Source organism: Xiphophorus maculatus, chromosome 15, assembly GCF_002775205.1.
Source record: "Xiphophorus maculatus strain JP 163 A chromosome 15, X_maculatus-5.0-male, whole genome shotgun sequence".
Lineage (NCBI taxonomy): Eukaryota > Metazoa > Chordata > Actinopteri > Cyprinodontiformes > Poeciliidae > Xiphophorus > Xiphophorus maculatus.
The window spans coordinates 20,464,322-20,534,507 of NC_036457.1; the positions used below are offsets into that span (position 1 = coordinate 20,464,322).

Consider the following 70,186-nt stretch of genomic DNA (forward strand, 5'->3'; position numbering starts at 1 on the left):
CCCACACTTGGTTTTAAATATTCTACTATTAGTTGATAGTCTAGGTGTTGTAGTTTTTTTAGCTAGAGTAAATTAAAGATGCTGACGGCAGTGGAAAAATTAGGTGGAATTGCCCTTTAGCCATTTCCTGAATTGGAAGCTGCATTTTGGAAACCAACTTCAGCTATATCCAAGCAGCAGGGCCTAACATGCAGTTCTCTTAATGTATGACAAATCTATGGTTGGCATAAAATTAAATAATCCCAAATACATCATTTAATGAAGGCCTCTCATAAATTATGGTGGCAGCAGCTGTAGGAGTTTACCATGCAATTGGAGGATTGCCAGTTTGATCCCTGGTCTACCTCTGACATTTCAGTTTGATATAAAAGGCATTATAAATTGAATTAGTGATTAAGAAACCAAAATATCACACTTAAATCTAACTAGTTACTGCCCAACTCTGTTTAAATGTATTATACAATATCTAGTCTGATTAAATGTTCTATACTGTTCATTCTTAAATGCAATAAATCAATTATTTATGGGAACAAGGTGTGTAAAATAAAGTGAAATTGAATTTTGCAAACATAAAAAATCTTGAGTAAGTTAAAGCCTACAAATAATGTAAGAAAAAAATAAGTCTAATAAACCAAAGGTAAAGTAAGCTACATTGTATATTTTATGCATTTCTTCAAATGAAATATTTTGTAAAATAAAATAATCTGTATAATTTAAATCTTTAATTACTCAACTCTAATCTGTGAACACATTGCTCATTTTCCATCAACTATTTTTACTGATTAAAACAGAAAATGTTGCTGAAGTTCTGTCAAGATAAACATTATTTAAAGTCTGGTTGTGTTTAAAATACATTTTCTCTGTTTTCATCTCTTCCTCCATGTATTTAACATCCAGGTCTTCTTTTTACTGAACTGGTAAGACAGGAAAGTGCTGGTGTTGTTAAAACAAACATTCAGCTTCATATCAAAACCTTTCACTGTCAATAAAACATATGATAAAGAAAAATAGATCAAAACATGTCAGGACATAAAACTGGGTCCAGAGGAAGTGCAAACTAAGCTGCAGGATCAGGTAAATAAATAATCACACACACACACACACACACATACACACACAAGCACCTAAATCTGACCCAAAAACAACGTTTCCCCTTGTGGGGACCAGGCTTCGGTCCCCACAAGGAGCAGCGGGTCCCCATAATGTAGTATGTGTCAGGAAAATGGTCCCCACAAGGTATTACAAACAAACGCACACACACGCACACACACACATAAGGTGTGTGAAAAGGCATACGTGTAAATGTTGCTACGATTCAACTTTACAGGTGCCTGCAGAGAGACCTGCTGATCGCCTGGTGTAGCTCGTCTGGGAGAGCTCTGACCTTCACTCCGGAGCAGATGTTGGGGCAGAACTTGCGGCCATGTGTGATGGGAGCAGGCAGCAATTTTGGTTTTGTGGTGCCGCGCCGCGTTTGCTGTAACTGTGTTTGTTGGTCTTTATGTTCTGGCGCTAGCCTTACCATTTTGTGGAGGTTCTCGTGCCAAGAGCTGTTAACGATGGGGTTGATAATGGTGTCGTGCCTCATTACTTACATTAGAAATAGCTTCCAGGCAGCGCAGGCTGTAAGTACAAAGCTGGAGGCTTCAGGTCATTGGATTTTCCGTGCAGTCCATTCTGGCTGGGTGAAAGTGATGTCATCCTTTTTACGAGCAGCAGAGGGTGACAGAGCTCCTGGGAAATATGGAACTGATCTGAACGATGTGGAGGATATGCTGCGACTTCACACATATTTACTGACTGTTTCTTAAAATTAAAAAGCAGGAAGTAAAAATAAATAAATAAAATCAACAAATGATTGTCATAAATTCAAGGCTATGACTAAAAACTAGCTCTATCTAATAACCAGACTGAACTTTCTTCATTACCTTTGCTTCACTCATCATTTCCTGCTTCTGTTCAGGAAATGTACGGAAATGTACGTCAGGTATGGAAGTAAGTAAAGCTGCATTTATAGAACACGTTTCAAGATATAAAATCGCAAAATGCTTCACAAGACTCAACACTGCCTAACAAAAACACAGGAATAAATACAAAAAAAGCTGATTTAAAAAGACACCTTTTTAATTGCCTATTAAAAGAGACCACAAAGTTCAACTAGTTCCAGAGTGTTGGGTGCCACTGAACAGAACGCTCTGTCTCCTTTTGTTTTCATCTTAGTAAGGGAAACCATTAGCTGACTCAGGTCTCAGACCCTTAGGGACCTGCCAGACACATATGGTTGAAGCCCTCTTAAAGGGGCAGCATTATGTATTTTCCAGGCAAATAATATAATTTCATAGCATGATTAAATAACTATGTTACCTTCCATATCTTAAATATGGCTTAGAAGATATTTGACTTTGCTGTTTGATGCCTTACAATTGGGCCTCTGTCTCTTTAAGAAGCTGCTGCTCTGCTGAACTCTCTGCCTTGAGGAAGTCAACACAACAATTTTTCTCCATTAAACCAGAGCATTGGACTGAGAGTAGCTCCTGTGATCTACTAGCACAAAAGTCTACGTCATTTTGTGCGTTTTGCAGTTTCTCTAAAACCTCTGTGCGTATATTTGTTTGTTGCGAGTTGCTCCGTCCAGTTGAGGCTGTATTTGCTCTTCTGCTACAATTGATAAAAAGGTTTGGACCTCAAGATTTGACCATTGAATTATCAATTTGCTTATTACTACACATGCATTGTAGAGAGAAAGTTTAAATATAGCAGTCATTTTTTGTTGTGGTTGATGTGAATTTTTAAATATTTGATTGATACTAGATGAAACAAAAAGGACTTTAGAAATCAGTCCTTGTAAACTGGATTAAAAAAGAGTCACATAAAAGCTACCAAATGCATAGATACTATCACTCCTACATAGACACAAAACAAAAAAATCAGTACTGGGGCGTGCCGTGGTGGCGTACTGGTTAGCGCGACCCATATTTGGAGGCCTTCAGTCCTCCACGCGGCCGTCGCGGGTTCGACTCCCGGACCCGACGACATTTGCCGCATGTCTTCCCCCCTCTCCTTCCCTGATTCCTGTCAGCCCACTGTCACATAAGGGACACTAGAGCCCACAAAAAAGACCCCCTGGAGGGGTAAAAAAAATAAAAATAAATAAATCAGTACTAATAAATTGTCATGACATGGAGATACTGTGGCTGCAGCCAAGTACATTCCTCACAGTCTGAGGCGATTAACAAACATGTCGCCATCATTAGTTATCCTGCAGGGGAGCAACAGCCCCAGCCACCAGGAACCAGCATGATACCAACATCTGTCTCTGCTCTGCCTCCAGACCAGCAGCAGCAGGAAGAACCGGAGCCAGGAAATGGTCACCACATCTCAATTAAACCCCAATATCACCACTGTCACTGATGGGAAGATATAAAACAGAGAAAGGATAAGAGCAACGTCTCATGTCTGAGGGATGTTTTTTCAAACAGACCTTTTATGGGGATTGAAGTCAAGTCAGGTTTATTTGAATAGAACATCTGTAGCCAATTAGGAAGCAAGCCATAAACATTACATTTTGTCAGATATCATCAAAATCATCAAGCAAATAGACATCCAATATGTCGATCAATGCTCCATTTTCTATTAATCAAGGCAAACTCTAAACATTTGGGGTTTTAGTGTTGATTTAAAGAAACTCAGCGTTTCAGCTGTTCTGCTGTTTTCTGGAAGTCCGTTCCATGTTTGTGGTGGATAGAAGCCGAATGAGTTTCTCTACATCTTGCTGCAACATTTGTCATTCAATCCCGGAGATGTTCTTCAGCTGACAGAAGGCTGACTTTGCAACTGTCTTTATGTGACTGTAAAGGTTCGTGAAAACATTTTATTTTCTAAGCTGACACATGAAGAATATACGTTATAGTGGGGTATTAATGGAATGAAACTAATGCTCACAAAAAGGTTCTTTCACAGTCATTTTGTTTAGTAAACAACTGAAAAACATTGAATTGGTTCAAATAAGTGCGGATGGACCAACATCTGCGTTAAAGTGAGATTTAGATTTAACTGCTCAGTGAGTCAGGCTTCATTGAATATCTATTGGTTGAATCTTTTACCGTTATTTTTGATGCATATGTAGAGATCATTCGGATTCTGCATTTGCTTCGTTGTAAACTTCCTTGGGAAGCTGGAAAATAATGTTTAGATATTTTTAAAGCTATAATTTACATCCAACTCATTTTAATGAACAGGGTTCTCACATAATTCATTGCATGTACGTTTGTTTTATAGTAAATTCTGGTGATTATTGAGATAAAAAATGGATAATATCACTCAGTTTAATTCACTTATACAGAAATAGTTATAAAAGTGGATTTAGTTCAACTTTTGTTTGGTCAAAATTTATTTTGCAAGTATGAATAACAATCCCTCTGACAAAATGGCAGCAACATTAATACTTACGGGTCATCTATTCTCCTAAAGTATGTCTATGGATGGGATAGCTTCCGTATTAGCTCCGTAATGTATCACCAGAAAGTTAAACATGATCAAATTATAGAGGCCATGCATAAAAATGGCCAGCAGATGGCACCAACACAAGACTCCACAACAGTTCATTTGAAGCTGCCAAAGAGCAAAGAGTGTGTATTATCACGAGATGCTTCCACTGCTTCCTCTGCCTAAATCCTACATTTAGGATTGTAAAATAAAATGAATGCTTAGGATGTTCTTAAAGAGTCGAGTTTCTCTATAAGTAAGTGAAAACACAACATGTCATCCAAACATATTTGCGTCGACCTAATAATTGTCCAATATAATCCATTTTTAATTCAATCGATGCTTTTAATCTTTGAGTGACTCGCTTAAAAGGCTGAATCATTCGTCCATCAATTACAATCTGTGGCTGCGCATTAAAAACAGCTTCATGTCTTATTTATTCCTTCCTGACACAATGAGATGATACTTCCGGCGGGGGGGGGGGGGGGGGGGGGGGGGGGTTCGCATCGTGTAAAAAAAAAAAAAGTTAAAACCCTCGAATGCGACGGAACCAAATGTGAAAAAGTTCCGACGACACGAACAGGTTTCGGCTCCGTCTATGCAGATAGAACATTCCTCTCGATTAACATTCAGTTCTTTCTCACGGTAACTGTCTTCTCTCTGTTGCTATGGTTACAGGAAGTTGAGAACGGCCTCTCTCTCTCTCTCTGTTTTCTTTTTTTCTTTTTCCACAAGTAGAAGATGCCAAAAAATGATAACTAGATTGAATTTAGGTCAAGACAGCCCCGCGGGGTGCTGGGTGCACTGTGACACTTAATCATCTGTATTAATTCTAAAAAAAAAAAAAAAAAAGAACTATAGTTGCTTACGTTTCATCATTTTCAAATCCTCCAACAATCACTCTGTAAATGTGTGTATGTATGTGTGTGTGTGTTATCTCTCCTCGTGACGTCAGCCTCTGACTGTTTCGATTCAATTGGAGTAAAAAGCTTGTCAGCTTCAATCCCATCACCGCGGGGCGATTTACCGCTAATCGGATTGCTCCGCATCGGACACCTTGGTGAGCGCGCGCGCGCGCGTCCCCACAGCTTCCCTCCTCCCCCTCCCGTTCATCCACTCACATGTTCACGCAACTCCACTCAGCAGCAGAGTGGGTAAAAGGCAGAAGTTGGGAGAAGCTGGTGATCTCATCCAGAGACGCGGGGGGAAGATGATGTCAGATTTTACATCGGCGCTCGCGTGCTGCTGCTGCTGCTTTAATTGTTTATGATTTGAAGGGCCACGCGAGACGAGAGAGGGCGTGGGCAGATGTAGGCCTGCAGGTTGGGAGCCATAACTCCAACAGAACTTCAGGATGTTGATGCTTCTGCACTTTTAATATCGTGTTGTTGAACTTGAGTGTCAGTGACTTGTAGCAGACCCGGTCTGTGCTCCAAGATTTTCTCATTTTCTTTCAAATGTCTTTTAAAAAAATTTTTAAACTGATTATAAGGTACATTTTTGATAGATATGGAACAAAATGTATAGTTATTCAATTTGAACAGATTTTAACTCACAAACTAGCCCTCAGACAGCAGACACAAAACTAAACTGAGTAAATAACATTTACACAAAGTAGAAATAAGACAACAAATGAATAATGCCTTTTTCATATAACACTATGACGTTAATATATTATCCACAAATATCTATAGAAAAAAAATTGTAGTAGAGAGACCATAGGCGTGGTATTATGTATTTTCCAGCCACCTACGGCGTTTTTATAGCGTAATCACTGTTAACCTCAGTTATAAAAATGCTGTATGTGCCAAATATGACTTAAAAGAAATCTGACTTTGTAATTCAATGCCTTTAAATTGGGCCTCTGTCTCTTTAAGAAGCTACTGCTATTTCTGAAAGTCTGCCTTCAGGACGTCATCTCATCATGGCTCCTCTATTAAGCCTTTAACAACGTTTTCCCCAGTGTTGCACTGAATATTAGCTCCTGCAAAGAGCTCAGCAGATGCACAGTTCTGCTAGGTGTTGTCTAATTGCTGCTGGCTAGTCTGAAGGAGCTGAGTGTGTGAGTTAGGGAGGGCAGGCAGAAGCTCTGATGTCAGGAAACTGCAGCTCCGGGGAGAAGCTTCATCCTCGAAGGCGGAGCAATGTCCGCCCAGACGTTTTGCACAGCTGAATGGTTGCCATGGAGATTAAAGGATTTCTCAAACATGCATCAAAGAATCAAGGCAACACTACAGGTATGATTTTGATGAGGGAATAACATTATGGCACGATGTGAAGCTCAAAAAAGTCAATTTTATGTAATACCGCCCCTTTAAGAAACACTTTACAAAATCTATTTCCAGAACCTTGGACAGTAAATATTATCTTTTCTTATTATGATAGGTCTTCAGGCAACTAATGATGAAAATGAGAGCATTATTTGTTAGAAACTGGCAGTTCTGGGAAACTCCAAACATGGCGGAGGATGGGTTCAGTCAAATCTCACAGCGCAAAACTTTAGATGTAGAACAGAAGACTTACTTCCAGGAAGTAGCCAAAGAGGAACAAAACCAAAACCAGTGGATGAAAGCAGCAGGTGCACTTCACCTGTTAGATGTCGGGTCCACATTTGGGCAAACACATGAGATTTTCTCCTTTTAACAGGGATATTATATATATATATATTTTATATATTCCTTATCTTAACATGTGTCCTGCCACATTTATTTTCTTTATAATACCCTTTTGTTGCCCTTTCTACTTTGTTCTGTCCTCCACCACTCCCTCAGATCCTCCCTCCTTCCCTCTCTCTCTCTCCGTCCAGTGATCTCATTTCCAGGATGTGTGCAATGTTTAGAGTCACACGTGCGTTTCCTGTCAGAGGGAGGCGGTGGGGAGCAGGGCAGGCGGCTGCGACGGAACCCACCCCGATGCCACCTCGTGCTCATTCCTGTGTCGTGTCGCTGGCCGGCGGACGGCGTGGTGACATCATGTGGGCTGTGTGAGCTGAATGCGGGATCAGAGAGCAGCTAGCGCACAGAGGCTAACGGTTTTCAACTGGGATCGGCTTCAGTCGCTCTCCTAAAAGCTGTAATGTCTTAAGTCAAGTTTGGATGGCAAAAAAGAAAGTCTTTGGTTACATATATCAAATGAAAAGGCATCTAACTTTTAGTTTCTCACTGTTGTTTTAGGTCAGTTAGAATTATTTTCTGTTTGCTAGATGGGTCAAAGGTTAGAATACCCACAACTTGTCCTTCTGACTGAGATCAGGAGGCAAAACCTTAACTTTGTTGTTCTTAAGCCACTTTGTAACCACTTTGGCAGGATGTTTAGGGTTAATGTCCGTTTAGACCAATCTGTGCCCACGGTTTGACCGATGTCTTTAGATGCTTCTAGAGATGCAAATCTTTAAACGTCCAGCAATTTGATTCCGATTCTTATGGTCACAATTCGACTCAGAAACAATGTAGACCTGATAGAGACAGGTGTGTCTTTCCAAATCAGGTCCAATAAACTGGGCTTCTGTTTATAATAAATTTGCAGTCAAAAACTTTTTTGGGGGCGCGCCGTGGTGGCGTAGCGGTTAGCGCGACCCGTATTTGGAGGCCTTGAGTCCTCGACGCGGCCGTCGCGGGTTCGACTCCCAGACCCGACGACATTTGCCGCATGTCTTTCCCCCTCTCCTTCCCCGTTTCCTGTCAGCCTACTGTGATATAAGGGACACTAGACCCCACAAAAGACCCCTGGAGGGGTAAAAAAAAACGTTTTTTGACCACATTGCCATAAATGGAGTATTTGTGTGTAGGATTTTAGAGAAAGAGATTAAGTGATTATATGAAAAAAAAAGAGTAAGGGAAAAGCTGGGAAGTTGAATTCAGCTTCATACAGAAAAAGTAAATCCTGTTAGACAAAAAAAAAAAAAAAAACACTTCAGAGTGGAGGCTCGAGGTTTTACCGTAAACATTCAGCCACAGCCACAATGGAAAAGCCTGCTGGAATGGTCCAGTTAAAGTTCAGGACTAAATATAATTAGGAATCAGTGGAGAGACTCGCACAAAGACGGTCATGAATCTAGGATCTGACCAACGATCCTGTCAAACAGGAACAGTGAAATATTTCAATCTTTAAACATGTAAAGCAGGCGGACATGCAGGTTGCAGGGAAAGGAGAATTTACAAATGTTTACTACTGGAGGCTGGAAACAAATGCATGCCACACTTTTCAGAATTGCAAGTATTTTTTTAAAAACGCTTTGTTCAAACTATGAGTTTAAATAAAAATTGGGATGTTGGGGAAAATTGAAGATTGTGTCTCAGTTTGTTGTGAAAGTCAGCGCCTGGCTGTAATTAAACAATATTTTAAAGCAGCCATGTGTATTTTTAGATAGTTGTTGTTGTTGTTGTTGTTTTTACACGTATAGTTTAATTTGTTCCAGGATGTAAAATTCTGTCTCATCCATTCCCAAAAGATTTCCGTTTCTTCCTTTTACTTACCATCTGCACCTAAATAATTTATACCCTCCCATGCCTCCAAGCCCAGTCTCCTGCTGAGACACACGCGCACCCCCACACACCGCTCCTTACCGATTTCCCACACTACCTCCCTTCTGCTCAGTCCACACACACACACACACACACACACACACACACACAAACACACACACACACACACCCACCCCCTCACACACACACACCCTCCTGCACCATGCAAGAAAACACCCGCCCTGCGGTACGACACAAAGAGCCGACGACCCTCCCTCCACCGGCCTCCTGCGCCCTCCCATTGGCCGACAGGCCTGGATGCTGGCAGCGCAGCCGACCAATGAAGCGTCTCCAAGGTGATGTCATTTAGGCAGCGTTGATGCTGTTGCTGATGCTGTTGCCCGGCGCCTGCATCCAACAAACCCAGACCTGGGGGGGTAACCACAGTCGTCCATCCACCTCCAGCAGCAAGAGACCGAAGCCACAGGACGGGGGGTAAGTCTGCACATCTGCACACACCTGGGGTCAGTCTGGGGTTCTGATAGGGAAGCTGGATAGTTTGACCGAGAGTCCGCGTCTTTGAGAGTGGAGAGGCGTAAAGAGGTGATGGAGGGGGGGAAACGGATTCATCATGCGATGGGAGTAGCGAAGGTAAGAAACCTTTGTCATTTATTATTGATCTGTAAAAACGCAGCTTGTCCTTCCAGAGAGGGGGAAAGGAGAGGGGAGCTGAAAGGCTGGAAAAGACTGTCAAAAGTTCAGGATTTTTCCCCTACTTTATTCCCCCGTTGAAATTCTTTACGAGAATCTTCATGTATCTAAAATGCACTTATGGAAGCAAAAGAGTACCAAAAATCAGTTTGCTAACCTACATTTAATTTTATGAAGATGCATCATATTTGGATGTAGTTGAGATGTTCGATATTTATTTTATTTTTCTGCCATTTTAAACCTTCCCATACACGAGTCAAAAAAAGAAAAAACACACACAATGGTGAAAGAAAATAAATAAATAAAAACAAGACAAGACAAAACGGAAAGTACGGAAATCGATAAATTCTTAAATTCTTTTCAGTGGCAAGAACACAAGGTATAGACCAAACAAGGTGTAGAGAGAAGCACAAGCCAGTTATTCCATCACTTTGTTAAAATATATATTTTTTAAAAACAGCCGATGATTTTCTGCATATTTCTCTAAAACATATCTTCAAAGAATTCCAGAAAAGTCTGTAGATAAACAGGCAAAAGAAAATATAATCGAACCTCATTGGATTCATTTAGCAAGTGATTTTTATACAATTTCTTCTACGTAAAGAGTGAAGAACACAGTTTGAACTCTTAGTGTTGTTGGGGTTAAAACAGGTGGACACTTCTCAAGTTATAACAATGATGTTTAGTTCCCAAGAAAAAAGATTCTTTCTTGTTTGGAACAGAGTCCAGATTTGTCCTTCCTGCAATCTAATAACTTGGATGTAAAAATAAAACAAATGGGAAAGAAAAGTTGACGTTTTTTGAAGATGTAGGTTCAGGATTCAGGGGTGTGGCGTTGTCTTATAAGAAACTTTCCCTTTGCAGCTGTTTTATCCAGGTATGTTGGGTCGGGCATGGGATTTTAATCAGATTGTCTTATATTTTGCGCTAAAGATCATATTTTCACATTGGTAATAATAACAATATAGTACAAAGGGGAAACCCCGCCCATCTACAGCAGGCGTCTCCTCCATTGTTTTTAATAATTAATGAAATGTGACGTGTTGAACGTTAACTTGTCACATTTTGAGTTTAGTTTTTAATTTGTATGCATCTTTTAGCAGACATTTTCAGAGTGGATTCCTGCCTTCCTCCATTGTGTGCCTTTTAGAAGCTGCTCTCTTCCTCTGTGTGATGGGCGACACACAGAGCGCCTTGACTCCAGCAGGAAGCAGTGCATTGATCTGCAACCTGGGTGGTTTCACAGGATCAGATGCTGTTGTGTGTTCATTTTGTGTGTGTGTGTGTGTGCGTGCGTGTGTGTGTGCACTCCAACAGTGCAGCGAAGCTCCACGTTTATGGCCTGATTAGTATGGGTGTACAGGGCTGTCCTTGTGTGTGTGTCTGTCCCACTGGGAGCCATGACAGGCAGGTCATGTAAGGGTGTGCCATGCAGCATGTTTGCTCTCCTTCTTGGTGGTCTTCCTACTACACATGTTCTCCTGCAAAGCTGTGTTTTAAGGCCAAGGCAATTTATCTCCCTTTGCTGAGATAGTAGACGCAGAACAAGTTAGCTAGCCTAGCTAGTTAGCAGAGCCAACAGAGCGTTATGAAATGTGACGTGTTGAACTTTTACTTGTCACATTTGGAGGCCACATTTTGGTTTGGTAAGCTAGCTTACAAAGCTTTGTTAGCTTGTTAGCTGACAGAGCTAGGCCTTTAAAGATAAAGCTAACTAAATTAAATAATATATTAGCTGCGTAATATAGCTAGCTCTGTTACTTGGGTAAGCTAACAGAGTCAAGCTAACTGAGAAGCTAGGAGGTTAGTTAAAATTGTTGCTGCTGTCTGAAACTGCTGCGGGATGACTGAAACTGAAACTGACTGAAACTGCAAACCGGTTTCAGTCAGAATTGATGAAGATTTTCCATAATGTTGTGTTTTTGGCTCTCGAAGGCTGAGCAGAAACTTATTTGGGGGTTTGACTACAACCGAACCCGACCCAACAAAGCTGTCAGCAGCACCAACTTCTTTTTTAAATTGTTAATACCTGATGTGTGTTACGCATTCAGTGGTGGCTGTAGGACCAATAGCCCAATTTAGATTTTTATTTCAATTCACTTCAATTCAAATAAAATCAAATTGCCTGCAGCCTATGATCCCGAAAATAAATCATATCAAGACATTACATTCAACATTTTTTGTTCAACTGTGACCACTCGAAATTTGAACCTTAGATGATCAAATGTGGTCCACACTCGTTAGAAAACTATGAAATAGCCCCTTAATTTACCACCATTCAAAAACATCTTCATGAATGCTAACTTTAGCATCATTTTCGGCTAACGGTCAGCTAGCGAGCATATTCTCAGTGCTTACAAAGCCTCTGGCAGTATTCAGTCTTTCAGCCATTTCAGTCTGAATACTGAAATGGCTGCCAGATTATTGGTTTATAAGTTGTGGAGGCTCCTTGATTATTTTCACTTAAGATACTCCTACACCCACAAGCAGCAGAAACTATTAAGACTGTGGACAAAGCTACCAGGGCTATCATTTGTATTTTTACAACTGGTGCAATCCTCAAATAGGCTGAATTTTAAACTTTTTATTTTCAATGAGTCAATAAAAAACCAGACTAATTGTGTTAAAAATAGTAGGAAGCCTTAACTCGTAACTCTGCTAAAAACAACAATGGATAAGTGGCTTAAGACGGGGTCACTCAAAAGAAAAACTGAAGATACCGGTAAAAAGAAAAAGAAGCCACGACTTACGTGATCGGAGGAAGCCAAGTCTGCGTAAAGGGTTGCTCACAACGATTCAATTCTTTTGAACGTCAATTTCAAGTTAGGTGGTCCGTGAGTATTTGTTAAATGGGTTAAGTTGGAAAAACACTGCTCTAACACTTTACCATGTGTTTCATTAAGCCCCATAAAATAACTAGCGCAACTCAACCACAGTATTGTCAGTGAAATGTGATTTACTGGAGCAAATAATTCTCCTAATTAAACCAACTTTAGTGGAACAGTTGGGTTTCTGGCAGGCTCTGCCTGTAGTGGGTGTTTGGTTTTAAAAAAAGCCCAAATCGGTTGATTAAATCAGTTGTTTTCTCTGTTGAGAGTCTAATTCTGCTGCATCACTCATGATAAAAAAAAAGCTTGTACAGAAGCGATATTAGCTCTAAGAATTCAAGATAATTTCTTTATTGCATATTTACACGAGACAGAAGAAGCAGTCGGGACACGACTAGATTTTCCATTTTTATCAAGTAAGATTTTTAACTAACAATGCTTTTCTTTTGCTGAAGTATTTGAAAAGAAGTGAGAGAAACAGGCTGAAAGAGACAGATTTCTATTTTCTTTCAGACTGTACAACAGTGGACGGCACCATCTGACATTTCTAACGACAAAGTAATAGCAGGCGGTTATGAAATCTGATCCGGCAATTTGATTCTCTGCTGCCTCTTTGTCTTGCTACACACATTTCTGCCCTATTTATGAAAACTATGAAGAATTGAATAGAATTAAATTTTGCCTTCCCAGGGAAGTAATCATGCCACACTGCAGCTTCAAGGTACCTTTCAGGCAGATGGTAAAACAGTTTGTGGCACACTTTGTTATTTATCCCAACCTCTTACTTATTGCATCTTCAGATCTACAGCTTCATCTGCTGCTTGTCTCATGCCTGTGATTCATTGATTCAGAACACAGCAGCCTGGGGAGAGAACATGTCCTTCTAGCCCCTGGAAATATGTTTTACCTGCTGTTAGTTTAATAGGATGTTGGGACTTTACTGTGAAGGCTGATAAGTATGGAAAGTTCAATGCTGGATCAAGGGAAAGCAACAAACAAGCTGTAAGAGAACACAATCCCATTGGCTAAAACAAGCACACTTTAACTTCGGAAATTTTCCTAATTAACAACCAATCAAAAACTCTGAATTTGTTGTAGAGTTTACATTAGGACTGTTCAATGAAACCCTCTTGTATCAGCTTTCCAAGCAAATGTTGTAGCTTAGTTCAAAGTTCTTCTCATTGTTAAATGGGTTATGTGGTGCTCAGCCTGAAAAGGATTAGAAATGGCTTTGTAACCTTTTCCAAACAGGTACATGTTAGAAGCTGTGTTTTCACTGACGATATGAAAATAAATTTGCTTAGTGGAAACATGGCAATTTTGAAAAAACACGTTTTTCAATAAAATGTTTGGTGTTAGAGGGAGGGCTTTTTTTTATTAGCTGTCTTGAAATCGGTCTATTTTGTAAAATTGCAATGGAAACACTTTTATTCACATCACACAAGTCACATGATCAAACAAGATGTTACTACAGTCGCAAACTACAAAGAAGAAAACGACAGGAAGTAGTTGGAAGATGATGACGTGGTCATGTTTTTCAATGACTTATTGCATGAACAAACTTGTTCACCTGTGATTTTCATTGCGTTTCTTAATGGAAACACCGCAATTGTGAAATTGCTTATTTTTTTCAAAATTAGAGCAATATTGACAAAGTTTTGAGCACATTTGAAATGGAAAGACAGCTACAACCTCGTTTCTCAATAGATCTCGAATTTCTTAAGGCGGGGCATGATGATTGTGGACTACCACAGGCTGACAGAGAAATTCTACTTAAGTCATTTCATTTTGTGATGCATACGGCAGTAATCCACATTAGGTGTGGCTAGAGAAATTGAAAGGTCTAATTGGTTGACATAGGTCGTCACCAACTTTAAGTTTCTGCCTCGTCTTTCTTAATATACGTAGAAACGTGCAAAGTTACAATCCAAGAATAGATGACCTGCCTAATCCGAACACAGGAAGCTAACCTGTCGGTGATCCTGGCCTCACTTCCTCTACCACTGAACATGTTTGCCTAATGCCTGCAGGTCAGTTTGGCAAGACTAAGATAAAGGGAAAGTATCTGACCGACAGAGACCAAACCTAAAGCTACATAACAGCACTAGGACAATGCGGAGCTTTAAAGGTTTTGCTCTGTAGGTTGTTTAATCCTGTCCTCCCTCGTTGCGTCTCAGATTCATTGCGTGACCTTTTGAGGTTGCCTCATTAAAGCCTCCCGTGTCTCTGTGTCTGCATGTGTCCCCAGCAGAGTGAGACGGAGCTTTGGTTTCTCCAGAGAGTTACATCCGCAGTGACAAGATGACTCTGGCAGGTAAATGCAGTCGCAGCAGAAACTCATTTCACCTCACTGCTCCCTCACACGCTCGTCCTGCCTATCGGAGATACGCCGGTCAGCGGCAGTGACTAATCGCTGTCGCAGCAACGCAGGACCGCGTCATCACTTCTTTAAATGCTTGTACATGATCCAGTACAAGTAAACCGGTCTTTGTGTGTATCTGTGTCCTCAGCCTATAAAGAGAAGGTCAAAGAGCTCCCCCTGGTGTCTCTGTTCTGCTCCTGCCTGAACCCACAGACTGCAGAGAACTCCCCTTACAAAGCAGAAGGTACAAACCATTTATTCTATGGTAAACTTACAAAGGTATGCGCTGTAAATCTAGTAAAAATGTACTTCTTACTTAGCGCTACGATGATCATATCTTGTTAGAAATGTCACTATTTGATTCATTATTCCAACACAATGTCATCAAACGGCAAAAGATGCGGTGGACCTGGGCTGGTGTGTCATGAAAGACGTGGAGGTGATCGAGCTGAACAAGCGGACATCGGGCCAGGCCTTTGAGGTCATCCTCAAGCCGCCGTCCTTTGATGGCCTGCCAGAACTCAACACCTCCATGCCGCAGCGCCGCGACCCCTCCCTGGAAGAAATTCAAAAGAAGCTGGAGGCTGCCGAAGAGAGACGAAAGGTGAGGGCCAGAAAGGGAATGGCTTCATGGCCGCCTATAACCGATCTGGGCCAGCACTCCTTAGGGTTTGAGGTGTGGGCTATGACCAGTTCATGTCTAATCTGCAGGCAGCAGAGTGTAGTTTTCCACTTGGCTTTTTAAATCTTATGGCTCATGTGGCCATAAGACTTAAAAAGGGGATAAAAAGAGTTATAAATTGATAGTAAAAACCCATTAAATGGTAATGAAGTCTGTAATTCTCAACAACTAAAACTTGCCACTAGGCCTGCAACAACAACAAATTTTACTGGACAATATATGGTCCCATAAATTATTACGATAAACGATAATGTTGTTTTGAAACAATATTCAAGTGAAATGGCATAATAATGCAAGATCGCTCTGTCAACGACTAATAAACTGTAATTTTGTAATGAACACTCCACAAGGGGATTGGAGGACATTTCAAATGTCCAAAATAAAACACACAAAAAAGTACCCAGTAGAATAAATGCGTATAAATATAACTACCAGACAAGATTCAAATAATTTGACAAAAATGCAAGAAAGCTGATTCAGGAAAATTACCATCTGATTACCACCTTCCTATTAGTTAAACGTTTAAAGGGTCCATTCACGGTTTTTAAAGATACCAGACTCAAAATCTGAAATGGCTAGACAAGTAAAAAACAGAACTATGTTACTTTATATGAAACATAAATAGTATAAAATATTGTTTGAAATTTGTGACATATTCATTATTGTTTGGAAAATACAAAAAAAAATGATATTGCTTTTGTGGATTCAGATGAGTTTGGATCAAGACATGCATGAAAATATTGGTTGGAGCTATTTTACACTGATGACAGACTCCTTACAATACAGTTAGTGACAACTTATTTTTGCAATCTCTTCTTGCCTCATGAGCCAGTTAAGTCATAATACCCTCTAATGCATAATGCACACTATCTGTTTTGCTGTACTCGTTTGTTGTTAGAGACGGCTAACTACAGTGGTTTTTGAGGTACCCAACTATCATCTTATTTGTGATTAACCATCTAACGCAAAATTGATTGCGATTTAAAGGTCTGCTGCAATGTTTTGACAGAAGTTGGTCTAAGATGGCCAAAGTCTAATTTTGTTTTGGCCAAGATCTGATTTCAACAGAATTCCACTTCAACAACCTGAACTATTCCTTCAACCACAGTTATTTGTTGCTGCGCAAGAGCAAAAGAGCAGGAAGCAGAAAGTAGAGGGAAACCTTGGGTGGGGTGAAAAGAAAGAGGGACATAGAAGTACAAAGACAACCATCCAATGAAACAAACACCAAGGAAGAGACATTTTTGTCCATCGACAGAATGATTCGGTTTGTAGAAGCAACAAACAAGTATAATGGGAAGTTACTGTGAAGTCCTCTGTCTCCCTCTAGTGCCAGGAAGCTGAGCTACTGAAGCACTTGGCAGAGAAGAGGGAACACGAGCGTGAGGTGATCCAGAAGGCCTTCGAGGAGAACAACAACTTCATCAAGAACGCCAAGGAGAAGCTGGAGCAGAAGATGGAGGCCAACAAGGAAAACAGGGAGGCCCTGTTGGCGGCCATGCTTGAGAGGCTGCAGGAGAAGGTAGGACCCAGCAGGCCGCAGTCTGACCAAATGTACGTATGTACTTCCAAGCAGAGACGAATCCCTAAATGGAAATCTGTATTTCATTACATTTTTTCCCCATGAAACAAATAATCAAATCCGAAGAAATGTGAAGCGTTCTTGATCAAAACAAGAGGGAAACGAGATCACAGCAGGGTCTGATGTTTTTCCACCAAGAGTTTTGAATGGAAAGCCTGCAGCCTGTTGTGGAATTCTACACGCTCTTTGAAGCTTCATCCAGTCATTTGGCTTCACACATTTTCTGCTCATTTTTCTAATGCGGTTGATGCGCCGACTAATCTGAGTTTCCGTTGAAAAAACTGTTCAATATTTGCCAAATTCATGTTGCTCTGCAGCACAAGGTTCAAATTGACTTTAGTTTTGCCTGAACACTAATTCTGAAAGGAGCTTTTCTTAAAAAAAAAAAAAAAAAAAAAATCTGTCTATCTTCTGGATTTAATTCTGGACTTCCAGTGTATCACACGGCAAATGTTTGACTTTAAAAAAAACTTTTCTCACTCTTTCAGTCTGCTTTCTAAATTACACATATATTTATCTGAAAAAGATGAACATTAAGGAAATGCCAAAGTTTACGTCAATAACTGGTTTACCACTTGTTAATCAAGACAAACCTCTCAACACCCACAGGCATGTGGTTTATTCAGAGCAGTGGGAAAGTATTGAGTTGCCCTAAATGACTAAGCCGTGATCACAGATCAACGCTGTCACTCAAAATCTGAACTTTTCCATTTTTATATCTTTAGCCATGTGGCGTCTGACAAGCAGCATTTAAAATGAATAATACCTCCTACGCTGCATTTAATCATGTTTAATTTTAAATGCAGTTACTGTGTGCTGTTCAGTGATACAAATCACTTTTTTTATGCGACTGCTGCCCTGAAGAAGCGTATTATAAATGGGTAAGAGTAGCATTTGTGTTTGTGGGACTTTGATTTTTCTGTATGAGCAGTGCTGTTTTAGATTTGAGAGGGGTAGAACAGTGTTGTATAAAGTACTGAAATCTCAGAGTCAAGTAAAAGTACAAGTACCTCTCCAAAATATGACTTTGGTAAAAGTCGAAGTCACTGACTGAAATGTTACTTGAGTTAAAGTCTTAAAGTATCTGAAACTTCTTGTACTTAAGTATGGAAATTACTGTAAAAATGGATGTGCTCAAGTAATGCAATGAAAAGTACAAGTAAAAAGTAAAACAAAGCAAATGCAGTTTGAATGACATTTTTTATATTTTGGTAAACTTGTCAAATACACTTAAAATAATGTACCCAACCAAGTGCAGGCAAAATTAAACCTGCTAATAGATATACCTGCAGGCATCATTTAGTTAAGAAAATTAGGTGCTTTACCTATAGCACAAGGTTAACTTAACCTGCTTTACAACTGAACCAGCTTCTTAGTAAACCCTCCAGGACAGAAAATACAAAGTTTTTGTAAGCCTTAAGTTTTCCCTTCAAGTAAGGTCAGTGCTGAACATGAGAAAAATAAATAGTACAGAAAATGCGGCCAACATGAAGAAAAAGAGCTGTTACGATTACTCTACTTCACAAATCAGTGAATCAGTCAATGCTACAGTCAGTAGGTGGTGCACACAACTGGTCATTATGTCATTCATTCTGCATTTGCTTTGTTTTACTTTTTACTTGTACTTTTCATTGCATTACTTGAGTACATCAATTTTTACAGTAATTTCCATACTTAAGTACAAGAAGTTTCAGATACTTTAAGACTTTAACTCAAGTAACATTTCAGTCAGTGACTTGGACTTTTACCAAAGTCATATTTTGGAGAGGCACTTGTACTTTTACTTGACTCTGAGATTTCAGTACTTTATACAACACTGGTTATAACCATTTCATAAGACGTTACCTCGATGTGTTTCTTCAAGTTGGACGGGGAGTTTTTGTAAGATAGAATTTCCACATCTTCGGGCAGGAATAACATAAACTGCATGCGGTACGACGAATCTTTAACACCCACGAAAGAGTATATTGTGTTTAAATAAGGCCATGGGCTCTCATCACCAGCTGGTGGTTCCCCTGGAGCCGTGTCCGACGTAGTTGCAGTCGTTGTGGTCTCCGTCTCCTCCTCCATGTGGCTGCTGCTGATTGCGAGACTTGCTTTGTGTTTAATGGGAGAAGCGAAACAGGTGTATCCTATTGGTGGTGATGAACAAGCCCAGGCAAGCAGGATACCGACTTTGTTCGGTAGCCTGCTTGTTACTTGCTAATCAGTAGGTGGGGTCAAAACACTTGCGTTTCTCTCTCTCGCTTTTTTGTAACGAGTAACTGAACCACACATTGAAAATGTATCGGAGTAAAAGTACGCAATTAAGTTCGGAAATATAGTGAAGTAAAAGTGAAAGTCATCAAAAATTTTCATACTCGAGGAAAGTATGAAGTACTCCAAAATATACTTAAGTAAAGTAGTGAAGTATTTTTACTTCGTTACTATACAACACTGGGGTAGAATACTATTGCAAGACACACTGAACCAGAAATTAATGTTGATAATGTCTTAAAATGTAAGTACAACCCTAGAGCAGACTTGCCATTACTTTAAAAAATTATTCAGAGGCTTGGATCTATAATCATCAATGTTGGATGAGGGGAAATAAATAGTGCAGTTTTTGTGTGTGTTCCTCAGGTGAATTTAATGCCCATATCTATCCTCACAACTGTTACCGTTGAAGGAAGCTGTGCTTCCACTGTGGTCCAAGTCATCACCGCAAATGATTTCATGAATGGCAATGACTTGTGTGTTTTCCCTCATTCGGTGTCTGTCTTTGTCCGACAGGATAAGCACGCAGAGGAAGTCAGGAAGAACAAGGAGATGAAGGAGGAAGCGTGCCGATAGATCCGACCGAGTCGAGAAGAGAGACACAAAGGGGGAAAAAAGCAGCGCAAAAAAAAGAAAAAGAAGAGAAATAAAGGACTTAACAGTGACTTGAATGAGCTTTTAAGAAAGGCTTTTAAATTTGATGTGTGATGTAAGACTTCTTATGCTGTACAAAGTTTAGCCAATGCTTGATGTAGATTTCTCTCGTTCTTTCTTTAAGGGAAACCGGATGGGGGTAGGCTGGGTGGGTGGGTAGGTGACGACATTAACACCGACAAGTGTTCAACAGCTATGATTTCTTCTTTGTTGCAGAATGAAGCAAAATCTATTTGCAGCTTTTTCTTCTTCGCAGTTTCTGTCAGAAAGGAGAAAATTAAACTCTCCTGGGTTTATTTTCTCTCGTTACTGTATGTTGGTTTTGCAGCAACACAGACAGAAGGATGAATTCTCTCCAGTGAGACTGCAACTCTGGAACCCGGAGCTGTAATTTGAATTGTTAGCTCTGTAAACATGAGGAGTGCGTTGACGTTCTACGAACTGGCCTTGGAAAAACAAAACAAAAGAAAAGAAATCCCTGGAGCTTTGCTCCAACACAACAAATGGAAATCCAAAAGCTGTTCATGGTTAAGACTCACCAAAAAAGTATGAAATTTTTTTTTTCTCTTCCAGTGTTGTTTGTGAAATAGGGCGTGAAAAAAAAGCTTAAGAAGTAAAGGGTTCATCTGCCATTACCAGGCTCTGTGAAACGTTTGTGTAGTGTAGTATTACATTCATTGAAGTCTCTTCGACTTACAGCACTGATTGCACTCTTGTTTTCATTAAGCACAACTCAAACGCACACATATATAACAGAGTTCTCATATACAGTGAAGCTAAAAAGACAAAGGAAAATGCAAAGCAGTGATTAACCTCAGTTCACAATTTGTTACGATTCCACGGGTTAAATGTCGAAGTCTGTCTGCTCGGCGAGTGTCTCTGTGCTCTGATTGTTTCTTTTTCATGTTGAAGATGAATTGAACCTGTAATAGAATATGCAGGAGAATGAAATGTGCCCGAACAAGCCAGGCTTTATCCTGGCTTGACTTAAAACGTCTAAATGTTTGTACTGTAACTGGGGAGGAAACGGGATGGATTTTTGAACTTGCTGTAACCGTGTGTTGATGTGTATCTGGAAGAAGGGTCTGATTGTATTAATTTGGCATGATTAGTAAAGAAAGAAAAGCTTACATGAATTCATAGCTTGGTCTCTTTATTTTCTGGATGATTAACTCTAATCTATCAGAACTGAAGTCCAAAATATAATTTTTCATGGATTATTTCAAGAAACATGAACATCAAACATGAGGAGAATTTACAATCCGTCAATCAATCTGTGGATTTCCTTAAATTAAGTATATGGGGCGAAATTGTCCTTTCACACAGGCAACAATTTTCAGCAAGGATTAAAATGTACCTGTACTGCGGTTTAAACATCAGATATAACTGCAAAGACATAACAAATATGAATCTCTGTTGATGAAACAAAATAAAATTATAACAAACAGAATAAAAAATACACCAAAATAAACATTCATAAAATAACCATATTTATACTACAATTTGGCAGAAGAGCACAAAGTCATACCATCTCAACAAAGTACAATACGGAACATACAGCAATAAAAACATATTCCTATGATTAGGCATAAGGACAAAGGTAACCACTTGCTTTATTTTTTTTATTGGTCATTTATTGCGCGCCATCAGGGAACATAAAATGTATTATTTTATATGTATGCTTTGCAGTGAGTTTGTGACACACTGTACTCTAAACATCAAATATTGCCATAATATCATAGTGGCTATAAAATCTGGCTTTGGCTGTTGAAAATTAGTCAAGTTCTGTACAAGCTGATTTGAAGGGTGTTAACCAAAGGTAAAACATCAACTAAACAAAAAAAGACCAAAAAAATCTTCCTTAAAAAAGTTGTATCATGTTCCACAATATTCCACATTCACAACAACTGGGCTTGGGAAATGTGAACTTGAAAACATGTAAACATATCCAGTCAGAGAAAAATAAAGTAATAAAAGAAACAAAAGGTGATAAAATGTAGAATCTTCAAAAAGCAGATCTTTTTCAGTGCAACCACGTTTGTTGTGAGGAGGACATCTATGTAAACTACTATCAATTCCAAACCTGATATATGAAACTTCTTCATAAAACCCTACATGAACAGATTTAAATAATCACTTAAAACTCATTTTGTTTACAATTTGCTTCTCAATGATGTACAAAGATGCATGGCTGTAAAAGTATAGCAATCTGGCATTTCCCTTCTGCAGATCTAATACTGTGGAACACATAATTAATCTCCTGCGAAGCAAAGCTGCTAAAGATTTTTTCGACATATTGGAAACTTGCGGCACGAGCATCACATACGTCAGACACTGTATTGTGATATTTGGCAGTACAAAGGAGTTTACACATTGTATTTATGTTATTCTCAAGTCATTAAAAATTGACCTAATCTCTTGCAAAACTGTGCAGAGGCTTTATCTGCACTAAAGAAGATTCCCTCACATCAGCATGCCAAATGTTTTAACTGGCTCCAACAGCAGGGAGCTGGTATTAGGTTATTAGCTAAAATAATTCAGCTAATAATAGTTCTGACCATGTGGGGGCCCTCAGACTGTGCATAGAGATGTTAAATTCAGATTAGGTGTTTGTTAAAAATTGAAAAAGAAAACTATTGACAGAAATCTCATGGCAAAAGAAACAGTGTATCTGCTTTGACAGAGTAGTACCCTGTAAATTTTAAACCCTTTGTTCCAATGAAAACAGGAGAGCATCATAAGTGGCACAGATGGGAAAGAACTTCTACAATTTTTGCTTCATTTCTTAATGTTGACAAAATTATAGATTAATCGACATACATGGCAGGATAAGCAACACAATGAAAGTAGCTAGCAGTTAGGTTTTAAAAACACATTTTTTTGGCTGCTTTTATACACCATAAATACACTGGCAAATGTATTGAATAAAGGTGATTTGCTTAAAATACAATAAATAAATGAATCAGTTCTCTCAGCGGAAAGTGTTATGCAGTAAGGAGTACCTGACAAGATATTAAGGACACCAGTTATGTAGACAAGTAACAAGTCACAGTTATTAAAAGTACTTTCTACATCTATAGTCAACTATGCAGTTGAAACCAGATTGTTTGATATTAAATCTTATGTAAACTGACTTGTAATTGGAAAAGTTAAAAATGAAAGAAAAAAAATGACTTTTTGATTTAGAGTTGCTAGGATCATGCCAGAAGAATGAAAATGAGCTTTTTGGGGATTTTTTTTTGTTTTACTTTCTTTGAAGTCTTTGATTTACAGTCATTAAGACTGCAATGTCTTTAAATGATTTTACAAAGCCTTCAAAAGGTTCACTTAAAACCCAGGTATTTTAAGGCAACATGTTCAACACACTGCTTCCCTGTGTGACATCATGGACATGTGTAAAGAAATCGATCAATACCTCTCAAAAAACAGCTGTGAAAATCCATCAGTCCGGTTCATCCTTCAGTACAATTTCTGTTCAAATAATTATATTTGCACATAAAGTGTGTGAATCCCAAAATAAAATCATGTTCTTGTGGCATTTAGCGAATAGAAAAAAAATCTACGTAGCTCAAACTAACTACAAAATAGAAGAGTTTAGTCTAATTGACTAAATGGTCTTTTTTTCTTGCAGCATATAAAAATATCTATTGTCAACTGTACAACTTTTTAAATGCATAGACATTGACATGAATGATATGTGTAACCAGAACTTTTGTTGGATGTCTTGTTGTTACTCTTGTGGTATCACAGTGGGTCTCACACAGGTACAGCCAACTGTGATCTCCTCAGTCCCCAGCATGAAGATGTACTTATTCTGCTTCTTCCCTTTTTTGTTGTTGTTTCTTTTCTTTAAGGTTCTGTAGGGGGATATAAAACAATGCTGGTTAGTTTGATCATTCTGAACATGGGTCGAATGGTGGTGAGGGCCAGCGCTGTTAAATTTAAATTTAAATTTAAATTAAATTTAAATAATTTCCCTGCTGGGATGAATAAAGTAATTCTAAATCGGCAAGAAGGTCCCGGGTTCAAATCTCACCTCTTGGGTTCTGCTGAGGTGGAATTTGCATGCTCTCCGTCTGCATTTGGCTTCCTCTAGATCAGTGTTTCTCAAACTTTTTCAGGCAGTAGACCACTTAACCCATTTAACAAAAACTCATGCACCACCTAAGCTTAAATTGCCCCGCAATAACACATCTTAATCCATACAACCTGAAATGAAAATATTAGTTTCTTAACTCACTTATTGCTGTTGATCCTAATGAGAATGGTAGCGCTGTTTTGCAAATGTGATTGGTCACGACAAAAAATAGAGGTCACATTTAAAAAAAAAATAAGTCTGTAGAATTTTTGAGTTATTTAGAGATTCTGAAACTGTGGATTTTAAAATTTCCAATTATGTCAAACACGTGGAAATTAAAAAGAAAGTCTTATTGTGTGCATTAATAACATTTTAGGGTAATTTGTAATTTGTAATCATAATAAAAGACAAATAGAGTTCAGTTGTTTTGTCTCTATATGGGTAGGAATACAAACTTGTGTGTATGGATTTCCTCTTATTGTTGAATAAAGTCAGGCTGTTATATTTAAGGTTATGTAGTGTGTAAACGAAGTTTCAAGTGGGATCTTTGTTGAATGGCTTATAGAAGATTTTTTGACACATTCAGTCTGCCTCTACAACAAGTGGAAAATGGTGTTCCTGTAGTTCACAACTGTGAAAATTTGGAAAAATTGTCCTGATAGTTCACTATTACCAGTATAAGTGTGTGTGTGTAGGTGTGTAGGTTTCTTTTCTGTGCGTCTCTATAGACGCTATTCCACTCGCAAGTCGCACACTAACAGTTTTATGTCCCATTCAGTTCTACTCCAGCTTTTCCATTATATGCTGTGTTCCTCACTATTGTAGCATGCAGCAGCTGTGTTCAACTCCCTGCTGATGTTTGCAGCGACACTCAGCAATGGAGAACCTCAATGTTATGGTTCTTATGGACTCAAATAAACCCAGATATTTCATTTTGTCTTTTCATTGCTGGCTCAAGCATAATGATAAATTCTCAGATCAGCTGATTATTTCCCTATACATATACATATTTACATTCTGGCACTTTATTTTTTTAAATGTGCAACATTTTGGATTTCTGAATTTAGATAATGCAGTCAAAAGATGTAAACCAATAGCCACGCCTGAACTTTTTTCTTAATCCAAAGGAAATATAAATTCCCATCTCAAGCTAATATTATGTAGCGTCAATGTTTCACACTGCAGTTCTGTCAGAACGGTAACCACATCTTCACCGTTTCTCTCAAAAATATTTTGACTGAAATAGATCATATTTTTAAAAAACCACCAACTTTGTTTCTGTAATGAGATTACCCATAATGCAGACTCTTTAATGCATTTTAGGTTCTTATCACGCAATGGGATTAAATAGGTCTGTTTCTCATCAAACTTTTACCCAATGGCAACAAAGCCTGCAAAAATGCAGTGGCTTCAAAGCTACTCTCAACACAAAGCCCAGTCTGGGATTATATGCATAAAAGCATTTCCCTGAGGTTTAGATGGATTTACACCCCTCAAAAAACAAATTCATATTCAAAGATATCCATACCAGTAGTAGTTTTGGTACCATTTTAACAGCATGTGTCCACTGTAAGGTAGCTAGGGTGCTACTTTAAAATCATAGCATCTGATGCGGTTAGCTTTTTTAAGTATTTATTCTTCACAGATGATCTCTGCTGTTTTTCTTCCACCCTGCTTCAACTGGGAATGTGTTAAATAGTGTTATTCCTCTGAATTACATTCCTAACTTTCTAACATTGCTTTTTATGGCTGAACTGCACACAAACAGATCTGTGACCTATAAACGAAACTGGAGGCAAAACAGCGAAATGAAGCTTCACTTCCCACATCAGAGGCTCACCTGTACAGAACCAGGACTTGATATTTGATGGGTTTGACCTGCAGAGTTGCATCCTCTCCTCTACCCTGGAGGTTCAGACAGCCAAATGTGCTGCAGTTGGCCTGCAAGATCTTCTGGGGTAAACGGGAGGAGTTGTAAGAATCTCTAGAGAGAGAAAGATTTTTTTTTAAAATCAGTCAGTTCAAAGGAAAACATTTGATCTGTTCATCAGTTTTCCTGCAGGTAGCTAGTAGTCAGCAAAATGGCGACCAGAAAAGTTGGGAGAAAACACCAGAGTCATTTGTTTGTAAAATGATAATTGAATACATTTTTTTTGAAAATTGTCTCTTCTGTTAAATATTTATTACCTAATCAATGTCACAATAGAATGCTTTGGTTCATTTTTAGGTGTCGGATTCAAAAGTATGAAGAGACTAAAACTACTACAATAACTAATAAAACTAAACTAAAGCTAAACAATATTTACGTAATAATAACTAATCAAAACTAGCAAATACACTCTTAAAACTAATCACAACTAAGTAAATTAGACAAACAGAAAGTCACAATGAAATAAAACTAAGCTATGATGAAAAACATAAAACTGTTCTAACCCTGTAGAAGAGTCTCAAATATTCACAAATCTTAGCTATTTGTGGACGACTGTTGCCTGTAAGACACTACTGGGGATCCATTTGAAGTCCATTAAAACAGGAGATTAGAAAAACTAAATAGTTTGACAATGGAAAACAGTGTCTGTTTGGAAACTATCAAGGCAGCAGCGTTTTAAATACAACTAGGAGACTACGAAAAATGTCTGTTAAGCAGCTCATTGCTAACATTCCAAGAAAATAGCCCAAAATAATACCAGCAAAATAAGTGAACGTACACTTGCTTTGTACAAATATCATATAACTGTGGTATTGTTTTTAGTCAAGGTTATCCAATGGTTAGAATTTCATACCAACCAATGCTGGCCATTTTGCCGCTTCGCCATTTTGGCCACTTTGGTTTTTGTACCTGAATTATTTCAATTACGAAACGCTACAGTGTTCCACCGAAGAATCGTAACAGCCAAAAATCAGTTCGTACATGGCGAGAAGGACGATTCATAGACGTTTTGACAACTGACAGTTGAAAGTACATTTTTATCTTTTACTCATAGAATACAGTGAGGAAATGTGGTAAAACTGATGGCTGCAGAATATCATGAAATTAAATGAGACTGTTTTCATTGACTATCCTCATAGTTGGTGAAAATACCAAATTCCAGCGCAATGCTTTAAATATATTAGTAAACATTGATGCTTATATACAAAAAAAAAGGTAGAAGAAAGGGACAAGATGGCAAAGCATATGTAAAAAGTCTGGCAAAGAGGTGAATTTACCAGGAGCTTATGCCAATTTACGGCTAGTTGGGTATAAAAAAACAACTACTAAATAGTTTCTCCATATGACTCAGGGAGAACATTCCACAATATAAAAATCTGATTGAGAAACAAGCCAAGCAGCCTATTTAAATTCAGATGTGGCAAAACCACAAAGTTGTTTCTTTTCCCAATCCTTTTTTATGTATCAACAATGATTGCCACATAAAGGACAGGATTAAAAATTCCTCTTGACTGTGGTTGGGGTGTCTTTTTTGTTGTATAAAAAACCCAGAAAAGCTCTAAAACACATTAAAAACATGTTCTTCTGTCACCACGTAGGAAGATGTTGAATGGCATCTAAAATTAAACCGACATTTAGTAATTTTTTGAGGTTTTGGTTTAACTCATTGCAACAACAAAAAAATAGCTCATACAAATGAGATTTAAATTTGTCCCAAACTTTTAAAGCTTCTTGAATTTCAGAAATAAAATGCTGACTTCTTGAAGAAAGAAGTGACATCTAAAACTACTTAGAATCCTCTTTTTAAAAGGTATGACTATCAGCTCATATTTACACCCTTCTCTTTCTTCAACCTTCACAGTCTATAGAAAATTATAGCCATTGTCACTGGAAAAGAATTTGAGCCATGCAGTGGGTAGTCAGCCAGATGTGGACCCTCTTCTCAGCCAAAATGCATTCATGCTGGACTCAGCCCCAGGCGAACGGCACATCATTGGTTCCAGATTTCAGACGTTTTAACCCAAGACTGAAGGATAAAGCGCGTCAACACGGGGATCTGAAAAGCAACGCAGCGGCACGCGTGGGGCTTCCTCACATGTACGTCCACGGCGACAAAGACAAGTTGGCGATGTTTGATGCAGAGGTGTGGGAGAGGTAAGATTTCACAGAGGGATCCAGGGCCAGCTGCATCGTTTTGCTCCTCGGTCTGATCTGCTGCACCGAGATGATCCGTTTTTTGCTGGCGACGGGAATCACCGAGACAAAACCCAGCAGCAGAAAAGCTCTCGTCAGCTGAAGAAGTAAAACACGAGAAAGTCGGAATAAGGGCTTTTCCTAAGTGTTGCACATTAAAAACATCTGTACATCTTCTGGCTACTTTTAAACTCTAATCATGGTGATTTGAGTGGATTAAAAATGAACATTTAATGTAACAAATTGCTAAACCTGAGAAAACCACTGCTGCAGAATAATTATATTATGTCACATAACCCTTATATTCACCCTGTGATAAAAATCTCCTGGCGATTGATGAGAGATGGAGATAAGTAAATTACTCTGACTCACCAGCATTATGACTGAGTCCTCTCAAACGTTTCAGCTTCAACTGCGGCGCTCCTGTGCTGTCCTGTGTTTGATCTCAGCCAGTGTTTTTATGCAGGCAGGCGGTGTTGGGGTGTGGGCTGCCAACTTGTGCGGCGAAGCGCATTTCCGCCATGCCTTAACAGATTTTTGTAGAGGCTCGACTTTTTCTTTGTTATTCTCTTTTTTTTGTTTCTTTTCGTCCACATCCATGCGTTTCTCTTTTCACACACACACACACAAAAAAAAGTTCCCCTGCAGAAAACCTCAAAGGCAACACCGTCATGAGTCTGTCAAAAAGTGTGAAAATGTTTCTTCACCTACAGACCTCCATTCTTTGTTTTCAAAAGTTCACTTCCTGTTAGTTGCATAAGAAACCCCCCATTTTTTGCAGAAAGAGGCTTTTCTGTGTACATAAAAACACACATAAAAGCAAACATGTTTGCAACTGGTTGCCCATTTCTTTAAACACGGTGCGACTAAAATCCCGCTTTTTCCAGCCGCTGACGTTCTTAAAATGAACTTGGACCACACGTCGTTCTGGTCCATCTCAACATTGACTTCTAAATTTTTTTTTTTTTAATTAGCTGACTAAATCGTTTACTAGTTTACTTTTATAGCAACCCCTACACACTGCCAACGCAGCCTAAACAATGTAGGTCAAGGAAATGCTGACGGAGCTTCTTGTAATAAATCAGCATAACTCCAAAGGCAAACACAGTGATAACATCTCTTCATCTCACGCCTCACGTATGAGTAAGGACCCGAAAAACTGGAGCAAAGCTTGTTCTGGAGAAAAGAGAGAGAGAGACCCGTTTGTCAGTGACAGGCAGTCTGGCACCTGTAGCTACAGATAAACGAAGTGATCACAGAAAATGAGGTGAAGGCACAATAAAGTTGAAACGGGTGAAAGAGTCGGGTTTGCATCTTAGCAAAGCTCCAGATTAGCGACGCTCCATAACTGACCACTCATTCTGCGACAATAGTGAACAGATTTATATTCTAATTGAACACGTTTGTACTTACTTTATGCTTTATATTGTCTTTTTTGAAGACAGCTGTTTTTCACATTTAGTCATCTTACAACCAAGGAAACATTCATGCTTCAAAATCTTAGTTGAAGCTACAAGACCTTGGTAATACAAATTGTAATATGATGGAAAAATATTCAATAAGCTACAAAGATCTGCCAAGGATTGTTTGGTCATCTATTTCTCATTACTACAAAATTCATATGAAATCAACCGTCAGGGAGCAAAAAACTCATAACTTCTTGTTTTGACCAATATTTCTTCTCAATTCTTCTGCCAAAATGCAGCTCCTCCGTTCCAAACAGTTCCCAGTGCACTGTCCCACCAAGCCAAGCAGGTGCTGTTTTTGGACATGTTTCAGCAAATCTCTTTCCTAAATTGAACAAAAGTTGAAAAGCATTTACAAACATTTACTTCTCCATCAGATTTAATGACTGGCTGAGAGTGCTTAAATAGTCCTAGACATCTAAAGAAGAAACAAAAAGATGGCGATGATGAGAAGTGAGAGCTGTGCTGGTGCAAAAATGCCAATACAAGGAATGAGTAATTTGACACAATAAAATGAGAGCAAGCTAAATATCTAATTGGGGTCAGAATCTATTTTTCGATGCACTGCAATGCAGACATGGATGATTAAAACACATAGTGTCGTGGCCCTTTCTTTGCATGAAACAACCCCTTTACTGAAACAACCAACTCCCACGCATAACAACAACGTCAAAACAAAGTAATGGAATAACAAGCAGGGAACACAGCTTCAACTTGAGATGCATCAACAGCTGTTGCCAAGGCACCTTATGTCGCCACGACTACGCATTTTCTGCTGGTAACGTTTTGGGTTTCACTGCTCTGGCCCAAAGCAGGGGAGTGAAGGAAAGTAATGCAAGTCCAAATAGGAATGGATTTAATTTAAAAAAATATATATAGGAGTGGAAATGGTAAGAAGGATTTAGTTTTAGTTACAGATGAAGTGAGAGAACATGCGAGTAGGTCAGTTGTTCGTTTGGAATCATGTTCTACTTTCTGAGCCGTTGTACTGATGTCTACAGTGAATTCTGGACGTGGTAAATGGCTTGTATTTTCTCTGGTCCATTCACTAAAACGCACCCCAAGGTTCAGTCAATTTGTTACTTGTATCCGAGATTTTGCTTTTCAGTCCGGACTCAAATCTTTTGACTACAGGTGAGGGTGAGAACAAGATGGATTGGTAATCTGAGTGTAGGTTTCTGGTTCAGTTTTTCTTGAGAAACCCCCCACACTACTGCTGATTAAGCTCCAATCCATCTACTCACCACCAGGTCCATCCTGCTAATTTTTTCCTCTTTATATAACCTGGTAAAACTCCACTGACATCCAGATCTCATTTTCAATGATTCATACTCTTCTTCCTTTCAAGTTCTGTTCTAATCCTCCATATGATATTGTAGAAGCAGGTCAACTACAACAACTCAAGTATGTTCAGTCTTCAACAACTTGATATGGTCTGTCTGACAAACTTCCATTCTGTTTAATGCTTACCACCATTAGGACCTGCGGTCTATGGGTGATATGTAGCCCTCCGAACTGGCAAAGCCATTGACTTCTGAACAAAGTGAATTTGAGAACATCAGTTTGTCCAGAATTGCATCTGCAGACATGTTCACCGAATGATGTTCAAAACCACCTAGAGACGACGCAAGAGATTTCGCTAAGTTTTTTCTTGCCTGTGATATGACTAATGCCACACAGCTAGTTGTTTTTGTGCATGGGGCCACAACAGACGTTGAGTCCGCTAGCTATGAAGTAACCAAATGAGAAGATCTGTTCCATCACGTTCGCCCGGACAAATTTGAACTGTCATTTGAGAAGCCGAGTGGCCTCGCTACGGATGGAGCACCAAAAGGGATTGACTGATTAAATTAAAAAATAAAATGAGCCGCCGTCTGGATCGTTTTTATTTAGTTATACGCCACTGTCTTGTGCGTCAAGAGAATCTGTGTGCTCATGTTTGAGGATGAGCGAGATGATGACAGCTATTGTTTCTATTGTAAAGTTGATCAAAAGCAGATGGATAAAAAGCCTTTAATTCAGGAAGAATATACCCCTATATACTTATGCTGATGTCTCATGTGTGGTTTTCTTGTTTTGACCTTGTCTCAGCTGACAATATGGAGAACAATGAATATTTTTCAGTCCAGCAGTTTATACAGAAGAAAACCACACATTATTCTTCGTAGGCAGACATCCTCTAAAAACTATTCCGGATTTGTGCTCTGGCTTAATACGCGATTTAAAATGATTTTTGTCCGAGTTCAACAAATTTTTTGATGTGTTTTTTTTTTTTTTTTTGCTGTCGGTGTTTTTATTTTTAATATGACTGAATGAATACTAACATATAAAAAAAAAATTTGTTTGCTTGTTTTTAAACACTCCCTCTTCCACTCCACTGTGGGCGTGTCCTGTCTTTTGCCTCTCTCACCACTGGAGACAGGCAATGAATTATTTTAAATTGAAAACTTATTTAGTTATGTGCTTTATAAATTATTGAATTGCATTGAAATGAGCTATATTAATTTCAATGATGTATGCATTTCCAGTTTTATTTAAACTACAAATGATTACAAATTATTTATTTTTTTGGACCGTGGACTTTCTCAACACTTTCAGAGAGAGCAACCAATTCTCTGCCTCTGAACTGTGCGTCTTCTGCCACCTAGTGGTTGGCAAGATGTAGGCTTCTGTGAGCACACTGAGCACTACTGTACATTGTGGATATTGAATTACATGAAGGAAAATGTTTCATAATTATTTAATTTGACAAATACACTTTTGGATTTAATGATATAACTGAAATATTAGCAAAGTGAGATATATCTAGAAACATCACAAGACTGTTGAGTTACTGAAAGTTCTCAACTTTTTCCAACAACTTCCTTCTAATCAGTAAAATACAAGAAAAATTGTATTACCTCCAAATGTATTGCTTAAGCAATAACAAAGTTTATTCTGTGTTCTGCTTTGTTGTTTTGCACACAGCATATTAAATTAGAAATGTACTATGACCTCAGCTGATGACACACTGCGATAATTCATAGAAAAGCCAGACAGTTTTTTTTCACTTTCCCCAACATCCATCACGAGGTCCACTTTTCAACAACAGCATGTTTAAATCTTAGTGAAGCAAGCGAGATATGGATTCCAGACATCAGACGAATGTACATAAAGTTGGTCATGGACCAAACACGGGTTGTTTGCAGAAATGAAGCAGCTCCAGCTAATCTTTCGAAGGTAGACATGGTTGCCCTTAACATCCAAGTCAACTATGTGGTATAGAAATCCAAGGGAAATCAGTTCCTTCTGGTGAATTTGAGAAGCTCGGCCAGAATCATCTCCCTCTGCTGCCTCCAGGCCTCTTCAACTGAAAGGAAATCCATCGAGCATGTCAGTCACCTCTAAGGCCAAAAAAACAAAAGAAACACGTCAGTGCCTCTACTTCCTCTCAGGCACCTCACTTATACCGCCTGAGTTTCTCAGGCCAATACCAACAAACAGAGTGGGCTCACTCCCAGGCCCTGTTTGACTGTGTGGCTTCCAACTCACAAGACCACAAGAGAAAGTCACAGCTACAGTCAATGAGAGCGTTCTGAACGAGCTTCAGTTCCTTAAATCTGTCATTCTTTTACATATTTCTTAAAAGGCTATAATATGAAGCAGATAATCTGTGAAAATATTGATCTCCTCCACCTCCTTCCAGTGCTTCTATTGCCGTCTACACAAATGTACCACTTCAAGTCAAAAACAACCACTCAGACCTAGCAGGAGGGTCTTAGCGCTGTCAATAAAGCTCATGTATACACTGCTCAGTCTGCTAATGGTAGAAAAACAACTTACCAATTTTCTAATTAGCACTGAGAGAAGACAGAGGAGCTCAATTTTTTTTTTCTCCACAGATTATCTGTCTCGTACCATAATGTCAGGATGTAGCGACAATTTTAATAAACGTAAAAATATATACATATATTTTATAAAGGTTACAAATTGCAGACTTAAGCATCAGGTGGAAAAAAATGCTTTGAGCAGTGAGAATCTGCCAAAAAAAATTAATAAAAAAATCAGCTGAAGACTAACCTTGAACAACAGGAGGAAACAATCAAATCTCTGAAGGGTCAAGTTGCAGAACTGAGAGCAGAGATTAAAAATGAGCATCATAAAGGTTCCTCGTGAAAAGACCAATCGTGTCCGTGCAAACTGACGACTCCGACTAAACAGAGGCGGCCAGGCAAACGGTGCTCCACAAAAACAGAGGTGATAGAGGCCACCCACAATGATCACACGAGACAGAATACTAACAGAGGCCTCAATGCAAACCCAGGCAAGCATGGAAACCCTTGCGACTACAAAAATGCAGGCCGCCATCCAAATGTGAGCTCGCATGCAAAGAGAAGACCTTCCCGTAACAGAACCCAGTAGGCAAAAACAGCTTCAAGCAATTAGAAACACTTGATCACAAACAGAGTTTAACAAACCAAGTGTTCGGTTGTGTTTCTGTTGCAGTTACCACAGGAGGACAAAAGACACATACTGATGTTTATGTATAATTTTTGCAAGTAAATATGATGCGTAGTCCTCTAGTATTGCAATAGGACATGCTTCTCAGACACAAAATCAGCGTTTCCACAGGGACAGGGGCAAATCCAGCTTCATTTTTTTGTTGTTTTACACTGATTTGTGTCAAATGTGGGTGTCGCGCTCAAGGCCTGTTTCATATTTACTAAAAGCGCAGAGATTATTTTAAGCAGAAGCGATTATTCATCACATCTTCAGCCTGATCAAAGTCATGAGAGACTGAAAGTCTCGGCGTACGCCTCAGACACGTTGCAGTGATTGCTGTGAAGCACTTCTATCAAAAAGGTCAATCTGAGCAAAGTTCACCAGATGAGATTCAGAGCAGCCTACTTAATAAATCCAAATAAGAGCATGAAAGAGATCCGCAAACCCGCGGCGTCATTTTGCAACATGTGCGGGAGCGTACGTTGTTAAAGGATCATCCCCCCACGCAGAGTGAGATCTGGATCCGATGGGGGTTTCAATCACTTCTTGGAAACAGAGGTTTGGAGGCAGGAAGACGTTCAACCGTGTGACGGTTGTTCCGGGAAACAGCAGAGTTTCCCTGAACTAATGACCATCTTTTTCGATCACCAAGTCCACAAGGAAATTGATTCAAAGTAAGCAACTCGGTTTGAAATGAACAATATCTAAATGCGACAACATGAAGGAATGAGTTGAGATGACCTTTTGTTGTTCTTTACTGTTTATTTGCATGGGGACGAGCGTTACACAGAAACATTAATTAAAAAAAGTTCTGTAACAAAGGGCTTTTAATTGATCATTTATTGCAAAAAATTTCCTATAACATTTTTTTATTTATCATCACAATAAATTCCAATTAATGTTAAAAAAAACTTAATATTTTCACCATTTTCTCCACCGTCTTTTTCCAGGAGAACCTCAATAGATAAAAATAAATTCAAAAATATGATTAAATGAAGTCTCTATATGCCGTTTAGTGATATAAATCACACTTTTTTATGTATGTTCAAATACAAAAGTTTTTCAAGAGCAGCATTTTTTTGTGGACCGAAAAGAGAATTAATACAGAGTCGTATCAGCATTTTCATTGTTGTCACAATAGTACAAAATTCAAAGTACACATCACCCTCCACTAAAAACAGCATCACAACAAAAAAGAAAATTATGTACAACATAAATCATGAAATCACTTTGAGACAAACCACAATGACATAAGGACCATTGTTGAACCATCGTGGACCGGCTGTTAACCATGAATAGTTTAAACCTCCAAACCTCAGATCTGAGAGAAACTACAAGGTCACTGAACTCCTGGGAAGCCAGACCTGTCAAACATTTAGAAATGAGTAATACATTTCAGAATTTAACAAAGTTGGTGAAGTTGGTCATATTCATTTTTCATGCAAACATGGTAATGATTAAATCTAACAAGTTTTCAGGCCGAATACAACTAAATTCAAAATGGCTTTGTTTATCCCAAAGGAAAATGAACTGCCATAACTCATACCATCCAGTTATCTGAATGCTTGCAATCTGAAGAAGACTCTGATTGAAGATGGCCATCACAAAGACCACCTGACCCAACAAACATTATGATATCGACCAAACATTAGAACATATCCAAAAATACAACAGGAGTATCATCATTACAATTTACAAAAAAAAAAAGGAGATCTTTGGAACATTTGTCCAGAGCAACGTTAGCATCATGCTAACAAGAGCAACAAAACCCATCTACAGCAGTTTTTGAACAGAAAAAGTAAACAACTTTTTTAAAAAAGCAGAACAATATGATAGCTAACATAAATAAAACAGAATAAGCAGCATGCAGGAGAAGCTGTAGCTTAGCGGCCATCTGTAAAATCCTCTGCATTGTCATTTAAGTGGAGAATTTCGTCTAAGCTTTCCTTTAGCTGTCAGCTTTTTCACCACAGCGATCCAAATTTTCAAATAACTTTCTATTACGGCCATTTTCTTCCTGTGCAATTCCGCTCGAAAAAAAAAAATTCGCTTCCGGTCTCTCTCTCTCCCCGCGACAAGGATTGTCTCCGGCCAATTTTCGACCTGGCCAATCAGTGAACAGAAAGACAAGAAGCGAAAAATGACGTAAATGTTCTGTTTTAGTATTGTAGTCTGGCTGTTGTTTCAGCAATGGCAATAGAGAAAATTCAACGAAGCCATCCAGTCTGTGCTGGCTAGGCTTTCAAATATTGAATTAGCATCGACGGCCCCCTCTTTGCACTTCTCCCTTTGTAGTTGACGATTGTTTACATCGGAGGCTATTTCCGGTAAGCTACATAGCGTCAAACTGGCGCATTACATACATAAGGGTAAGATTTAAAGCCTCCAAGAAGCAATAGTTTCTCAACAGCCGAGAGCCCAGATCCTCTATACAAAGCATGTAATTTTTTATTTTTTTTACCAGTCCTATTAAATTCAACAATCCTGATTGGCCAAATGTTTATTTTTCCCCTAGCAACCAGGAGCGCAATCAGTAGCTCTACATAAGACAAATGATAAGAGTCTGTTAGGGAAAATTCACTGTTGAATGAGTTATTTTAATCATTCATGCTTTGATTTTTTTTCCCCCAACCTCCTCATCTTGGAGTGCAGCGCCCCCTAAGGACCAGCCGCCACTGACTCATTTAGTTAATACAAAACAGATTTACTAATCTTTTAATCCAAGATTTTCATTTAACATCTGATCTGACATTGGACATATACAAAGTTTAAATTAAATAATACAATTTGCTCATTTGGTGCTAGTTTCCCTCACCATAACCTTGTGAGACCATTCATAACCATGGAACCTCTTTACATTTGTCATTTATCAACCACAGGCGTCAATGTATTTTATTGGGATTCATGAGATAAACACAAATTAGGGCAAATGTTACAGCACCATGTAGTGCAAATTTATTAAAGGATTTCAAGTCAAAATGGAGATCAAAATTTGGATTTCAAGCTGGGGCTCACTGGATGTTTCCGTCATTGACAGCGCAAGGCAGAAACTCAACTTATTCTGGCTGGAATAACGGACAAAGCTTGGTTCTACACAGGAACTGAGTTATAGCACACCAAAACATTTAATTTTATTTTTTATATCAGCTACATTTATTAAGAAACAAAAACACAAACTATTTACAGATTTTTAACAAAACTGGACTCCACATCATGTCTGTTTCACTGAATGCTGAATGAGAACACAGCGCTGTCCTGTCCAATGGTGACGGGGTGGGTACACCACAAAGACACAATAAAAAAATCCTCAGGACACGAACAGAAACAACCCAGTGTGTTTATGTCCATATTTAATTTGGTTTTGGGGAACACTCATCCTTCCTCAGATGAGGAAGATGATGTCGTCGGCCACCATGACCTGGTTGTCGTCCTGCATGCGGGCCAGGGCGGCACGGACCTCGGGCTCCGTGAAGCGGCTCTCCCGCTCTTTGTTGACCTCTTCCATGAGCTTCGTCATTTTCACAGACTGCGTGTGAGCCGACTGGAAAACGCCGAACAGAGACGACTTGAACTCCTTCAGCCTGGAAGAAGAGGTCAGGAGAAACCGTGATTGCAGACACATCATTAGGGCAAACTTCACATGAAGGAGCTGTAGAAACATCAGTGGCGTACCTCTCAGCTGAGAGTTCGGCGCCTTCAGCTTGTGACGTGGCCTCCATGGGTTCCTCCTCCGCCTGTTGCTGGGGTTTGGCTGGTTTTGGGGTGCCAGCTTGAACTATAAAATAAAGCTCAGAGTGAGACTTCAAACTGAAAATCTTGTGATTAGTGAATTCAGAGCACAACAGGAAGTATTTCCTACACATTTGGTGCAGAATAAGGTTAGAGAGGAGCCAGCCTGTGAGAAAGAGCTGGCTCATACTCTGAAAAATGAGGTTTTCAGTTCAGTCATTTAGAAAGCAATGTGGGACGATGAGACATCCGCTTACTCTGAGGGACATCTTGTTCTTCACTGAAGTCATATGGGCTGTAGGGCTCGCTACTCTGAGAGCCTTGGCGCCCCCTGCATGACACAAGGAAGAAATATCACTCATCTGAGCAACAAGCACCCCAACCTGTTGAACATTCTGGCATTTAGTCCAATCAAACTACTGTATCTTAAATGCCAGAGAATTGACTGAATTTTGTTGTAGGGAACCAGAATAAAGGGAACTGTATTCAGTTTGTTAACTACAAAAAATATTAAAAGTCACACCCCATTTCTCCTCTTGCCACAAAGTGTCCATAAAATCTCAATAGAAACATCCATATTTGTGGTTGCAACATTAAGAATTAAGGAAAATAAAAGGTATGAAAGCTTAATACGTCAAGCTTTGAGGCCCCCTGAGGACCTTTTCTGGCATATTCACCAAACCTTCTGAAGATCGTTGGACCTTAAGGGGCCAAATTCTGGTTAGAATGTGGTAGACCCCACTTTTTATAGTGGTAGGTTTACAGGTATGGTGTGAATCAGGTTTTGATTAAAGTTAGAAATATGCTGGTAATGGTTAGCCATAAATGTAGTTACTAAAATGAATGAAAGTCGATACAAAGTCAGAATATGAGTAAGTGTGTATGTGTGTGTTTGCTTTGCCATCATCATGAGGACTTACTGTTGACGAACAACCAACATTGTGGGGACAGTTGTAATTGTGAGGACACTTTGCCATATTGTGTGTACTTGCATATACAACATATAGAGAACCACTTTCACAATATTTACTAACAAATAAAGATTGTGGACAATTAGATCCTTTACCCTGTCCTCAGTTTTTTGCTGTTCTAATGAACTCTACTAGTCAGATTAACAAGTATGGTGTGAATTAAGTTTTAGCTAAGGTTAAAAATAAATGGACGTCAACACAAAGTTCAAGGATGTGTGTGTTGGTACCTCTTCCGAGTTCTTTGCGAGCGTTGACTGGGAGGCGCCTCTTCGCCGTCATCTTCCTCTGAGTCAGAGTCGCGCTCCTTCCTCGTGCGCTTCTTCTCCTTCTCCAGAACCTAAATGACAAAGGGCACAACAACAATGCAGCCAAGCTTTTTGGAAGTTCTTGATCCATTTCTGTTGGGAGTGCTTAACGGATGACAAACCTTCTTAAAGTAGGCGAACTGGACCAGCTCCACGGCAACCTCCGTGTCCTCCAGCTCCACCGCCTTGCTCATGCGGGCCTTGGCGTGCGCCGTGGAGAGGCGGATCAGGGTCTCTAGAGTACGGGCCGTCACAGGAGAGGTCTGGGCAGGGAAAGAGGAGGAGTCAGAGTTCTGGGGTGTTTTTCTTTTATTTTATTTTAAGAGTAACGTTTACAGTAATGTTAGGCGCCATATGCTAAAAATAAAATAGATTCTTTTAAATACTAAATTTGATTTCTCTCACTTTTTCTTAAAAAAAAAAATCGGAATGACAGGAAAAAAAAAAAGTAGAAAAAACGGCTTTAATTTCAATCGTCCCTTCTGTCTGTTGACTTGAATTTAAAGTCCAAATAAAAATTCACACCTTTCAAAAAAAGATGATACTCTGTGTGGGCTGACATCTATCTGAACTACGGAAACCCAAACTGTACATTGATGGGGAAGAAAAAAAAATAATACAGATTTTCTCAAATTAAAATTTTTTAAAACTGAAAATTTAATTGAAGAATAAAATCAATTTAGTTTGAAGGTTGATCTGAGTCGCTCACCCGGGCGACATCGGCCGCCAGCTGCTCCTGACTCCTCAGCCGGGAGTACTCCTCTGCGATGTGATTGGCTGCTTCCTCGGTCAGCACAGGGGTGATAATCTTAGCGACATGGATGTACTTCCTCATGAACTCCTTACTCAAAATTTTATCCCTGGAACAAAGCGAACATCTTATTGTTTGCACACCTCTTGCACTTCAGTCACTTCCTAAAACATTACTCAGGATGTCCTTAAAAACACTTCAATTCATAAACCTGAAATAAAGGCCTTGAAATGGTTTTAAAATACGTGAATCAGGTTCCATTTCATTTTGTATTTTCTATGTGGTTTGTTTTATATTTGAGTCGACAGATATTTTCATTCCGTTCGGACTCAAGGCAGTTAAGGCTACTGCTAACTAGCGTATATGTACATCTTATGTACATCAAAGGAATGTGCAAATCTAATGCCAGTTGACTGGACAATGTTCATATTTACCACTGAGTCACAGCTGTTGCGTGCCCTTTTGTACCAAAAATCTTGCCGATGTTATGAAAATACTGTCACCTCAATAAAATAATGGTGCAAGTCAATTTTTGCAAAAAGAAAAAATAAACCCACCTCTTTCTTTCCAAAAGGTCTTTTAAGCATTATTTTTAGGAGTGATGACAATATGCAATTTTCTCTTGTACATTTCTGTCATAATGCCGGTCTTAAATTCCAGGTATAATGGTCTCAAAAAGCCTTAAATTCGAGTTTGTGAGACTTGAAGAAACCATGTTAAAGCCTTACTTCTTCTTCTTGCTTCCGTGCAGCAGGTTGTTGTGTTTCTCGTAAATCTGCAGCTCCTCATGCTCCTCCGTCATGGCGTCCGGGTCATCCGTAGCCAGCACGTCCACCGACCCGCCCAGCGCCATGGCTGGATGCAAGAACAGTGTCAGAATATGGGGTCCCGACCGGGAGTGGCGGTCTTACAGCCGGTGATGTTCGGTACCTGCTCCCTCCTGCTCGCGGGGGTCGCGGTAACGGTGCATCCTCAGCACGTGGTCCGAGATCTCGCGGTCCTGCTCGGGGTCCATCTGGTCCAGCATAATGAAGAGCAGGTCGAAACGCGACAGCAGCGAGTCCTGCAGGCCGATGTTCTCCATGGGGGTTTTGTACTGGTCGTACTGTGGAGGAGACGGAGCAGGAAGGTGAGCGAAAGCGTTTCACCGCAGGACGCAGAGGCGCGGTTTTTAACTCACCCTGCCGTAGACCGGGTTGGCTGCTGCCAGCACGGAGCAGCGGGCGTTGAGCCGGGCGTGGATGCCAGCCTTGGCGATAGTGACCCGGCCCTGCTCCATCACTTCATGGATGGCCGTGCGGTCCATGTCAGACATCTTGTCGAACTCGTCGATGCACACCACGCCGCGGTCGGCCAGCACCATTGCACCCGCCTCCAGGCGCCGCTCTCCTGACGGAGGGAAAGAATCGATAGGCTGCCAGATTCAAAAGCAGAAGAACCAGTTTGTTTGGGCGGTGGGAGAGAAAGCGAGAGGACAGTACCGGTCTCCTGATCGGTGGTGACGGCAGCGGTCAGACCCACGCCGGAGGAGCCTCGGCCGGTGGTGGGGATGGCTCTGGGCGCCGTGTGGAGGACGTAGCGCAGCAGCTGGGATTTGGCCACCGATGGGTCGCCTGAAGGAGAGCAAACGTGAAGAGGAAATATTTTCCAAAAACGAACAAGGTATGTATTTGAATTCAAAATTCCTAGTGTGGAAATTTGCCATTTGGTTTTTACATAGATTTTTTTTTTTTTTAAACAAATATCTCAATTACAAAATAAAAATAAAATATCTCTATTTTCCTGTCAGATTTAAGACATTTCATCCACCTAGTTGGGTTTTATCATATGATTCTGCCACACAAATCAAAGCTCTCCCTGATTCAGCAGAAAGAAAAACAAACACCACACATTTCCCCACCACAGCTCAAGTCTACCACGTTAAAAATCTGGATCTAATACAGATTCACTTACAAAAATAAAAAATTCTGAATGGTTTTAGCTGTTAGCAACTGATCAATGACTTAAATAGTGACATCTCCAAAAAAAAACCTTATCTTAAATTTGAAACAATAAAAACCCAATTCCATACATAGAAGCCCTGATATTAACTCTGATATTATCAGGGCTTCCACATAACAAGGCCACATTTATTCCTCCTAAATTTATTGATGACTTTTGGTTGAAGTTACTAGTTTAGTCCACATGACTATTCCACTGAATCAAAAGTCAGCAATCTGAAACACAGAGATGGGAACTTGCATTCTTGCAAACATTTAGCACTCAAACATCCACAGTGGTTTAAAAAAAAAACTATAATTTTGCTAAATTCTGGAAAATTAGGTGCCATTCTGAGCTGGAAACTGCGCAGCCTCCCTCTGAACAGAATCATGGGGAATGCGGCTGAGGTACCGATGAGCAGGACGTTGATGTCTCCTCGGATACGCGTGCCGTTCTCCAGGACCTTCTCCACACCGCCCAGCAGCATGCAGAGGATGGCCTTCTTGATGTAGTCGTGGCCGTGGATGCTGGGCGCCAGCGAGCGGGCCAGCTGGTCAAACACATTCTGAAAGAGGAGGAGCCGACTCAGCGCCTTCACATACGTTTCCCCTTCAACGCCCGCCGGGTTTCATACTTACCACAGAGCGGATCCGGCTGAAGTTCCTGATCTTGGCCACGTCGTCGGCAGAGAACGACCGAGACACCTCTTTGCTCATCTGCTTCACGTGGCACGCTATCATGATGGTCCTGCAGGGGGCAGAGGCGAGACAAATACAACAACTTTGAATCAGTTGCTGATTACAAAATGCATTTTGCATGGTAATGATTAAAAAAAAAAAAGTCCCTGAGATAAATTTTTTTTCCATTTTCCATAGAGAAAATGGAAAATGGTATTCTGTCAATACCTGGAATATTGACAGAAGTTAAATTTGTTTTTGTCTTATTGTTCTCCTTCCTCTTTTACTATGTTGTGGCAACACATTTGTGTTAGTTCTTTTAATTTTAACACTTTCAATAAATGTGTGATTTAAAAAAAAAAAAAACGTAACTGGAGAAAAAACAAATTAAAAATTAAAATCACCCCTGCACTTGTACTGCCAAAAGATGATTCAGACAAAAAATAATAATAAATCACCTAATAAAAATAACCATTATTTTAGGAAGGTGACGGTGTACTGGGTCTGTACAGTGTGTTCTTATGAGCTGGTTTATTTTGACACTTTCAGTGTATGATAAAAAAAAATGTAAGGAAACAAAAAAAAACCCTATCCCCCAGAGCATCACTTGATGCCTCAACCTCAGCGTTGCACTCAAAGACCTGCTGTTTAAATACTGCGCTTGTTTGGCGCCCTCCGGTGGACAATTCAAACTTGTCCAACCAACTTGCGCCGGTCATATTCAAAACTTGCTGCAACCTGCAGAGACCCTGAATGAATCAATCTAATAATATAACCGCGTCAACATCCAGCCCGGTATTTCTCGCACCAGCCCCACCTGAACGTGCCGGAGGTGAATCCTCCCTTCTTCCCCGGCAGGCAGCGGTACGTTCCAATCACCTGCACCCGATCTCCCGGTTTGACCACGTCCACCAGGTCGTTGTCCAGGATGATGTCCACGGAGCGAGGCAGCTGGCCTGCCGGCGCCTTCTCCGGCATCTCCTGCACCGTGATGGTCTGGTGGTCCTTGTAGATGGACAGGCCGAATTCCGTCTCCAGAGGGTTGTTCTCCTCGTCCTGTCAGAACATTCACGATGAATATTCGGCGGGTTTTCGCCACAACGCTTCAGAAGGGACCTCCTTCGAGTGCGTACCTTAGTGGGGTAAATGGCGCTGGAGGGGAAGGCGTCCAACGAGGTCAGGTCTGTGTACTTCCTCTCCATCGTCTTCTTGGTGGCAGGACAGTAGTGGACGCTGCGCACCACTTTGGGACGAACCAGGGAACCTGGAATGTTCACGCAAACAATGAAAACACATGGAAATCTAACAAATCTGCAGGAATGTGCACAGATGACACTAGGTGGCGCTAAAGCAAAAGGGAAATAATTTAGCCATTTTATTAATCTTAAGAATTTAGCTAAATGCACTTTAAGGGGCAAGATTATGTAGAATGGACTTTTGTGAGCTTTAAATAATGCTCTAATGTCATTCCATCATCAAAGACGCACCACCAGTGTTGCCCTGATTCTTTTTCGCATGTTTGGGAAATCCTTCAATCTCCCGTGACAACCACTCAGCTGTTCAAAGAGCTCGGTTGAACAAACACTGCCTTCAAGGACACCAACACATATAGGTAAGTATCTGAAGGTATTCCATTTCAAATTCATCAAATTGTAACCATCGGTTTAATTTGGATAGTCTACTATTTTAACGAAAGATAAGACCAAGGTACGCATTTTCTTGTGCCAGCAGTCCCCACTGGAAATCGGAACGGCGAAACTCACACTTTGTGATGATGCCCTCCACACACACCATGCTGCCCAGCAGGCGGGAGGTCAGGGTGCGTGGGGAGACGTGCTTGGAGCCGAAGCTCCCCTCCAGGCCGATGAAGAACTCCTCGTGCTGCTTGGCGTAGGTGCCGTCCACCGAGGCCACCAGGTCCTTCAGAGCCCGCTGGAACGCCAGCAGCTCCTCGAACGCGTTGCTCATCAGTCTGAGGGACAGGAAGAGAGATTAGACAACTATCTTTATACCTAGAAAAAATGTTTTTACTGTGAAAAACAGGTCAGGCACAGTTGGATAACATGGCAGCCATTTATGAAGATACATTTCCAAGTCTTGCCAACTGGATTTAGGTCTAGACTTTGACTAGTCCATTCAAACATATGAATACACTTATCTAAACCTTTCCATTTTGTGGGTGTTTAGGGTTTTTATCCTGCTGGAAGGTAAAACCACCAAGCTAACTCCGGCTATGTTGCTTGTTCCCGTGGAAGAGATTTTCGGCCACAAGAGGCAGTAGAGAGCTACCTCCTTGAATACGCCAATCTAAAAAAAAGTTATTTACTTTCTCTGACTGAGAGATGCTTTTATTTGGTGTTAAAGGCTCAGATCATTTCATGTTTTGGTAATTAGCATTCAGATCCTGTGATCCTGCGTGTCTTACTTCGCAGCCCGGGTCTCGTTGCGCCTCCTCAGGTCGTTGACGTTCACGATGAGCCGGGCTTTATTCTCGCTGATCATATCCCGGACTTTGCTTTGGTAAATGCCCTGGTCTTGCTGCGATTTGAAGAAAAATAATAATAATTTGAAGAAAAAAAAACACCACACCCGGAAGTTAACGTTTGACGAAGCAGTGACATCTCTGTATAACGAAACTAAACTAAAAATAAAAATGCGCGTTGACGTTTGCATGAACTTCAACAAGATTATAAGAACCGCTGTTACTTTCAAGCTGAGAAATATGTTCTTTGTTTTCTGTTTTCCAAATTATTAGATTACATAATCAAGCCACATGCTTTTTTGTAACTGCAAATGAATGTCCTTTGTTGTTGATGTTTTTTAACGGGGCAGGGGGGGAAAGCGTCACTCACATCGTCGTCCAGAAAATCCAGGTAGTCCCTCTGAGCTTCCCTCATCTCCCGGTCATCTGTGGTGTCGGTTGCCATTTTCGTCCGATTAGTTACTTTCTTCTAAAAAAAAAGCTGCTAAACACTCGGAGCTGCTCTTCCGCGCTGCTGCTTGATCGACCGACCGAAAGCTTTTCGCGCCACTGCGTCCCGCGAGCGAATGAAGCGTGACACGCGATTGGTCCGACGCGACACGTCCTGTTTGCATACTCGCAGGGTCAACGTGAAGTTGTCCAATGGACAGCGTGACTCCGCCCTCGCGGAGAAGTGCCGCGAAAACGAGCAGGAAGAGGCGGGGCCGTTAGTGGGCGAGGGAACGACACGAAGAGTGTGCGTTTTTCATTTTGTCCAGGAGATGGCGACAAAAAAAGATTTTTTTTCACCCATCACAAGTCAACACTGGGACAAAACTAGCCACAAAGATTATATGAATGTACTGGTGGGCAAAGCAGTAGAATGAGCGTCATTACGTCCTCGCAGCGTCCGGGGTTCGATTCCCGACTACCTCTGTCCCCTTGTCTAAATGCCGCAAATAAAGGCAACTACTGCCACAAAATTTACCTGAAAAGACTGAAAACCTGAAAAAAAGAGAAGAAAATAAAAAATAAAATGAACATAAAAAGATCAATTAACACAACCTCTTCCAAAAGCACTTAGAATCAAACATACCAAAAAAAACAGTTCTGGACATCACAGTTTGAATGCATGATTAAATATTATAACCTATCGAAATATTAATGGAGTCCTTTGCCGCTGTGATATTCTATAGATTCTAATTGATGGATGAAGATCAATCCAGGGCATTCCCGGAAGAGAAGCTGCAAAACATGGAAACCAGGCCATCAGGATAACAACAATAAACATGCAGCCAGGGCTACAATGGGGTGGCTAAAACGAGAGCATTTTTATATTGTTAGAATGGCCTACTCAAAGGAAATATTTCAATCTAGCGAGAAAACTGGAAGATTGTTGGTCACAGACGCTGTCAATCCAATGTGACTGAGCTTGAGCTATTTTGGGAAGTGAATGCAGATGCCACACTACACCGATTGTTTTATTTGCAGAGGATTTTAAATCCATTTGTAATTTCCTTAGGCTCTTCAGTTATTCTCTACTTCGTGTTAGTTGAAAAATACCCCAAAAAGAAAAGTGCTAAGAGGAGTTTTGAAAACCTGTTTTTAGTTACGTTGCATAGAAAAATATCAAATTAAAAGAACTTAGCATTTCAATACATTGGAATACATCAGATGTGTTTCTGTCAGTAATTAAGTTAAAAAGAATTAAACTTACATGCTGCCCAGATTTATTACACACATGATTCAGGTTTTTCTTTCTTTTCTTTTGAGTTATTGCAGCAGAGCTTGCAGCTTTGTTATGCAGACATTTGTTTATTAAAACCCATTTGTTATTGATCTGATGGGATTTTCAAAATTTTCTGAAAAACTGAATTTCAGTTTATAATAATAATAATAATAATAATAACCATTATTATTATTATATTAATAACTATTATTATTATTAGTCATCAAATTGAACAGAAATAAACACCTGAAATGTATCCCTCACTCTATGGATTGAATCAATGGAGTAAAAAAAATATATAAGATAAGATAAGATTTATTTGTCATTGTCATCAACAGATTACAACGAGATTGAGATTTGCTCAACTAAGATATATATCTTACCACGAATTTTTGTCTAGTTTCTAGTGCAAATATGACTTGAAATAAGACAAAAATAAAAAAATAATAATTGCTTTTCAGCAAGACAGTTAAATTTGTTTTAATTCAATAATTCTTGAGTATAGATTTTTTTAAAAAGAAGAAGAATTAGTTTCACTGGCATATTCATTTCCCACTTATAACAAGACATTTTTCATGTTTTAAGCGAAAAATCTGTCAGCGGAGCCACTACGTTTTTATATATTCAAGAAAGACAAAAAAAAAAAAACATTTCTCTTGCTGAAAAGCTACTTTTACGTTATTATCATTTTTTCTCTTATGCCAAGTGTATTTGATTTAGAAACTAGACTAAAATAGTGGAGGAGCTACATTTTTAATGTTTTGACATTTTGTAAATGTAAGAACGAATCAAACAACTTACATTTAAATTAAAATGAAACATTTTTAGTGCATCATTTTTGAATTTGCAAACGCGTTGTTGCGACAGACAGGCGACCTGTCCAGGGTGACCCCCCGCCTCTCGCCCTGACCGTTCGCTGGAGACAGACACCAGCAGGCCTCGAAGGGGGCGCAGAAAATGGATGGATGGATAAAACGCCTTGTATTCATTTTTGGTTGCTAAGGCTCCCTGGAGGGCGTTCCTGGCCAGTCAAACCCCGCCCACACTGCCTGCTCTCCGGGGCTGCCGCTTCGGGTCAACCGCTGGGCTTTTCTGCCGGTTTCCTCCCGAACCGGACCTCCTCCTCGGCCCAACATGTAGGAGTCGTCTGGACGTGCAGGGAAGCGTGAACGGTCCTCTTCCCCACCGGCTGGTTGAAGGGACGCGAGAGTTCGGGAGAGCAGCAGGTGTCCGTCCTGTTCGGCAGCTGCAGGTAAAAAGTTGTTCCTCCTCCTTCTCAAAACCGCTTTATTCTTTTCTAACACAGATGATGCCGCCATGGAAGTCGTGTTTTCATGCACAAAAACCGCCGCACAAAGAGTCCAACATACAATGTTTCTTCTTGTGTATGATTGTAGGCGTTTATTTATTTGAATATCAATGAGGTCAACAAAGTCGACCGGCATTGAAGAGAACACGTGTAGTCTTAAAAAAAACACACACTTTTAAAAACAAATTTCTCACGGTAATTTGTGAATCCTCCAGATATCCTATGGTTTCTATGAAATCTCAAGGTCAGATGTGTGCTGTTCAGATTGTGTTGCCAAACAATTCAGAAGTCGAGGTAATGGCACACCCTTCAGCAGAAGCGACAGCTCCATTCACATGTAGCCAGTGACAACATTGGCGTTGGCTTGGATTCCTTCCAGTAGCTGTCATTAGAGGTGGGGATTCTTACAAGTCGGACCACATACCTCAGCTATTGTTGGGGACGCATGCAGGAGACTGTCTTCACCTTTGTTTGGACAGGGCACGACACCATGTGGGTTAGACGTGCCTCTACTAGAGGAATTTTAAGCACAGAAAGCAGGTGAGGTGAGGTGAACTGTATTTGTATAGCGATTTTTCACTGGATAAAACAATATGGTGGTTAACAGCAACGCAACCATAAAACAAAACCGATATCTAACATGTCTCTAACGGACCTACCACGTCTGGTTTTAGAACGAGTTCATGGAAAAGCCTTTGGCCAGACAGTCTCAAACCACAAGATATGGCTCTAAATAGTCGGTGATATAGCGTGACCACACAAGGCTCTGAAAGTAAAGACCAAAAATTCAAAATGAATCCTACTACGTACCGGTAGACAATCTGAAGACATCAAACGACAAGACGAGAAGAAATAAAAGCGTGAATTATCATTTCTAATTTAACTTTACATGCCAAAGTTCAAAGCTTTGAAATATTTCTTTGCTGAAAGAAGTAGTTTCTGGTTAAACCAGGAGAGTGGAACTCCAATGACGATGTGGAATCAAAGATGATGCCAAGGCTGGGAATGACAGAGGAGGCCAGCACACCAAGAAATTGTCTGATTTCCATTATTTAGTTCTCAGAGGAGAAAAGTGTTTCTACCTGTTTAAGACGACTGACGAAGTTTATCAAGCAGGACAAATTTAGATATTCAGTAGACTTAAAAGAACAACACACCTGAATATCATCAGCATATAAATGGTGAGACACGTTAGGGAACTGCCTGATCATCTTGCCTAAGATGTATAAAAGAAAGAGAAGATGTTCCAAAACTAAGCCCTGTGATACCACACAAGACAGTTCTTCCAGGAAGGTAGGATTTAAACCGTTCGAGCCACGTCAGACAGGCTATGTGACGTAGTTGGACCATCAATCGAGATGCTGTGATCAACATTGACAAAGAATTATTCCAAACAAAATGTAGTTCTATGTTCAGTCCAAACAATAAAGCTTGAAGCCTTTTGTGTTCGTAGTTATAACATGAACTGCTTCTCAATCATTCATCACTTATTACAACAAAAAAAAAACAGGGTGTCATGCATCAGTTAGCATATTGATGATGTCATGTACATGCTTCCAGATCTGAAAACACACTCCACTGACCCCATGCTCTCACTTTTGAGGGTAAGTAACACTTAGTAGAGCACTGTTCTCACTTTTAAGTTCTTTCCTGTATGTGAAAACATTAAGTTCAAAGATTTCCATAAAATTGATGCCACTCATGAATGTGCCCCTTTGAAAAAAATAATTAAAATTAGCTTAACAGAAACTGTCTTATGCACAAAAGGTTCAGTATAAAGCATCCAGTGCTAAACAGTGTAGAATCCAGAAATCCTTTACTAACTCTTTTTCCTTCATCCACAGGGTTAAGGTAACAATCAGAAGTCATGTCGGCTGACATTCTGCAGGGGTTCAGCACCTTGACGCCGAGCGTCAAGCAACTCAGCCGACTCCTTCGCCTCTCTGACCTCCTCCCTTCCTCCCTGCCATCACCTTGCCCCACCGTTGCTGCCTCCCAGGTCCCCGCTCTGTTCCGAGAGCCCTACATCCTGTCGGGCTACCGCCCCATCCAGCAAGACTGGCGCTGCTACCTCCTGAGCCTCTTCCAGCGTCACAATGAAACCCTGAATGTGTGGACTCACTTGCTCGCAGCTCCAGCACTGCTGCTTCTCTGGTGGGCCAACGTGGGCGCCCTGGGGTACACCTTGGATGCAGCCTCCCTGCCTCTCGCCCTCTTCATGGTGTCTTCTCTCACATATCTGTGCCTCAGCGTGGCAGCTCACCTCCTGCAGTCTCATTCTGAGCGTGCGCACTACTACTTCTTCTTTTTGGACTACGTGGGTGTGGCGGTGTACCAGTACGGCTGCTCACTCGGCCATTACTTCTACTCCTCTGAGCCAGCGTGGAGAGACAGCATTGGGTTGATGTTTCTGCCCGGTGCTGCCTTCTTTGGGTGGCTCTCCTGCGCCGGCTGCTGTTTTGCGAAGGCCAGGTACAGGCGGCCGTATCCGCTGCAGCGTAAAATCTGCCAGCTGATCCCCACCAGCCTGGCCTACGCGCTAGATATTAGCCCCATAGCCCACCGTCTGCTCACCGTCCCCTGGTCACAGGAGACCTCCCTCCCCTTTCACGCCCTGCAGATTGGCTCATTCATTTTGGCTGCCTTCTTCTTCTCCTGTCCAATTCCGGAGCGTTTTTTCCCCGGCCGCTGTGACTTTGTGGGCCAGGGTCATCAGGTGTTCCACCTGTTCCTGTCCCTGTGCACCGTGTTCCAGCTGGAGGCTTTGTTTCTGGACCACGCCAGGCGACGGGACGCAGTGCTGGGTGTGTTTGGAGAACAGCAGCTGTGGTGGGCTTGTGTGTCCTTCCCCTGTCTCTTCATGTGTTGCGTCCTCACAGCTCTTATAGCCATGAGGCACATGAGCAAAATACTTCAACATGTAGAGAAGAAAAAGTGACCTTTTTTTTGCGTGTGCAGAAAGAGGGCTGGGCTCAGTGATTTGTAATAGTATTCAATCAGATGCGACTTTTAATTTGTGTATTTAACAGCCTGTCTCTCTGAAGAGTGTGATTACTTTTAATATCTAAACAATAAAGCCAGCTTTAACGGAATCTGTGCTGGTCCATTTATCGGGTCATCTGAAAATTCCTGAAGGGTTTAATTACTAAAAGAATTGCTTGGCTCAGTTTACCTCATAATTAGCTAAGTATGGCTCAGCCAAATTTTCAACAGTGGACAATGCTCCCACTGTAATGGTTCTTGTACCAGATTGACCTAACCCCCAAAATAACTTAGATTCATATGCACATTCACTTGAAACCAGATGTTTACTTACACTGAATAAAAAGACACATCCACCTTTTTTTCTCACTGTCTGAAGTTATATCGGATCAACCTTTAGTCTGATTTAAGTTAAAATTTGGAAGATTATTTGGCTGGATGCTTACGGTCATTGCCCATTTGGAAGACCAATGTCCACCCAAGCTTTAACTTCCTGGTTGACGTCTTTCGATGTTGCTTCAATATCTCCAAATAATGTTCTTTTCTCATGACGCCATCTGTGTTTTGGTGCATGATATGAAGTACCTCCTGCAGCCGTTGTGATGATGTTCCCAGGCTTATAAGGGAGTTACATCGTTACGTCTCCTTCCAAATGTGACACTGGTCATCATGGCCAAACAGTTCCACTTTAGTTTCATCACCTTGCATAGACGGGTGTCTTCCTTTCCAGATCAAGTCCAGTCAGCTGAATTACCACAGGTCTACTCCATTTAAGTTGTGGAAACATATATATTTTGAGCTTCATTGGCAAATCCTTTGAATACTTGTGTAAACGTTCATTCTTGGTTGAGTTTTGCAAAACACACAAAAATTATACATTGTCATAGTGTTGTACTGGAGTGTTGAATTTTGAGAAAAGAAATTGAATTTAAAACAATTTGGAATAAGTTTGCAACATCAAAAGTGAAGCGCTGAGAGTACTTTCCATTTGCACTGTATATCTGGTAAATCATTTCTGTCTTTATCCTCTTATCTTACCAAGTATTTTTGTCTAGTTTCTAGTGCAAATAGAAACTAGACACTTGGAAAAAAGACAAAACTAACTTTTCAGGAAGAAACAGGAGCTTGATTCAAGTAAATAATTCCTTAATTAGGATGAAAAAGTACTTATGGGAAAAATGTCTTGTTATAAGTGAAATAATCTGCCAATGGAACAAGTACTTTTTGCTCAATATTAAGGAATTAACTTAAAATAAGCTCCTATATCTCGCTGAAAAGTTACTTGTAAGTTAGTTTTGTTTCATGTCAAGTGTACTAAGATGTTTGCACTAGAAACCAAGCAAAAATACTTAAGATCCACAAGATGATGCCTTTTAAGAATTCTTGATTACACGCTCTGAAAGTGGGAGAGAAAATGAACTCCACAGCATAACAGAACCTCCTCTATACGTACTAATGAACATTGAGGTGCTTTTCTGTGTATTCTTTAGGTTTCGCACCAAACACGGCCGAAAAGCTCAACCAGTCTCTCACTAAAAGCAAATGGTTCCAGCTGCAGCACCTGCAGCATTTAGCATTTAACAAACTCCCGCTTTACATTTGTGCGATGGTAACTTTTGTTTTCATACATCACTCCCAGTTTGGATTGTTGTCATGGAGACTTGGTAACCCCAAGATACCACTCTTTGCTGCAGTTCGCCAACAATGAACTGTGGAGAATCCCTGCTCACTCCATATGGTGCCAAGATAAAATGGGTCTGTGTTCCAGCCTAGTGGCCGGTGGCTAAAAGGAATGACCGTCTGTGCCAAGCCATGTTTATACCCCAGGGAAAGAGGAAGTCAGGCATTACTAATTAGAAATTTAAAATCAGCAAATAAAAACAAAGTACAATTTAAGTGTTCTTCACTTACATTAAACGGCCCAAGCTTGAGACAAACAGTCAAATAAACCAGCTCACATAGGGTAAAAGGGGTGAGTAAGGAAGGGGAGGGTTTTGCTATTATTGTATATACATTTCATGAAACTGGCTTATCCAAGTGGGTAGCATTGGCCAAACTTTTAATACTGCCTTGCTCTTGTTGCCACAAGCAGAAGAAAGTACAGAGTGAGAGAGCAAATCTGGATTATTGCGTTCAGCAAAGTGGCCAAACCAGAATCTGGGGTTTAGACGAACAAAGGGCCTCATTTATCCTAAATGCAGACGGATTGAAGGCTCATCGGCATATCGACCCTTCAAGAAGGGGAAATGCCCGACCCGACCGGGCTTCTAAAAAAATGTGTGGGCAGGAAAGGTCACCCGGGTCACGCACTTTCTTGCATTGTGCAACAAGAAAGCAAGGCAAGCATATTCACTCCTCTGAGGATCTTGACATTCTGTCCTGTTACATGAACCTTGAGCGCTCACGTACTGATGTAAAACAGAGGAAGATCTTAGTTACCTTGTCAGCCTACAGCAAAATGGGCTGACTGGCTGTCTGTGTGGTTCTACCAGGTGTTTGCTTGGTGGGATTTTCTGTCTCTTAAGCCACCCTGACATAGGAGCCACACCTTTAGTTCCCAGTATGTGGAGTAAATTCTGTGGTGACCCAAGGATCAGAACTCCTTCCAAAGAAAACACCTTGATTGAGGGATGTCACTAAAGTGTGTCAGTGTCGTGCGTTTTGATTTACCACTGACGCCACATGTGTGAAATATTCTTATTTGAAGCCTTTGTTTAGAATCTTTCCCTGGGCTACGTGTGTCTTTGCGCAACCTTATGAATTCACATGTGCAGTTGTGTAAACTTTGGAGGAAGTTAGTTGTTTCTGCTGCTTTTGTTCCCAACAAACTGGCTGCGTTATGTTTTACCTGTAAATATCAGATTTCACGTTGAGCAAATTCTAAGTAGCGCTTTATTAATAAATGGGCTTTTACTTGAGATTTAAAGGGTTCAACATTAATTGAGGTTTTCCTGGAGTGGCCGAATGAACCCTGTGGATTCAAGCAGTGATCCTATTTTCCTCTGCCAGGTTAAACAAAGAGAAATTATTTGTTAGCTGGTTTCCTGTTTGCACAAATCAGGCTTTCGGGACAGCAGTCCAAATATGTGAAACTGGCCATGATTTTCCTCCATATCCTGTGTTGTGGGAGAGTGGCTGCTGATTTTCCTTTGCACTCACAAACATTGTTCAGACATCACTCAGACATGGGTTGTATCTTCAGCAAATTATATAATAGTGAAAAGATGAGTGTTCGTGAGTGAGTGTGAGTGAGTGTGTGTGTGTGGGGGGGAACCAGTGCACCAATAAACACAAAATCAATACACAAACATTATATTACAGCAAGCATTTTGTGGTTGATTGGTCACAAAACAACCACAAACTTGTGAACGTGGTTTTCATTAGTTTTTCTGCCTCATATGCACATACACTAAGTTATTGAAAAAATGTAGGGTCAGGACTCAGGTTCCTCTACTAGCCTGTATCTTGATGGTTCAGCTACATATGTTCAAATTCTTCTTAAGGCCTTTTCTCCTGAAATTCATCCCAACTTCACTTTCTTTAGCTAGGCTAATGTTTGGTGAAACCGCGTCCTGCCAAAAGTCACCTCTAGCAGCGCGAACACTAGAATGATTGACACTGCTGAGACCTTCTTCCTGGTTGTTTCTGCAGATGGCAGTAGGACCACAAGGAGGCACCAACGGAGCTTCATCTGTCTGATATTCTACCGTCAGCACACAGTGACATTTTTCAGAAATATGTAAAAAAAAAAAAAAAAACATTCATTATTTTTATTTTGTTTTTTATAGAAGTTACCTACTGAACCTTTACACAGTGGAATATTAAAAAAATTTAAAACAGAATTGAGCGGCATCTAAACAAGCAGCTTTTATCACACCAAGCATTTTGTAGTGGAGACTCTGGACGCCATCATCAAGTCAGAGTCTTGTGAACTTTTCAGGTTTATGGAGGAAAGCAGAAAAAAGTGAGTGAAAGGTCAGATTTGAGTTGGTGGTATGCAGCTGGAGGCTTCTGCTTACATGGCCTCTTCCTTAAGAAAAAGGAAGTCTGTCTGCAGACAGGACAATTTTGTATCTGGCCACTGTGTTGGTCTGTAGGGGTCTTCTTTCAAACTTTAAAACCTTCTATGTCGATACCTGTCTGGAAAGATGTTAGTTTAGTATTGCTCTCACTTAAATGTCACAAATACTGACATTGATGTGCATTACACCAAAAGCTTCCTTTTTTTATTGTTTGTCCGTCATATAACGTCCTTCTCTGTTGTTTTTCTTTCTACGCTGGTATGAAGAAAGTTCCATTTTCAACTGCAGTAAGTTGAGTTTGAGAAAAAAACAAAAAAGGAAATAATCTGAATGTAAATTCAAACACGGCTGAAGAAATTCTTAAACATTTCCTTTCCTAGTTTTACAGATCAGTCCTAAATTTTGTGAAAACTCAACATAAACGACATAAAAACTCTATTCTAGTAACTTCTGCTGGAAGTGTCTTTTTCTGCCGAGTTAGGAAATAGCAGAAAAGGGTCCACATGCCTGGCATACTTGTGCAGGAGTGGCTCGAGTTATTCACTCTACTACTGTAGTCAGGTGGCGGGTCACCTAATACACCCACAGAGCAACAAAAAGAAAACCCTGCGCACGTTTATGTGCAGAAGAGTCTCCCCGATCTCACCATAACACGACGTCACCTGGTATTTATCAGCGACAGATGCCGGAATTTTTTTAATCGATCACTTTTGGAGGACGGCGCTGAAACGGCTCTAATCCAATCAGACCCGGGTTCCACTCCACGTCCCGCTCCAGAACAAAGGTCCCTTTTTTTGTCTGTAATGCCTTCCTTGTGAGAATAATTTCAGCAGCTCGACTTCCTCCGTCAGAAAGGGGGAGAAAAAGAAACCAACCGCAAAGAATTTTGAATGTCTTTACTGAAAATTTAGAAGAGCCTTTTCACATAAAAGTGACGTAAATGTGTGAAAACGGGTAACGACATGGGTTGGAGCTCTGACTCCAGTCCCCCGAAACTCACAATGATCTAAAAAGGCTGCAGTTATCTCTGCCTCTTGTTGACCTTTTTCTCCTCCACTTTTTCCTTCCACTTAACTTTCCATTTACGTGATTAGACACATTTTTCTTTCTTTCAACGTTGATTCTCTTTAGCAATGACGTGTTGTGGCTTGCGCTCCTCGTAGAGCACAAGTGTCAAACGAAAGGCGTGCGGGCCACATCCGGCCCGCCACAGCTGTTCACGTGGTCCAGATATTATTTTACCAATCTAATCAGATCTGTGTTTATTTGTGTTGCGGAAAAATTATGTTCAGTGTGAAAGGATGTTCAGAGATACAGAGACTATGCTTTGACAGTGTGTTGTATCTATAGATTTCTAGATTAAAAATCATTTTCTATTGGTCATATCGTATGTAATATTCACATTTTTCTGAGAAACTGATGGTTTAACAGTTATCATTAAAATAAATAGAAACAAGCGCATAAAATACAACACTGTGGTTTTATATAACTTCATTTAGTTAAAATTACTTAATGAAATAAACTTTTTGATTTCACTTTTATTTGAGCCCTTTTGCTGCAAACATACTTTATATATGAACATGTGTTACATCTGAGACAGCGAATGGCATGATGAAAACAACGCCATACTGTTATTATTATTTTAATAAAATGTTTATTTCAAGCAAGTAAAATGTCAGAGAAAAAATAAAATAATTGAGAAAACAAAATATATATATATCACAATATTAAAACATAGAAAACCTCCATAGCCAGTTTTGAAAAGGAGTGAGAGAGAGCTTACCTCTTGTCTCACATTAAACATATTGATCTTATTTTTACTCATGTCACAAATTCCAAATTTCATCTATACAATAAATGTATTATTAGGCAGTCTACACCATGCTTACTATCTACAGTCTCCCGTAAGATTATCCATACAGCTACGTTCATCTTTACCAAAACAACCTAAATCAAAATCTCTTCCTGGTTTTTTTGTATTGTTTTGGTTTTTTTCCTGCAGTGCTGTTACCTGCTGCTAGGGGGAGGTGTTGTGTGAGTTAGTGTGTGTTCATTTTTTTCTGAGCGCTCCTATGCACTAAATCAACATATTTTCATAAAGCAACACCATGCACGTGGGTTAGCATCTAGCAGCCGAGTCACCTTACTGCTTCTCCTTTAGAACTTAATACTTCAGCCAGCTGAAATATTCCATTGATCGGCCTGTAACGTAACTGTGCCAGAAATGTTTGGCATGACAAAGAAAAAGGCGCATTCCTGCATTCCTTGGGGCCCCGCCGGCATGACACGGCACCAAGGCATCCATCCGTCTGTGGATGCAATTGAGGTGTGATGGCGCACAGCGACCTCTGGGCTCCTGTCAGCACCTCCTTCGCAGCAGACAGGATGCCAGCGAGCACAGTCCCTCCCTAACCTGAGCGCTGAGGGCCGGGAGGCACTTAAAGCTGGGCAGGTGCTTGACTGACACACAGTCGGTGGAACAGCTGCGCCTGAGCTTCAGCACAACCGAGCCGAAAACAATGTAAGTTAGTTGAATTTATTTATTTATTTATTATGATTTTTGTTTTTGTATGTTTGGTCATTTACTTGTTCTTTAAAAAGCTATCTGCTAAGTTTTGGCCTTCAAAGTGTCAAATTTTTACCTTAAATTTACATGAAATTTGTTTTTTGTTTTTTTTTTTGTAGATTGGGAACTACTAAAAAGTCTACTATTGTATACAGTCCTCTGGACTAGCGGATAAGCTAATTTTTCTTTAGGAACAAAGTTTTTAAAAAAAGCTTAATATGCTTGTATTATATGGCATTAGTGTGAACTTGACGGATAAAACATAACTTTAGATATTTAGACATGACCTTGGCCTGTTTTTGCTTGGCAAACTGACATTGTTCTGCCGTGTCGGTGACAGACGATGGCCCCGATAGGGATGGATGGCGTTATGATCTGGGTTTCATCCCCGGAAGTGGCCATCATCTCTTCAGTCGCCTTCCTCGTGCTCAGCATCACTCTTCTCGCCCTCTGTACCAATTGCAACAGGTGAGAGGACACAGACTTTATTTTATTTCTTTATTTTAAAGTAAATTCAGCTTCAGTCAGTTTTTGTTAAGTCAAGTCTGGTTTCCCCTGGTTCCATGTTAAATAAACGGGACTCATTAAGTCCAGGCTTTGCTGCTACGTCGCGCCGCTGGAATTTCCGGAATTGAAGCGGCGTCAGCGAATAAACGATTAATTGAGGCCAAGAAGTTTCTGTTTGGGGCGGCACGCATTTCTGGTGATTCACGTTGTCTGTTCCGAAAGGGCTTCATAATTCTCATCCCGTTTGTGTGGAAGCACGACAGAGAGAGAGACTCGTCCGACCTGACAGGTGGTTTTGGATGAAGGGCGTCGCCGGGTTGTGGAGGAAGCATCATGGACGGGGTAACCGGGCCAAACGGGTTGGGCTTGAAGCCACCATTGTCCTGATTGGATCTGTGTGTGTAATTGTGAGAGTTGCGCAAGCCTCACACACATCTGTGTACATCCACGTGTTTCTTTGAATTAGTGTCAAAGCAACAAGTGAGAGTGACAAAGCGGAAGAAAATATTGAATGCTATTTTTTTCCTGCCTCGTGTTCCTGAATATTCTGCTGACTGGTGTCTTTTTTTAAAGAAAAGAATTGTTATCTTATCAACTGATTGAAATATGTTGTAAAAACGCAGAGTGTCTATTCAGTTGACGCCAAAACCCTGTTAGTATTGTGGAGTTATTTAACCGAAAAGACATAAGGCACATCCTACGCAGTGAGGTTTTGTTAAAAGACATTATAAGCCATATTTAATATCTCCACCCCAGAACATAACTCACTTGGCATCGCCATTCGTTGTGAACCTAGATTAGCCCGAAGCTAATGGCTAATCCAGGGGAGAACAAGACCAGTACGGGCTTCTTTTATTTGAAATCAACTCCTCCTTTAAAAACATCGCAGCGTTATCAATAAGATTTTATGAACCAATAAACTGTTGCACTGGGTGGTCAATCTTTATTTTACCCCTCCAGGGGGTCTTTTTTGTGGGCTCTAGTGTCCCTTATGTGACAGTGGGCTGACAGGAAACAGGGAAGGAGAGGGGGGAAGACATGCGGCAAATGTCGTCGGGTCTGGGAGTCGAACCCACGACGGCCTCGTCGAGGACTCAAGGCCTCCAAATACGGGTCGCGCTAACCACTACGCCACCACGGCACGCCCCGTCAATCTTTATTTTAATGGGAGACGGAGTTGCACCGCTGATGATATATGCCCGAGTGAAGCACAGACTGAGAATCAAACACATTTCTAGTGAAAACTACTGTTTGATGTGAAAGTAAGACGATGTAAAAAGCAAAACCATAAGTTTAAGAGAGCTCTGTTTCATGGGTATTTTGACAGCTTTATTATTATTTTTTGCTAGGTACTTACTATGAACAGAGACACTATGTCTCAGAGAGGCCAGTAAACAGAGTACTTCTGCCTTGAAAGAGCTCTAATCTCCAAAGTGTCATAAATGCTAATGCTGTTTATTAAAGCTTATAATTGACACTGGCCTACTGAACAAGTCTGGTGACATGTTAGAAGGAAAAAACATCGCGGCCCCAACTTAGTAACTTGTGGAGACAACTTGTGGGAACGACTTAATTATCATGGTCAGAAGTAATTATAGCCATGGCTATAACTCGTGGCCATGAGTTAAGATATGGGCACGAACTAACAAAGCCAATAGTGTGCCAAGTAGCACTGGGCCTAGATATTTCAGCTTCCCAAGTTACATTGACTTTCCAATTTTTTGGATATGCTTTACAAAAACAAATCTATGAATTGGCAGATTTTCCACAAATACTGAACTGATAGGCGAGGCTTCATTGTAGCAGTCTTATGCAAACGTGGTAATAATTTATAGGTTTTAAAATCACGTTTTCATGATCCAGCTTGACTTTTCCTTTTGGTTTTTAAACTGGAGTTATCTAAAGACAAAAGACTAACGGTCTTTTCAGAAGAAGCCATTGCTTAGGTTAAATAAACTTGTAAGTAGGAAAAGGTTTGATGTCATATCATAAAGTTATTCATCAGTTTGTCTTTCGGGACGTTTTGAGTCGGGTCTATAGAACAGGGACGTTATCCAAATAAGTGAAGAAGACTTAAAGAAAGGCTTTCCTTTCAGGTCTTTGAGAGTAGCAAAAAGCAGAGCAGCTGTCCTGCATGTTACAAAAAAGTTGGCGCGTCATGATATCTTGGGGATGATCGTTCGCTCTGGCAGCCTGAAACAGCTGACTGAGTAATTCACCCCAGGCTCGGCACGGCATCCACACAAGTAGGGATGAACAGTTCAGCGCACTGGAATGGTGGAAGGGCAGTGAAGCGGGAGTGGCCGAGCGCCGGAGCGGGGCGATGACTATCACAGGTACACAGATTTATGACAAAGAGCAGGACGTGTGAACGGCTGAGAACAAGGGAAGTCAGACTTACAGGTGAAAATAAAGGTGATAAATGCTCCCAGCTTTAAGCTATAAATCAACGTTTCACAGGTAAACAATTCATTCCACAGACAGTAAGGATAAAGTGGATGATGAAAATGTCTTCATGTCACCTGGTGATCTGTGATGTTTTCTCCTACATCCACAGGGGCAGCAGCGGCTATGACGTGAATGGTTCAACGGTATGAGCTCCCTCCATTACTTCATCATTCTCTCTTTCTGCCGTCACGTTTCCCTTCATCGCTCTGTCCATTAGTCTCCAGAGAAGCTCTGGATGCAAGTTGCATCTATTGCAGTGCATTAGAAGCAATTAGTGGCTGATTATCAGCAATCAGTCAGAGGACGGACGAGGTTTTGAGACTGACCCATAAGTTCTAAACCACACAAAGTCATCAAACATTGAAGATGGAGTTGACCATCAAGAGAAAATCTGACGAGTTAGTAAAACAGCATCAGAAGCACTGAAGATCATTTTCTGTGCCGGACTAATACTTCTGTAGATCTGAATTATTTAATTGGATATCACCAAATTTTTCATTATATATATATATATATATATATAGGCCAAAGTATATGCGAGTGCTTAGGACCCCCACGTCACCAGGGGGCCCCCAAGAGTAAGGAGGTAGCATGTTGAAAACATCCATCCATCCATTTTCCATTTCCCTTGTCCCTAGTGGGGTAAGGAGGGCTGCTGGTGCCTATCCAGCGAACGTTTCGGGCGAGAGGCAGGGTACAACACAGAGACAGTCAGGACAAACAACCATACCCACACACTCACACCTAGGGAGACCAATTTACTTGACAGTCATGTTTTTGGACTGTGGGAGGAAGCCGGAGTACCCGGAGAGAACCCGCCATGCACAGAGAGAACATGCAAACTCCATGCAGAAAGACCCCAGGCCGGGAATCGAACCCAGCACCTTCTTGCTGCAAGGCAACAGTGCAGTTGAAAACAATATATATATATATATATATATATATATATATATATATATATATATATATATATATATATATATATATATATATATATATATATATATATATATATATATATATATAATTATTTTAATTTTTTTATTGAATAATACGAACTAAATTCTATTACACATGCTATTTTATAGTTGGTACACATGCAATAGATTAATCTGTTATGTTGTTGGCAGCTGCCACTGTTCAGGAAATGTAAGATATCAAACTTGTTAACTAGTTTACTATAAAGTCAGTGTTTGTTGGCTGATGTTACTTTCAAACAGTTAAAATAACATGGGTTGTCTCACATGAAACTCTGCTTAAGCCCCCAAAAAGACTTGCATGTTTATCTATGTAAATATTGTATATATACATTTTATTTCATTTCTGTTTATAGAACCACAATCAAGAACTTTAAATGCGACAACTGATAAATTACACAGATCAAATGAATAAATAAATAGTTTATATAAATAGTTTTTTCAAAACTAATATAAATAAGTATAAATAAATAAAGAACGTGTTTTTCCTGCAAACTAAAACACAACAATTACCATGAATGAATGAATGAATGAATACGCTAAATGTGACCACAAAGGGATTGTTGTAAATCTCACAAAAAACTGGATCAACTCTAATTGGCACATTAAGAATGGAGAACATTCATGACACCATTTCTGATTTGATGTGTTTTGTATGCAGGCCATTTATTAACAATTAGTATTGCTTACACATGTCATTCATTTGTTGCAGACAATTTATTAAATATATTCAATGTAAGAAACAGACGTCAAATATTAAAGCTTCTACTGGCTGCAGTCTGCAACACATCAAAAACGGATTTTGTCTGTCTGGATTACACATCCAGGTTACCGACGCAGTTCTGGCCAAAACCACTGATCTAATCCGTCGGTGAACCAATTAAATATTGGACTCAATTTCACAAAGTGCAGTGGCAAATTCTTTCATATTTTACCGTAGAACAAAAACATAAGAAATATTTTTAAAAATGCTGAAATTATATATGCTTTTGGCATAAACCCCCCCACAAAACTTTGGATTAACATTTTAGATTATTTTTTATAATTTATTCAATTCTTATCTTATTTAAGCCCTTATTTCATTAGGGTTTTTATTTAGAGTATTAGGGTATTTATAATTAGGACATAATATGTCCTAATTATATTTAGTTTATATAATTAGGACATATCCATATAAATAATGATCAAATCTGTGGGGTGTGGAACCTGAAACTGACAGTCCTTTCTATTCACCAAGACTCTATCAAGCTATCACTTTTGTATCACATTTTGTTTCCAATTCCACCCTGAGGTGTGGCACTACTGATAGATCACCATTTGCAATGGTGATCAATCTGAGCAGAAAGCAGGAAATGTAGCCCAAATGTTGGCTGCTTTGTTAAGAGCTGACCAATAAAACAGAATTCAGGAAACTTCAGTACAGCTCAAGAGTTTGACGTATTGACTGAAGAAAGCGGGAGTACTGAGGACTCCCAGGCAATGACAACAAGGGCGAAATATTGTAAATTCCAAAATCACCACAAACAAAACGACAAACTAATGCGCTTCATAAGCTCAGAGGAGCGACATCCACCCACACGGAGAGACAGATATAGTTTTATCAGATGTTCCTCTACCTTGAAATGTCAGCTGTTCATTGAACAATACATGCCTGAACCGAGAGGGAAACTGAGATCAATGCCTCCACAAAGGAAAACCTTCCACCGATGATTGTGCGGATGTATTTCGTTCCTCTCGGGTAGCTTTTACTTTTGTGTGCTGTGGTCAATGACCTTACTCTACAAGGTTGAGCTGGAGGCGTTGCCGCATGCAAGGCATGAAGGAAGCTCCGAAATGTTGCAAGACTCTTTCTCATCGCCCTGGATCTGTTATGTAACCTGACAGGCTGACAGACTACAGGCCGATGTAAAAAAAAAAAACTCGATAGGCTAGTAACTGGAGAGGAGAAACTGGTGTTCTCACAGACCTGAAGACTGAGTTGCTCATTTCTTGTTTTTTGAACTTTAAAACAAAGGCCGTCCAACAATCTTCCCCTAACCTTTCTACCACGTCTATCTTTATTTAAGATCATGATAGAAAGTCAAATCTCATCATCTTCTTGCCTTCAGTCATTTATTAAATCCTCAGGAAACCTGATGGGGGTTAACAGCCAAATACAGATGAAACAGATAAGATTGATTATTAAAAGTTTTACCTGAGAAAGAGAAATACTGTAGCTGATGTCAAGTCCAGCATTATTGCGGGTTAGGGTTGCATTCCAAGTGCACAATAACAAGATGTACAATTTCCCAACCCTGAAGAAATGTTTGGAAGGTTTTGGAACAGAGCCATGTTTGAGAAAAGATGTAATGATTATTACCGTTCCAGAAAACAGCTGAGTCAGAGGGCTGTTTTCTAGATTTTGTTTGTAAGTCAACAAGTAAGAGTTCTGATCTCTGGCAAACAAAAGAAGAAGCCGGTCTGTTTTTGATACGATACACAACAATGAGTTCCACTGAAATCTGAAGTGAGGAATCTTTAAGCAGGGTGATCTCCTACATGGAAACATTTGAGTTACTGTGTGAACTAGTCTCTCATAAATCAATTCAGTGTGTAGAGCATAGCAAAGGACAGAATCAACAGAAGTAATGCATTCTTCACAAGAAAACAAAACAGTCTCATCGGCATAAATCCAGAATTTACAATTTTATAACAAAGATGCAATGTTGCTTACAAAAAGTGGCCCTTCAAATGGCTTCAGGACAGAACCGTGAGGAACACGAAGGTTCCAACTTTACAGTTGGAAAGCGAAAATTTTCAATTGTATAATGAAAATGTAACATTACTTCCAGAAATTGGTAATTTAAATGGTCTCAGGACAGGACTTTGAGGAACACCGTGGAAAATCTTCTATCTTAACACTTTGCAATCTAACAGAGGCAGTTGTGTGGAATTAGCTTGCTTAAAAATCAACTCCAGAAATTGCCTGACCAGCTTTTTTAAAGATATTAAATAATATTCTTAAGAACTCTAAGTAATTAAGTTCATCATGAGAAATACGACACATTTAAAACAAAGTTTGTATTGAAAAAGAACTCAAAACGAATGTTTCATACCACTGTGTGACTAGAATCATAAACATGGTTAAACATATTTAATATCGTCAAGCTGCTTTTGCCTTGAATGTGAGATAACTCTCAGGAGACGAGGAGAAATGTTCTTAAAAGAATTTATTTTACAGAAATAACAAATAATGCGACACCATTATACCATTCCCTAGTTTTAAAATAAGTTAAATGAAAACACTGATACGACATGTTCATATGTTGCTAAAGCTGTTGCTATTGCCAGCAGCTATCATGAAACATGACTGAGACAGTTGCCTGCAGAATAATCACAAAGCAACATTTTTTAAAATACATTGTATCTGTGCTTCAAAAAGCTAAATGAGTAAATTTAGTTTAAACCACCACCGGATTCAAATAAAAAAAAGTTGTGAGCTGGAGTCTAGCTTTTCAAAATATATGTAATGGCATTATTCAAAACTATTCTGGGTATAAACTATATCGTTATTACTTTTTAAACCTTTTGTGTGTTTCTCTGTGACAGAGAAATGGAAGAACCAATGGGAGCACGAAATCAGGAGGAGGTATGTTTGCTCTAAATGGAAAGACGTTTAACGCAGAAATGTGAAGCCACGTGACAAAAGATCTCACAATTTCCTCCTAAATTTTCAGAACAAGATTTGGAAGTCACGACAGGATGGAAATCTCACATATTGCCACCAAACACCCTGGAACGTTCTCAAACAGCAGCCAACGAGCCAGCCGCAGTTTCAACTGGGCAGTAATGTCACAAGCACACAACATTCGCAAGACAAGGACTATCACCTCATGTTCAACATCCAGTTTTCCTAACTTGACATTGTACCAAACGGACAGATGGATGGAAAAGGGGCGGAAGACCAAGCTAGCGGCCACCTTTTCTCTCATTGTGACAGGAATTTACTTACCTAGATAAAAGCATTCCTTCGTTATCTGTGGACTATGAAGTTGTCTGAAAGTTCATTTCCATCAGAAAAATTCTGCAATTTAAGGTGATCAGAAAATAGGTTTCTCTTATTTACCTATGAGATAGTTAGCACATCTCATTCCAAACGTGTAAAACAATCACAAACATAAGCAGTAAAAAGTACCATACCCCTTTATAGCTTGCATGTACTTGTATAAAACTAGTTAGGATGTCTAGTCTTTTAGTTAATTTTCTGTTTGGCGCTATCTGCTAATTTGAACGTCTGTTATCACATTAAAGATAATTACTTTTAATTGTGATATTTGTTCAGTACAGTAAGTTGACTGTTTTTGGTTTTTATACCCACATTGTGTGTCTGATCATCAATTCAATGAATTAGGACTAGATTCATACTCAAACCATCAGTCAAACCTGATTGCCTTGGAGGGGTTTCAACGTGTCAAAAAACTCTGCAGTCTGAGTAAAGCATCTGCCACATACCATATATGCAATGACGTTACTTATTCTCATGCAGTCCTATGCAAACACTCTGTCTTCGCTGATGAAGGTTCACTCAACTTAGGGTGACAGATGCTTGAGCCTAAAGTAAAACTGATGGCATGGTGTACTTTCTGACTAATTCAGCTAATAAATATTTCAGAAATTGGGACCACTAAACGCTGGAGCATTGACCCCATACTGTCAAGGCAGAATACTGTGCGTTCTATATCCCTTATTCCGATAAAGGTGCACTACAAAGAGCACAACCAAAGTGACGCAAATAGTTCAAAAGCATGACAGGGTTTGATATTACCAAAAAACTTCTGTTTCTTCACAAGACGTAAACCGCCAGACGTAAAAGGTAATGTCTTTCTCAAATATAGAACTGCATGGCAAGACAGAAAACAGTGTGACAGCATCCTTGTAGATACTGTCACACTGAGTCTCCATAATTCTCCATTAACAAATATATTTCCAACTTTACAACATAAATATATTTACTGTTTGCTACAGAAACTACCCTTGATTTATTGTTCCCTCAGCTGAGTTTATTTACAGCTTGAAGTTGGGATTTGCATGTTTTTGTTCCTCTTTTGGACGGTTATACCATCATCTTGTTCCTGGTGGTGGTATGATGTTTCTTTTCTTACCAGATATTTTTCTTGCCTGTTGAAGTGCTCAACTCTTGGTGAGAGATTTGTCTTGTACTATTCTGTTTAGGATTTTTTAAAATCTATTTTATTCTCCCTGTTCCAGTGGTTGAACAGTCTCCGTTCTGGCTGGGTGATGCATGTGAGGGTTAAGCTAAATTATGACCTGTAATGTAAACACTGCGGCTGATTTTAGTGGGAGAGGCGCCAGGGACTTCGTAGAATTCAAAGAAAACCATGCCTGAAAACAGGGTGGAGTCGCCATTCTTGTAATGCCTGTTGTCATGCCATCCGTTACCATATAAATCAACAGACCTGTTCAAATACCACAGGCCTGAATGAAAGGCATGTTTGTTTCCTGCCACGGTGCATTAAAGGATGTGAAAACCCATTCTGTTCCATATTTGTGTTTTTTGTTAGGATATCATAGAGGAAGGGCAATAGTGGTTAGTAGAGGGTTGGGTGACCAGACTTACTAATCTGAATTGGTTCTGGGTTTTGAGACATACGACTCTTTTTTTTTGAGGATTAGTTTGTCATAGTTAATTCCAGGCAAAACCCTGAATGTGGGTTTGAGTTCTGTGTCCGTCATTATGCCTTACATGTCGTCAGTTAGCTTCATTTTGTTGATCTCCTTGTCACCACCATGTCATTGCTGTTACTGATCACTCAGCTGTAATCACACCCTCCACTAATCCAGTAACCACCCTCCCAGACTGTTTACTGCTCTGTCTTCTTAGTTATCTATCAGAACCGCTTTGTGTATTCGTTTCAATCCCAGATTAAATTTGTTAGTATTTTTTTTTATCTGGATCTTTGAGATCTAGCAGTGAGATTTAATATTAAAGGTGTGGTTTCCATATCAACCTGCCCCTGGTCATTTTCTAGCAGCTCATCACAAGTGTATAAGCGAATAACCAAAATGCAGTTATTTTCAACAATGTTAGTTCAGATATACTTGCTCAAACGTTTGCCAGCTTATAGGTTTTAACAGCATTCTTGCCTGTATGCAGATGTTCTTCCAGGGTTACTTGGTTCTGATTCTTTAAACCAATCCCACACATCTAATAATGCAAAAGGTGCACACATCTCCAAATTCCACCTTAGCTTACCTGTGCTCATCTGTGAGTTTAAGTTGACTTGTAAGTCAAATTATTTGAGATTAATCTCAGATATTTTCTAGAACAAAACGTGGAATTTCTGAGTTTCAAAAGTCAAAACATTTTTGACTTGTAAATTTTGGCTTTTAAACCTCAAAATTTCCAAGTTTTTTCTAGAAAATTTATGAGATTAATCTCAAAATTCCCTTGTTCTTTCTAGCAAATTTACAACTTTTTGGAGCTCAGAAATTTGCGATGGACTGGCGACCTGTCCAGGGTGACCCCGCCTCTCATCCATTCTCACCCATGGAGATAGACAGCAGCACCCCTGGCGACCCCACACTGGACAAGCGTGTAAGATAATGGATGGATGGAGCCCAGAAATTTCCTTGTTTTTTCTAGAAGATTTCTGAGATTAATCTCAAAATTTCTGAATATGCCCTCGTATTAATCGTAAAAAAAATTGTGTTGATTTCCTGACTTATTGCAATGCACATGTCTAGAGCAATGCTGTTCAACCCTGGTTTTGAAGGCACACTGCCCTGCACGTTTTACTTGTTTCCCTGCTTTACCACTTGATTCTGAGGACTAGAGCTCAGCAAACGCCTCTTAATAAATCATCAATTGAAATCAGGGTAGTTGATTAAAAAAAAACAACACTGTATTTATGACACGTGGTTTTCAGAGATGATGCCATGAAGCTTAAGATGCTTCCACTCTCTACTTTATGGTCCAGATATCTCCTTCTACTGAAGGCTTGTTTCCACAGGAAGGACATGGTGCTGCACCTCATTCCTTTCCTGACCTCTTTGTGTGTTACATGCACCCTGACATACATCCTAACATACACCCACCTCTTTTTCCCCACCCTCTCTTTTTTTCAGGAAAGACCAGTAGGGTAGGGACGGGCGGGTCTGGGGCCGATGGAGGCCACAGGTACCCTTTGATGTGTTTTGTTGACAGGAATGGTCATTAGGTATAAAACATTTTTCACAATAAAGGCCTGAAGACGTAACCAATCTCTGCAACTCACTCTGCTACTACATCTTTAAAACAAACAACAACAAAAAAAACATTTTGAATCCCTTATTTTGCAAACAAAGTGACCAAGCTTTGTTTAAGGTGTTGTGTTTTATCCCAACAAGGAGCTAGATATTTGATATCTAAATGTTTTAGTTGCAGAATTGGAGGCAGATGGAGTGAATGCACTGACACACGCATTGGAAACTGTCTCAGGACTTCTGCAGAAGCTAACGGTCTTCATTTTCTCCACTCTTGGGACTACAGCCAATGAGCGCCACAGAAAATGAATGACTAGATTGGATGCTTTGCAAACGTCAGCCAATAGCGTGTTGAGTAGCATTGCAGCTAGGTATTTCAGCTTCCCAAGCTGCATTTTTTTTTCAAATATCTAAAATATACTCTGCAAAGAAAATCTACAAATAGTGACATTTTCCGTGAATAAGTAAGAGTTATGTTCAGAAAAATCCACAAATACCAAACCGCGAATAAGCAGGCGTAAAATGTACATACTTTTTTCACCCAAAAATGTATACTCCTTCTGGACAGTTTTATTGTCTTTGACGATGCTTGTCTCTGTAAATAATTCTGAATTTAAATCTGCTAGAGGTATGAAGAACTTTAAACTTAACCGTAGGCACACATCAACTTCAAGGTTTTCAGGGCTAGTCCACATGAAAACTGTTTTACCAAAAGCAATGTTACATCGTCAATGTAACAACTTATCATTTCTATAAAGTTCTTTATAAACAAGAACAATAGAAAGTTTTGTTCTATCCGACCAAACCACGTTCCAAGCCACAATGTTTAGGGAGATTTTAACCATGCATGCCTGATACGTTGATGATAGTCTCCATTTTGCCATTGTGCCTATGCAATGGTGTGTCATTTTTTTCTACATTACCTTTACTGTTATTGTACCCTGTTGCATATACAACCAGCTTCTTGACCTTAAAAAAATTGCTAGTTGAATAATAAGGCATATGTCACCATAATGTTGAGTTCTGAAGTAATTTATATCGTGTGTGTAGACGTTTTACCACATAGTTCTTATTAAATAAAAAGACAAGAGTTTCATGGGATGTGGATTGAGTTTTAATCCACCTAAACCTGGTAAACAACAGCATAGTAAGGTTTATTAAATCCTTGTTTACTCTCGACTCTGTAACTGTAATGTCTCAGTTTCCGATCGCCTCAAGTCCAGCTGAGGCCTAGCAAGCGTTCCAGCGTAAAACTAACGTTCAATTCAGAGGAACTGAATCGGGTTTAGGTGTACGATTGCGATAAGGCCTCGGCTATACTCTCTCAGACTGTATCAGCGCTCAGAGCCTAAAATCCC

General features: G+C 39.9%; 4 protein-coding genes across 7 annotated transcripts; 2 read left to right on the forward strand and 2 right to left on the reverse strand.

Annotated features, from left to right (window-relative positions):
- Positions 1-9,315: 9,315 nt before the first annotated feature.
- On the forward strand, positions 9,316-21,159 carry stmn4 (stathmin 4). 3 transcript variants are annotated; one of them, XM_005812574.2, is made up of 6 exons: positions 9,316-9,443; positions 14,736-14,801; positions 14,998-15,093; positions 15,248-15,453; positions 16,862-17,053; positions 19,886-21,159. In XM_005812574.2, the coding sequence occupies exons 2-6, from the start codon at positions 14,789-14,791 to the stop codon at positions 19,943-19,945; spliced, it is 567 nt and encodes a 188-aa protein (XP_005812631.1). In that variant the 5' UTR covers positions 9,316-9,443; positions 14,736-14,788; the 3' UTR covers positions 19,946-21,159. The 3 variants fall into 3 exon arrangements, with proteins under 3 accessions (XP_005812631.1, XP_023203654.1, XP_023203655.1); XM_023347886.1 differs by having other exon boundaries at positions 14,739-14,801; XM_023347887.1 differs by lacking the exon at positions 9,316-9,443 and adding an exon at positions 9,573-9,599.
- A 341-nt stretch (positions 21,160-21,500) lies between these two features.
- On the reverse strand, positions 21,501-28,743 carry LOC102227206 (interleukin-17F-like). Its single transcript, XM_023347888.1, has 4 exons — positions 28,597-28,743; positions 28,127-28,323; positions 25,942-26,085; positions 21,501-23,880 (listed from the first exon to the last, which is right to left on the reverse strand). Exons 1-4 carry the CDS (start codon positions 28,600-28,602, stop codon positions 23,754-23,756), a joined length of 474 nt encoding a protein of 157 aa, XP_023203656.1. The 5' UTR covers positions 28,603-28,743; the 3' UTR covers positions 21,501-23,753.
- Positions 28,744-36,748: 8,005 nt separating this feature from the next.
- Positions 36,749-46,773, reverse strand: mcm3 (minichromosome maintenance complex component 3). The gene is made up of 17 exons (XM_005812581.3): positions 45,438-46,773; positions 45,011-45,123; positions 44,349-44,557; positions 43,719-43,849; positions 43,403-43,641; positions 42,547-42,655; positions 42,320-42,473; positions 41,410-41,541; positions 41,109-41,317; positions 40,859-41,033; positions 40,657-40,783; positions 39,887-40,037; positions 39,300-39,440; positions 39,100-39,209; positions 38,159-38,232; positions 37,845-37,947; positions 36,749-37,753 (listed from the first exon to the last, which is right to left on the reverse strand). The coding sequence occupies exons 1-17, from the start codon at positions 45,510-45,512 to the stop codon at positions 37,555-37,557; spliced, it is 2,451 nt and encodes an 816-aa protein (XP_005812638.1). The 5' UTR covers positions 45,513-46,773; the 3' UTR covers positions 36,749-37,554.
- A 458-nt stretch (positions 46,774-47,231) lies between these two features.
- LOC102227725 (membrane progestin receptor beta) lies at positions 47,232-51,341 on the forward strand. 2 transcript variants are annotated; one of them, XM_023347342.1, is made up of 3 exons: positions 47,232-48,027; positions 49,645-49,688; positions 49,929-51,341. In XM_023347342.1, the coding sequence occupies exon 3, from the start codon at positions 49,952-49,954 to the stop codon at positions 51,020-51,022; it is 1,071 nt and encodes a 356-aa protein (XP_023203110.1). In that variant the 5' UTR covers positions 47,232-48,027; positions 49,645-49,688; positions 49,929-49,951; the 3' UTR covers positions 51,023-51,341. The 2 variants fall into 2 exon arrangements, with proteins under 2 accessions (XP_023203110.1, XP_005812639.1); XM_005812582.2 differs by lacking the exon at positions 49,645-49,688 and having other exon boundaries at positions 47,234-48,027; positions 49,929-51,340.
- Positions 51,342-70,186: the final 18,845 nt, after the last annotated feature.

Bases quoted from the DNA above. Each gene is read 5' to 3' on its own strand.
- stmn4 (XM_005812574.2), top strand. The intron at 15,454-16,861 runs GTGAGGGCCAGA...GTCTCCCTCTAG, and splicing joins CTGCCGAAGAGAGACGAAAG to TGCCAGGAAGCTGAGCTACT. The intron at 17,054-19,885 runs GTAGGACCCAGC...TTTGTCCGACAG, and splicing joins TTGAGAGGCTGCAGGAGAAG to GATAAGCACGCAGAGGAAGT.
- LOC102227206 (XM_023347888.1), bottom strand. The intron at 26,086-28,126 runs GTGAGGAAGCCC...TTCTCTCTCTAG, and splicing joins TTGTCGCCGTGGACGTACAT to AGATTCTTACAACTCCTCCC. The intron at 23,881-25,941 runs GTGAGCCTCTGA...ATCCCCCTACAG, and splicing joins CAAGTCCTGGTTCTGTACAG to AACCTTAAAGAAAAGAAACA.
- mcm3 (XM_005812581.3), bottom strand. From the start codon at position 45,512: ATGGCAACCGACACCACAGATGACCGGGAGATGAGGGAAGCTCAGAGG. The intron at 45,124-45,437 runs GTGAGTGACGCT...TTCAAATCGCAG, and splicing joins TGGATTTTCTGGACGACGAT to CAAGACCAGGGCATTTACCA. The intron at 41,542-42,319 runs GTACCTCAGCCG...GCTCTCCTTCAG, and splicing joins CATCAACGTCCTGCTCATCG to GCGACCCATCGGTGGCCAAA.
- LOC102227725 (XM_023347342.1), top strand. From the start codon at position 49,952: ATGTCGGCTGACATTCTGCAGGGGTTCAGCACCTTGACGCCGAGCGTC.